This window comes from Rhinoderma darwinii, chromosome 2 (assembly GCF_050947455.1).
Source record: "Rhinoderma darwinii isolate aRhiDar2 chromosome 2, aRhiDar2.hap1, whole genome shotgun sequence".
Classification (NCBI taxonomy): Eukaryota; Metazoa; Chordata; class Amphibia; order Anura; family Rhinodermatidae; genus Rhinoderma; species Rhinoderma darwinii.
Window position 1 is genome coordinate 9,631,854 of NC_134688.1, and position 72,089 is coordinate 9,703,942.

The 72,089-nt window shown below is 45.2% G+C and overlaps 3 protein-coding genes across 3 annotated transcripts; all 3 read left to right on the forward strand.

Annotated features, from left to right (window-relative positions):
- The first annotated feature begins 7,319 nt into the window (after positions 1-7,319).
- Positions 7,320-17,685, forward strand: LOC142741993 (uncharacterized). The gene is made up of 9 exons (XM_075851331.1): positions 7,320-7,451; positions 10,627-10,764; positions 10,872-11,051; positions 11,134-11,257; positions 11,337-11,422; positions 13,804-13,897; positions 14,902-14,999; positions 15,327-15,423; positions 15,736-17,685. Exons 2-9 carry the CDS (start codon positions 10,681-10,683, stop codon positions 16,434-16,436), a joined length of 1,464 nt encoding a protein of 487 aa, XP_075707446.1. The 5' UTR covers positions 7,320-7,451; positions 10,627-10,680; the 3' UTR covers positions 16,437-17,685.
- Positions 16,454-42,058, forward strand: LOC142741694 (uncharacterized). The gene is made up of 13 exons (XM_075851039.1): positions 16,454-16,533; positions 27,788-27,943; positions 28,679-28,754; positions 29,293-29,427; positions 30,234-30,416; positions 32,859-32,982; positions 33,062-33,147; positions 33,432-33,525; positions 34,200-34,321; positions 36,287-36,371; positions 37,052-37,149; positions 38,526-38,616; positions 39,557-42,058. Exons 1-13 carry the CDS (start codon positions 16,454-16,456, stop codon positions 40,255-40,257), a joined length of 2,031 nt encoding a protein of 676 aa, XP_075707154.1. The 3' UTR covers positions 40,258-42,058.
- A 7,351-nt stretch (positions 42,059-49,409) lies between these two features.
- LOC142740383 (kelch-like protein 35) lies at positions 49,410-58,030 on the forward strand. Its single transcript, XM_075849927.1, has 6 exons — positions 49,410-50,278; positions 52,888-53,072; positions 54,673-54,791; positions 55,671-55,859; positions 57,052-57,240; positions 57,739-58,030. Exons 1-6 carry the CDS (start codon positions 49,410-49,412, stop codon positions 57,925-57,927), a joined length of 1,740 nt encoding a protein of 579 aa, XP_075706042.1. The 3' UTR covers positions 57,928-58,030.
- Positions 58,031-72,089: the final 14,059 nt, after the last annotated feature.

Genomic DNA, 72,089 nt, shown 5'->3' on the forward strand with positions numbered 1-72,089 from the left:
ATAGAGAAGCGTCACTCCACAGAACACGTCACTCCACAGAATACGTCACATAGAGAAGCGTCACTCCACAGAACACGCCACATAGAGAAGCGTCACTCCACAGAACACGTCACATAGAGAAGCGTCACTCCACAGAACACGTCATATAGAGAAGCGTCACTCCACAGAACACGTCATAGAGAAGCGTCACTCCACAGAACACGTCACATAGAGAAGCGTCACTCCACGTCATATAGAGAAGGGTCACTCCACAGAACACGTCACATAGAGAAGCGTCACTCCACAGAACACGTCATATAGAGAAGTGTCACTCCACAGAACACGTCACATAGAGAAGCGTCACTCCACAGAACACGTCACACAGAGAAGTGTCACTCCACAGAACACGTCACATAGAGAAGCGTCACTCCACAGAACACGTCACATAGAGAAGCGTCACTCCACAGAACACGTCATATAGAGAAGCGTCACTCCACAGAACACGTCACATAGAGAAGCGTCACTCCACAGAACACGTCACATAGAGAAGAGTCACTCCACAGAACACGTCACATAGAGAAGCGTCACTCCACAGAACGCGTCACATAGAGAAGCGTCACTCCACAGAACACATCATAGAGAAGCGTCACTCCACAGAACACGTCACATAGAGAAGCGTCACTCCACAGAACACGTCACATAGAGAAGCGTCACTCCACAGAACACGTCATATAGAGAAGCGTCACTCCACAGAACACGCCACATAGAGAAGCGTCACTCCACAGAACACATCATAGAGAAGCGTCACTCCACAGAACACGTCACATAGAGAAGCGTCACTCCACAGAACACGTCACATAGAGAAGCGTCACTCCACAGAACACGTCACATAGAGAAGTGTCACTCCACAGAACACGTCTCCTAGAGAAGCGTCACTCCACAGAACACGTCACATAGAGAAGCGTCACTCCACAGAACACGTCACATAGAGAAGCGTCACTCAACAGAACACGTCACATAGAGAAGCGTCACTCCACAGAACACGTCATATAGAGAAGCGTCACTCCACAGAACACGTCACACAGAACACGTCACATAGAGAAGCGTCACTCCACAGAACACGTCACATAGAGAAGCGTCACTCCACAGAACACGTCACATAGAGAAGCGTCACTCCACAGAACACGTCACATAGAGAAGCGTCACTCCACAGAACACGTCACATAGAGAAGCGTCACTCCACAGAACACGTCACATAGAGAAGCGTCACTCCACAGAACACGTCACATAGAGAAGCGTCACTCCACAGAACACGTCACATAGAGAAGCGTCACTCCACAGAACACGCCATATAGAGAAGCGTCACTCCACAGAACACGTCATATAGAGAAGCGTCACTCCACAGAACACGTCACATAGAGAAGCGTCACTCCACAGAACACGCTAGATAGAGAAGCGTCACTCCACAGAACACGTCATATAGAGAAGCGTCACTCCACAGAACACGTCACATAGAGAAGCGTCACTCCACAGAACACGCTAGATAGAGAAGCGTCACTCCACAGAACACGTCATATAGAGAAGTGTCACTCCACAGAACACGTCATATAGAGAAGCGTCACTCCACAGAACACGTCATAGAGAAGCGTCACTCCACAGAACACGTCATAGAGAAGCGTCACTCCGCAGAACACGTCACATAGAGAAGCGTCACTCCACAGAACACGCCATATAGGGAAGTGTCACTCCACAGAACACATCATATAGAGAAGTGTCACTCCACAGAACACGTCACATAGAGAAGCGGCACTCCACAGAACACACCACATAGAGAGAAGCGTCACTCCACAGAACACGTCAGATAGAGAAGCGTCACTCCACAGAACACGTCACATAGAGAAACATCACTCCACAGAACACGTCATATAGAGAAGCGTCACTCCACAGAACACGTCACACAGAACACGTCACATAGAGAAGCGTCACTCCACAGAACACGTCACATAGAGAAGCGTCACTCCACAGAACACGTCACATAGAGAAGCGTCACTCCACAGAACACGTCACATAGAGAAGCGTCACTCCACAGAACACGTCACATAGAGAAGCGTCACTCCACAGAACACGTCATATAGAGAAGCGTCACTCCACAGAACACATCATAGAGAAGCGTCACTCCACAGAACACGTCACATAGAGAAACGTCACTCCACAGAACACGTCACATAGAGAAACGTCACTCCACAGAACACGTCACATAGAGAAACGTCACTCCACAGAACACGCCATATAGAGAAGCGTCACTCCACAGAACACATCATAGAGAAGCGTCACTCCACAGAACACGTCACATAGAGAAACGTCACTCCACAGAACACGTCACAGAGAAACGTCACTCCACAGAACACGTCACATAGAGAAGCGTCACTCCACAGAACACGTCACATAGAGAAGCGTCACTCCACAGAACACGTCATATAGAGAAGCGTCACTCCACAGAACACGCCATATAGAGAAGCGTCACTCCACAGAACACGTCAGATAGAGAAGCGTAACTCCACAGAACACGTCACATAGAGAAGCGTCACTCCACAGAACACGTCACAGAGGAGCGTCACTCCACAGAACACGTCACATAGAGAAGCGTCACTCCACATAACACGTCTCCTAGAGAAGCGTCACTCCACAGACACGTCATATAGAGAAGCGTCACTCCACAGACACGTCATATAGAGAAGCGTCACTCCACAGAACACGTCACATAGAGAAGCGTCACTCCACAGAACACGCCAGATAGAGAAGCGTCACTCCACAGAACACACCAGATAGAGAAGCGTCACTCCACAGAACACGTCATATAGAAAAGCGTCACTCCACAGAACACGTCACATAGAGAAGCGTCACTACACACGAACACGTCACATAGAGAAGCGTCACTCCACAGAACACGTCATATAGAGAAGCGTCACTCCACAGAACACGTCACATAGAGAAGCGTCACTCCACAGAACACGTCATATAGAGAAGCGTCACTCCACAGAACACGCCAGATAGAGAAGCGTCACTCCACAGAACACGTCATATAGAGAAGCGTCACTCCACAGAACACATCATATAGAGAAGCGTCACTCCACAGAACACGTCACATAGAGAAGCGTCACTCCACAGAACACGTCACATAGAGAAGCGTCACTCCACAGAACACGTCATATAGAGAAGCGTCACTCCACAGAACACGTCATAGAGAAGCGTCACTCCACAGAACACGTCACATAGAGAAGCGTCACTCCACGTCATATAGAGAAGGGTCACTCCACAGAACACGTCACATAGAGAAGCGTCACTCCACAGAACACGTCACATAGAGAAGCGTCACTCCACAGAACACGTCACATAGAGAAGCGTCACTCCACAGAACACGTCACATAGAGAAGCGTCACTCCACAGAACACGCCACATAGAGAAGCGTCACTCCACAGAACACGTCATATAGAGAAGCGTCACTCCACAGAACACGTCACTCCACAGAATACGTCACATAGAGAAGCGTCACTCCACAGAACACGCCACATAGAGAAGCGTCACTCCACAGAACACGTCACATAGAGAAGCGTCACTCCACAGAACACGTCACATAGAGAAGCGTCACTCCACAGAACACGTCATATAGAGAAGCGTCACTCCACAGAACACGTCATAGAGAAGCGTCACTCCACAGAACACGTCACATAGAGAAGCGTCACTCCACGTCATATAGAGAAGGGTCACTCCACAGAACACGTCACATAGAGAAGCGTCACTCCACAGAACACGTCATATAGAGAAGTGTCACTCCACAGAACACGTCACATAGAGAAGCGTCACTCCACAGAACACGTCACACAGAGAAGTGTCACTCCACAGAACACGTCACATAGAGAAGCGTCACTCCACAGAACACGTCACATAGAGAAGCGTCACTCCACAGAACACGTCATATAGAGAAGCGTCACTCCACAGAACACGTCACATAGAGAAGCGTCACTCCACAGAACACGTCACATAGAGAAGAGTCACTCCACAGAACACGTCACATAGAGAAGCGTCACTCCACAGAACGCGTCACATAGAGAAGCGTCACTCCACAGAACACATCATAGAGAAGCGTCACTCCACAGAACACGTCACATAGAGAAGCGTCACTCCACAGAACACGTCACATAGAGAAGCGTCACTCCACAGAACACGTCATATAGAGAAGCGTCACTCCACAGAACACGCCACATAGAGAAGCGTCACTCCACAGAACACGTCACATAGAGAAGCGTCACTCCACAGAACACATCATAGAGAAGCGTCACTCCACAGAACACGTCATATAGAGAAGCGTCACTCCACAGAACACGTCATATAGAGAAGCGTCACTCCACAGAACACGCCACATAGAGAAGCGTCACTCCACAGAACACGTCATATAGAGAAGCGTCACTCCACAGAACACGTCACATAGAGAAGCGTCACTCCACAGAACACGTCACATAGAGAAGCGTCACTCCACAGAACACGTCAGATAGAGAAGCGTCACTCCACAGAACGCGTCACATAGAGAAGCGTCACTCCACAGAACACATCATATAGAGAAGCGTCACTCCACAGAACACGTCATATAGAGAAGCGTCACTCCACAGAACACGCCACATAGAGAAGCGTCACTCCACAGAACACGTCATATAGAGAAGCGTCACTCCACAGAACGCGTCTCCTAGAGAAGCGTCACTCCACAGAACACGTCACATAGAGAAGCGTCACTCCACAGAACACGTCACATAGAGAAGCGTCACTCCACAGAACACGTCACATAGAGAAGCGTCACTCCACAGAACACGTCACATAGAGAAGCGTCACTCCACAGAACACGTCACATAGAGAAGCGTCACTCCACAGAACACGTCACATAGAGAAGCGTCACTCCACAGAACACGTCACATAGAGAAGCGTGACTCCACAGAACACGTCACATAGAGAAGCGTCACTCCACAGAACACGTCACATAGAGAAGCGTCACTCCACAGAACACGTCATAGAGAAGCGTCACTCCACAGAACACATCATAGAGAAGCGTCACTCCACAGAACACGTCACATAGAGAAGCGTCACTCCACAGAACACGTCACATAGAGAAGCGTCACTCCACAGAACACGTCACATAGAGAAGCGTCACTCCACAGAACACGTCACATAGAGAAGCGTCACTCCACAGAACACGTCACATAGAGAAGCGTCACTCCACAGAACACGTCATATAGAGAAGCGTCACTCCACAGAACACGTCACATAGAGAAGCGTCACTCCACAGAACACGTCATATAGAGAAGCGTCACTCCACAGAACACGCCATATAGAGAAGCGTCACTCCACAGAACACGCCATATAGAGAAGCGTCACTCCACAGAACACGTCACATAGAGAAGCGTCACTCCACAGAACACGTCACATAGAGAAGCGTCCCTCCACAGAACACGTCATATAGAGAAGCGTCACTCCACAGAACACGTCACATAGAGAAGCGTCACTCCACAGAACACATCATATAGAGAAGCGTCACTCCACAGAACACGTCATAGAGAAGCGTCACTCCACAGAACACGTCATATAGAGAAGCGTCACTCCACAGGACACGTCACATAGAGAAGCGTCACTCCACAGAACACGTCATATAGAGAAGCGTCACTCCACAGAACACGTCATATAGAGAAGCGTCACTCCACAGGACACGTCACATAGAGAAGCGTCACTCCACAGAACACGTCATATAGAGAAGCGTCACTCCACAGAACACGTCACATAGAGAAGCGTCACTCCACAGAACACGTCACATAGAGAAGCGTCACTCCACAGAACACGTCATAGAGAAGCGTCACTCCACAGGACACGTCACATAGAGAAGCGTCACTCCACAGGACACGTCACATAGAGAAGCGTCACTCCACAGAACACGTCCCATAGAGAAGCGTCACTAAACAGAACACGTAGATGCCACATTCGCTATTGACCACGGCATTTAAAAGGTTAATTAAGTGGGATCCTGCTCACTGCAGTGACGTGTCGGCAGTAACGTCAATGGGTTTTCCCCCATTGAATTAATTGGGAGGTATATCTTGCCACGAAAAATGCAACTCAGAAAAAAACTAAATCTTATACTTACCCAGAATTCTGTGTTTCTCCCTCCAGCGCGGCCTTCTGGGATGACGTTTCATACCATGTGACCACCGCAGCCAATCAGGATGCTGCAGTCTCCTGGGATGAAACGTGCTGCAGTTTTCCGCAGTGGACATTCCGGGTGAAAAACTGCCCCACAGTTTGGTGCGCTTTTTCATTCGGAACTCCCTGCGGCGCAGAGCTCGGTTACGCTGCGCATCCGACACTGAAATACAGAAGTATGGCGCAGCGTATTATAAAAGCGATCAAACAAGAAAGTTAAAAGTTAATCAATAAATTCTATGTACCCCAAAACGGTGCTAATAAAAAACATTTCCGCGAAAAACAAGACTTTATATAGCGATATCGGCGCAAAAATAAAAAAGTAATAGCTCTGAGATTATGGAAAAACGTAAAAAATGGCTTGGTCATTAAGGGGTTAACGGGCAATAGTAATGCACAGTATATAATAAACGTTACTGCCGGTATGAAGGATGGAATATTTCCTGCCCATAGGAAACAAGGAGCTCATCTGCAACCATTTTTTTTACCTCACCCACAAGCTGACACTGACAACAAAAAAAAACAAAACACGACAGGCGAGAAGTTTTTTTTTTCTAAATATCTGAAATGCAAATAACCCAATTGTGGACAGGGGCTGTTATTATCAAAATGCTATCAAAATGCATCCCTTCCACCACCCTGCCAGTAACAAAAATGGCTGCCATATAACCTTAGGTTAAATCGGAAGTTGTTTACGTCATTTCCTGTTCGTTACTGACTTTTCTCTAATCAGCCTGTTTGACTAAACCACACTGATTCCGAAATCCCGCCCCTTAGCGTTGATTGGCAAGCACTTTAAAACGCGTCCAATGGGGTTACCAAATAAGGAATTAGCTATGTCATCGGTAGAGGCTGAAAGGCTTATATCATCTAATAGACGATAGTGTCCTCGATGCAGGAGGGAGGCGGCCATGTTGGTGTGGTACCATAAAAGGATCATCACTACTGCTCTGTATCCATTTTACTGGCAAAATAGAACGATGCTCTACTGTACAGTACGATACCTCAAAGTTCTTTCACTGCTCACCCAGATACATACACATTTACTGTATACCAGGATGTATGAAGGGCGCCATTTCTCTGTAGCCTCACAAGCTGTGTGGAGAGTAACGGAGATGACAGAGCGACAATCATGTGATTAAAATTCCCAGAAACCCTTGCGGTGCTTCATGGGTTTCATTGATGTGAGATGCTTATAGGAGCGGCTATTCCCCGGGCGTCTAATGAACGAGGTGACACATTTACTATTTATTATTATCTATTGGATCCAGACAGGAAAATCCGCCTCATGTATGAACATTAGGTGGACTGTAAGTGGTTACCCATAGCAACCAATCAGATCGCAGCTTTCATTTTCTAATCTGCTCGGGAAAAGTGTCAGTTGAGATCTGGTTGCTATGGGCAACACCTCCATTTTATTTTATGTTATATTGTTGCTATTAATAATTTTGGGGTACGTAAATTAACCAACAGTGGCGCGGTAGGAAGTCGGTGGAAAAAAAAACCCTGTTAAAACTGCTACAAATAAAATAATGATTTGCACAAAATTTATTAACCCCTTAAGGTCCAGTCCATTTTTAGTTTTTTCATTTTCGTTTTTTTCCGGTCGCCTTCCATAATGATACGTTTGTTATTTTCCCGTCAACATTGGGGTATCAGGGCTTGTTTTTTGTGTGACGTCCTGTCGTTTTTCATGGCACCGTTTAAGGTACTAAAAAACGTAAAAAAAATATTTTGTGGGGTTGAATGGGCTAAAAACAGCCATTCCTCCATTGTTCTTCGGGTTTTGATTTTACGGCATTCACCGTGGGTTAAAAACAACCTTATTTTGCAGGCAATATGATGACGGCGATACCATAATGATGTTTTACTATGTTTTGTGTCGCCACATTTTGAGAGCCATAACTTGTTTTCCCCGTTGATGAGTGGTGTGAGGGCTAAAGAATCCGGCGTTTTTATTGGAACAATTTCACGGTACACACGACTCTTTGAACAGGGATTCTAGCGGCTTTTATTTTTTTTACGCCATTCACTTTATTGGAGAAATATCATTATATTGTAATAGTTTGGACTTTTATGTTTATTCTTTTATTGTTTACATTATTTTACAGATAAAATGGGATTCTTTGTCTCCTTCCTCCTCTTCATCTTCCTCCTCTTTTTCTTGTTCATTGTCTTCTTCTTCCTCTTCTTCTTGTTCGTTGTCGTCTGTCATTTTTTTCATTGTCTTCTTCCTTCTGTCTTTGTCTTCTTCCTCCTCTTCCTGTTCATTGTCTTCTTCTTCCTGTTCATTGTCTTCTTTCTTCGTTTTGTTCATTGTCTTTATCTTTCTTCTCTTCCTCTTGTTTATTGTCTACTTCTTATTCATTGTCTTCCTTGTCTTCTTCCTCTTCTTGTTCATGGTCTTCTTCCTCTACTTCTTGTTCATTGTCTTAGTCCTCCTCTTCTTCTGTTTGTTCATTGTTTTCTTCTTCCGCCTCTTCTTCTGGTTCATTGTCTTCTTCCTCCTCTTTTTGTTTATTTTCTTCTTCCTCCTCTTCTACTTCTTGTTCGTTGTCTTCTTCTTGTTTGTTGCCTTCTTCTTCCTCCTCTTCTTCTTGTTCATTGTCTTCTTCCTCCTCTTTTTGTTTGTTGTCTTCCTCCTCTTCTTCTTGTTCTTTGTCTTCTTCTTTCTCCTCTTCTTGTTCTTTGTCGTCTTCTTCTTCTTCCTCCTCTTCTTCTTGTTCTTTGTCTTCTTCCCCCTCTTCTTCTTGTTCTTTGTCTTCTTCCCCCTCTTCTTCTTGTTTGTTGTCTTCTTCCCCCTCTTCTTCTTGTTTGTTGTCTTCTTCCTCCTCTTGTTCTTGTTTGTTGTCTTCTTCCTCCTCTTCTTCTTGTTCGTTGTCTTCTTCCCCCTCTTCTTCTTGTTTGTTGTCTTCTTCCTCCTCTTCTTCTTGTTCGTTGTCTTCTTCCCCCTCTTCTTCTTGTTTGTTGTCTTCTTCCTCCTCTTGTTCTTGTTTGTTGTCTTCTTCCCCCTCTTCTTCTTGTTCGTTGTCTTCTTCCCCCTCTTCTTCTTGTTTGTTGTCTTCTTCCTCCTCTTCTTCTTGTTCGTTGTCTTCTTCCTCCTCTTCTTCTTGTTTGTGGTCTTCTTCTTGTTCATTGTCTTCTTCTTCGTCCCTTTCTTCTTCTTCATTGTCTTCTTCCTCCTCTTCTTCTTGTTCGTTGTCTTCTTCCTCCTCTTCTTCTTGTTTGTGGTCTTCTTCTTGTTCATTGTCTTCTTCTTCGTCCCTTTCTTCTTCTTCATTGTCTTCTTCCTCCTCTTCTTCGTGTTCTTTGTCTTCTTCTTCCTCCTCTTCTTCTTGTTTGTTGTCGTCTTCTTCCTCTTCTTCTTCGTCCCTTTCTTCTTCTTCATTGTCTTCTTCCTCCTCTTCTTCGTGTTCTTTGTCTTCTTCTTCCTCCTCTTCTTCTTGTTTGTTGTCGTCTTCTTCCTCTTCTTCTTCGTCCCTTTCTTCTTCTTCATTGTCTTCTTCTTCCTCCTCTTCTTCTTGTTCTTTGTCTTCTTCTTCCTCCTCTTCTTCTTTGTCTTCTTTATTGTCATTTTTTTTCATTGTCTTCTTCTTCCTGTTCATTGTCTTCTTTCTTTGTTTTGTTCATTGTCTTTATCTTTCTTCTCTTCCTCGTGTTTACTGTCTACTTCTTGTTCATTGTCTTCTTCCTCCTCTTTTTGTTTATTTTCTTCTTCCTCCTTGTCTACTTCTTGTTCGTTGTCTTCTTCCTTCTCTTCTTCTTGTTCATTGTCTTCTTCCTCCTGTTCTACTTCTTGATCGTGGTCTTCTTCCTCCTCTTCTACTTCTTGATCGTGGTCTTCTTCCTCCTCTTCTACTTCTTGATCGTGGTCTTCTTCCTTCTCTTCTACTTCTTGTTCGTGGACTTCTTCCTTCTCTTCTACTTCTTGTTCGTGGACTTCTTCCTTCTCTTCTACTTCTTGATCGTGGTCTTCTTCCTTCTCTTCTACTTCTTGATCGTGGTCTTCTTCCTTCTCTTCTACTTCTTGTTCGTGGACTTCTTCCTTCTTCTCTTCTACTTCTTGTTCGTTGTCTTCTTCCTTCTCTTGTTCGTTGTCTTCTTCCTCCTTGTCTACTTCTTGTTCGTTGTCTTCTTCCTCCTCTTCTACTTCTTGATCGTGGTCTTCTTCCTCCTCTTCTACTTCTTGATCGTGGTCTTCTTCCTTCTCTTCTACTTCTTGATCGTGGTCTTCTTCCTTCTCTTTGGAGCAAGGCCCGCAAATGTGATTACGGCACAGTCGTGTGCATGGGGCCTTACTTAACCACACACATTAAATTACACGTAACCGTCTGACAGATAGCAAGTTATTGTTTTTCCTCTATTTATTCCGGCATTTTATCTTTCTTTGCCTTCATTTTATTGCAGTTCTGGGATCGTCGCGGCTGATCGGGGTCCACCACAAGATCCAGAGTCCTCTCCATGAGGATGAAGACAAACAATGAAGAGATGACCAATCGTATATTAAATGTCACCTTGGAGATCATCTACCTGCTGACCGGAGAGGTGAGGGATTCTGGGAGTTAGGTCACATGTCATAAGTCAATGGTATGGCTGGAGAGATGAGGGATTTTGGGAAGTTTGCAGTGCCTTTGTTCCATCTCATTTATTAGGATTATGGACCTATGAAGAAGTCCGTCAAGCAAGTGACATCCAGTGGCACCCAACGTTTGTCAAGAAGAACCCGTAATCCCACATTGGCTCCTCCACCGCACTCGCTGATACAGGAGAGAGACCAAGAGAAGAAGATCCTGGACCTCACTAACAAGATCGTCGAGCTGCTGACCGGCGAGGTGAGAAATGCCGCTACGTTATACGGAGACACCGAGGGACAATGTGTCTGGACAGTGATGACCGTCTCCTTGTATGTGTCAGGTTCCTATCCGGTGTCAGGACGTCGCTGTCTATCTCTCTCTGGAGGAGTGGGAGTATCTAGACGGACACAAGGATCTGTATAAGGACGTCATGACGGAGACTCAGCAGCCCCTCCCATCACCGGGTAAGAGATATAACTAGATACAGACGTCCTCTGATATATCCTATATACACAATGTAGTCAGTCGCTGTATCTCCTACAGATGGATCCAGTATAGGAAACACATCAGAGAGATGTCCCAGTCCAGACTATTCCCCCGAGTCTACAGAGGAAACACAGGATTACCAGGTAGGTGAAGTTGAGGATTATTTCACAAAATCAATCACCTGTAGATAGGGCTGGGCAATTTTTGCCCAAAAATTAAATCTAGATTTTTTTCAACACTTTGGACGATTTTCTCTTTGAATCTCGATATTCTTATTTTTTTCTGTTTATTTAACAGTAATACCGAGTGATCATTTAATACATTTTCTCTATATAAATAACTTTTTAACATGTATTGCTATAATTATTCTACGTGACGTCACAACTTTTAACCTCTGCAAATACTTTTTTTTTTTTTTTCATCATAAATACAATTGGAAAAATGTCTATCTAATTATAACTTCTGTGTTTCCTGGCAGGGAACAGGTTAACAGAATCTATAATCAATGATGCGCTGCGCGCACTAACATCCCCCTCTGCCCGTCACCCCCTCAGCCGGTCTCCGACATTGCAGACGAGAGCAGTGTAAATTGCAGCACGGCCAGGCAGATAGGGCAGAGCGGGCACTCTGGGGGAGATGACATTATAGGGTCTGAGGTCTGAGCAGGACCCGGTCAGTACCGGCCCCACCATGGGGTTTTGAATAAATTACAATGTCCAATTCACACGACCGTGAAAAAAGATCCGTGTGTCCGCCGGGCTTCCCAGCCCAACCACGGTACATGTGACCGGGACTCCGGGCATCATAGACATTTAGGATACAGCCACACGACAGTGAAAAAAGATGGACATTAAAAACTCATCAACTGACGATGGGGTGACAGTGCTTTGGGCATGCAGTTACGCGGGGACACGGTGTCGTTTTTCATGTCCATTTTGCATCAGTGTCTCCAAATTCTCATCCATTTCCAGTCCGTATGGCCATTAAAAAAAAAAATGAATTTAATTTGTCAGGGTTTTTTGTCCTAATCCCCTGAAAACACCACAGTGCCCATGTAGATAGTGTCAGTGCCCATGTAGATAGTGTCAGTGCCTACATGTAATGCCAGTGCCCACATAATGCCACCCCCCAATATAGTGCCACAGTGCCCATGTAGATAGTGCCACACACCCCCTAGTAGATCGCAGCACCCCCTCCCTTGTAGATCGCACCCCCCCCCCCTTCCTTGTTGATCGCTTTGCTGTAGCTGCCACGCTCAGCTGAATCCCCAGCCAGAGATTGCAGACGCTTTGGCCGGGGATTCAGCTCCCAGTGGGAGCTACGACAGCGCGATCAACAAGGAAGGGGGGGGATCTACAAGGGAGGGGGGGCGATCTACAAGGGGGTGCTATCTATAGCGGGGCGGTGTGGCTATATACGTGGAGTCTCTGCTGTTTCGCACTGTATCATTATGTTCAGTACAGAACAGCAGTTTTGTGGGGAGACAGGACGGGACAGACCAGGCAGTGGCGGGGCGGAGGTTCCCCTTGCAGCTCGGCGCGACGACCCCACTACAGAATCGATTGATTGTGAGAGCCCTTGAGGGCGATTTAATTGAATTAATTTGATTAATCGCCCAGCCCTAGCTGTAGAAGAGTTTTCATAATATACGCTCATATTCGTCTGTCATGAATCCCTCTCGTATGCCTTATCAGGGCATCTTGAGATGATAGCGTTTCCCGCAACTAGCACCCCTATTGTCACGTGGGGTTCGTGAACCCACTGGGCCGTACCGCCTTGACGGTATGGCAGCTAGCCAACAGGGCGCAGGACACAGTCTATAGTTCATATAGGGTACCTGTGGCAGCTCGGACAGTAGCAAGACAGGCTCGGTTGGGAATAGGCGGCAGGCAGGCGCCAGGTGTGGTGTAGCAGGACAGGTGTAGATACAGCAGAGCACGACTACAGGGCGGCACTTGACCAGGATAGCACGGGATACAGGAACAGGGAACACTGGAACTGGAAAACACTAGGGGACCATTTGCTTAGACAAACTAGGATATAACAAACAACGCTCAGGCAAGGATCAGAAGGGCAGAGGCCTTCATATAGTCCAGGAAATCATGTGAGTTGATGATGATGATTGTTTTCATGTGCGCGCGCACCCTACGGGACATAGCAGACCTGAGCGGAAGTGAGCGCTGGCGTCTCCTAGGAAGGAGATGGGGACCAGCGCTCACATATCCATGGCTGCGGGCGTCGGAAGGTAAGTAAACCGGACGGCCCGCGGCCATGGACGCTACACCTATTATTAGCGAGAATGAAGAACTTGTGTTGGACTAGTCGTCTATTGATAGCGGGTCAGGCGTACGCATCGTGTTTCCTGCAGCTTCAGTACAGGAGGATAAAGCATTCATCAAGCCGTTCACCTGGGAGTAATGGTGGTCATCGATGGTCCCCGCTGTGAACCCCCCTACTTGTTGCCTACACATTCTCCAGTATTTGATGGCCGGAACTACGGTCTGAATAACTGTTCTCTATTTAGGATGGGAGCTTGAGAGTTATCAAAGTTGAATTTGTAGAGACGGATGTGTCGGGGGATGAGCAGTCTAAGGATCAGACCACAGAAATCAGTCCAGGTAAGCGAGGACCTAAATAGTGTGTCACTGCCGATCTACTTCTTACACAACAGAACACTTTTCTGACCTGTCAATTAAATACAATGTAATCAGTGAGGGTCCGATCGCTTGGCTGATCCAGAGAATGAGGTGGTCCTCATGAGAGTGGGCGGCCGCTCATATATGGTTACAGCTTCCAAACTGGTTGAGCGCACTTTAAAGCGGACCTGTCACTAGGACATATAAGTTGAACTGGTTTACTGACCTGAATAGCGCTGTCTCCCTGATTCCAGCTCCATTTTTCTGAGGACCCCCCCCATTCCAGAGATATGGCCCACTGTTGTGTTGGCTCCCTATAGGCCAATTTGCTTTAGTTAGCCAACAGGGAGTGAACTACCCTCGAGCTACCTTGCACTGATTGGTCAGCATCAGAGGCAGGGAAGCTAGCTCCTCCCCGTTGGCTAACTGCAGAAAATTAGCCTATAGGGAGCCAACACAACAGTGGGCCATATCTCTGGAACCTCCGTCCTCGGAAAAAAGAAAAACAGCGCTATTCAGGTCAGTAAACCAGTTTAACTAATAAGACCTAGTGGCAGGTCCCCTTTAAATGTGTTGAACACCTAAAAAAACAAAAACCGCTGAAGAACCTAAAGCCTATTTTTCCAGAAAGCAAATACCCAAAAGATTGTGACAGAACCATCCGATGCTTTACATCCAATACTTGCAACTTTATTATGCATTTTAGACACTTTTTGCACCTACCTCAAAAGTTTTGACCAATGATCCAGAAAAACAGGCATGGCTAAGGGGAGGCCTTATTTATGAAGGACCTGCACCATTTTTGGCACAATATTCTGGCATATGTGTACAGCAGCCATAGGGTGGCAGAAATAAGAGACGTGCGTCCGACAGGCCTAGTGAGTGGCTCCGTTTATTAAGCCTTTTGCACTTTTTTTGATAAATTTGGCACAATTTGAGGCCTCCCACCACAGTATTGATAAGTTTCCCGTCCGTGTCTCCTACAGGTGTATCTAGTAAGAGAAATAAATCAGAGAGACGTCCCAGACCAGACTATCCACAGGAGTCTACAGAGGAAAGTCGCAGCGTCCCACAGGATCATCTGGTAGAGGATTATTTCACTAAATCAAAATGTTTTTATATATGCGGGATTATAATATTGATGGCCTATCCGTCGGGTCAGACGTCCGGCCCCTCCGCCGATCAGCTGACTGAAGGGGTGGCGGCTACTTCATTGTTTACTAGGCACAGCGCCGTACATTTGGTAGTGGCTGTGCCTGGTATTGCAGCTCCGTACCATTCACATACACTCACTGGACTGCCGCAGCCCCTTCAGTCAGTTGATTGTCGGAGGTGTCGGGAGTTAGACCCCCACCGATCTGACATCCTAAAGATAGGTCTTGATCTTCATAAGAATTTGTGTTCTATTTAGGATGGAAGCTTAAGAGTTATCAAAGTTGAAGTCGTGGACACGGATATGTGGGGGGATGAGCCGTGTAATCAGGAGACTCCTACACAGATCAGCCCAGGTGAGTGGTGACCTCTAAATACGGACAATTCAAGGTTATTCTGTTTGGACCACCCTTTTTCCCCTCCAGTGGCACTGCCATACAGGGCGCCAACTGAAATGATTCGCCATCCATTGGTCATTCTGCAAGAAAACACTGCTCTTCTATCGCTAACGCTTTACAGTATTGTGTTATTCCTTTTATTATCTGTACCTAGCAGTAAAACAATAACTCCAGGGTGGAGGGAAGGGTGCCATTCTTTAGGGTTACCCCCCTTTACCTTCCCCCATTCCCCTACAAAGTGCTAAGCAACTACGTACTTTTCTCTTGCAGGTCCAGCGTCGTCCAATTTGACTAACGTATTTCCATGCGCTGAGTGCGGTAAATCTTTTACCCATAAATCAAAGCTAAGTCGGCACAAAAGAACTCACACGGGTGAAACACCATTTTCATGCACCGACTGCGGAAAGAGCTTCAAACATAAGACGTCGCTCGTTGACCACCAGAGAATCCACACGGGAGAGAAGCCGTTCGCCTGTTCTTATTGCGGACAAAGATTTGCCCATAGGTCCATAGTGATCGACCACGAGAGGACTCACACCGGCTACAAGCCCTTCACGTGTTCCTTTTGTGGCCAGAGCTTTACAATGAGATCCACTTATGTCAACCATTTGAGGATCCACACGGGGGAGAAGCCATTTTCCTGCTCAGATTGCGGTAAATGTTTTACCCAGAAATCTGCACTTGACAAACATCGGTTCCTCCACACCGGCGAGCGGCCATTCTCGTGTACCGAGTGCGGGAAGAGTTTTTCGAGACGATCGCTTCTTGTAGAACACGAGAGGACTCACACCGGGGAGCGGCCGTTTTCATGTTCCGAATGCGGTAAATCCTTTGCCCACAAATCAACCCTTTCTGCGCATAAGATAAGTCACACGGGGCTGAAGATGTTCACGTGTTCTCAATGTAACAAGTCCTTCACAACCAAAAAAGGTCTTGTACGACATCGGCAAATCCACGCGGCAGACAAGTAATTTCTATGTGGCCAACGATGGGCACATTGGAGAGAAGTTCCAGTGACCTGATCTCCAGGTTCTCAACCTGCCGACCACAAATACGTTCAGGCTCCAGGTAGGTCTAAAAAATGGAAGCCGTCCCATCTACGATGGTGCTTGCGCTTGCATCCGGGAAGGTCGTCCACCTTCAGCGAGTCCTTCCTAACACTTCAGAAGCGATCTCATATTCCCTTACACCTTTTAAGTGCGCCATTTTTATTCGAGATATCGGTCCTCGCGGATTTTTCTTCAAATCGCTGGAAAAATACTTCAAGTCAACAATGCTTCATCTAAACAGCAGCTCTTTTTTTTATGTCAACCGAACTCTACTGGACTACTTGGTAACCATTGCGTAAAAACATCTGCAGCCTCTCAGATATCCTCAGCCTTAGTCAGGATCTGGACAATAGATACATATTGTGTAGATAACCCTCATAAATTGGCAGTATCACCCCTTGGAATAGTTTCAGTGAAGGACATTATGACGCAGGCTCGATAGAGGAGCTGAAGGTGCTGACGCTCGCCTATTCGCAGATATTTCCCTACACAACATTATCTTTAATGACTGATCAGCCTCTGGCGATACCGGGCCGGACTCCGTTTCCTATGGACCTCCAGGGACTGATTTCTGGGGCAAAAAAAAACACAACACCATTGCTCCTCCTTGCTCGACAGCCTCCTGGCATTGAGAGCACCTCTCACAGGAAATACTTTGTTTTGTGTTATTTTCATCCCTTATACTCCCGCTTTATGTTGCAAGTGGAATCAATTTCAAGAGTAACCGTTTTTGCTTCATACGTTCTTATATTCGTTACTTGCTGACGCATTTTGCTTTGCCCATATCAGGGCCCCTGTGACTACCTGGTCTAATACATGACCTATTCCTACTGGAAGCTTTTCCTAAAACTTTTGCATCCCTACCCGCACCTTATCACCTCCTGATTTGCCCTCACCCTAGCTTTTTAGTTTCTTGTGGTGCTTGAGGTTGCCATTGCTGATATCCACTATGCAATACGTGATACTCAGGGCTTTGATGGTGTTCTGCTGGTATTCCAATGTCGGTGGTCGGTCTATCTTGGTGATGTCGTCTCGATCTTTTAAGCTTCCTGCAGAATTAAACTTTAAAAAAAAAAAAAAATTATGAGAACGGCGGAGAAGCCATTTTTGCCTTCAGAATGTGAGACTGTATCATGTATTTAATTTTCTTAATTAAATGTAAGAGAAATTATGTGTTTATTCGTTCTTTCAACTTCACTAGGGGCGGCCATATTGGAAGCACACATTTTGTCTGTATAGTAGAGCAGGATGTGTGTGCTTTATGGCGGCTGCAAAGAATGGGCGTCAATGGTCAGAGAAGTGTCCAAAGACGACAGGGGAGCAGCATACAGAGCCTTTTTCTGTGTATAGTGTCAATACCCTGCCTTTTTTAGGCCTCCAGTCGTACAACAGAGCCGTCAGTAAAAGGGTTGTCCAGGATTAGAAAAAAACATGTCTGCTTTCTTCTAAAAACAGCGCCGCGCTTCTCTATGGGTTGTGCCTGGTATTGCAGCTCAGCTAATACCATACACAACCTGTGGACGTGTGGGGTGCTGTATTTGGAAGTAAGCAGCCATGTTTTTCTAATCCTAAATAACCCCTGTATGGAATCACTTTGCTGATTCTGTCCCAGTCTACACAGCAAAGCTGAAAAGTGAGATGCAGAAAGCAGGAAATGTCAGCCTACTGCGCTCCAGTGGACAGTCTGAAAACTGGAATATTTTTTAAAGGCTTTTATTTTTATGTGAAGTCACATAAAAGAAAATGTTTTAATAAAAATCTTATTTAGACTCTTCACGTTTGCGTCGTGGTTTCGGTTATAAACGGAAACCACAGTCGCCCAGCAGACCCCATTGACTTAGTGGGGTTTGTCGGGTTGTCGTTTTGACAAGAAGAATAGCGCCCCATGCAGTGCTATTCTTCCCTTTAAATCTGCCAGGACTCCTGACGGAGGCTTTGACGGCAGTGTGAACAGTTCTAGGTTTTGTTTATTTCTTATATTTTTACGAAAGATTATTCGTACCAAAACAAAAACATAATACGGATAGAACATACAAACTCTATACAGAGGTCCTTGGTCAGTTTCAAATCCAGAATTAAAGGGGTTATTCGGGACTTTTCAAAATTGGCAGCAAAGCAAAGGGGACGAATTGACATAATAGACTAAGGCGGGGTTCACACAGTGCAGATTTTGCCTGCGTTTTGTAAGCCAAAACCAGGAGCGGAATCTAAACAGAAGAAATATATAAAGAAAGTCCTTATAGGTCTGCTCTCCTGGATTTCATTCTGGTTTTGGCTTACAAGTGCAGGCAAAATCTGCAGCAAATCTGCACTGTGGGAACCCAGCCTTACAGATACCCCCTGAACTGCCTGCCCCTCACCCCAGCACTGAGGTCCCGTCCTCTGCCGGTCATAGAAGATTCTGCAGGGCTGGGCGATTATGACCTAAATCACCATTGATTGAACATGCAACCTCGATTACGATTAATGAACAATTATTTAGGCCACACCCCTTTTGCATACCACGCCCCCTATTTGCATTCTATGCCATTGAACTAATATTAATCCTCTACGCCTGCTGTATATAATATACCCCCTGACACTGCCCCCCCACAGTATAATGCCCCCATAGCTGTCCCCCCACAGTATAATGCCCCCATAGCTGCCCCACACAGCCCCAGTAGTGCCTAATAAAAATAATACATATAATAAAAAAACAATATACTCACCTAACCCCATTCCAACAACGAGTGGAGGAGATCCCTCTGCTCCTGCGATCTCTGCGGCTCGGTGCAGACAGGCGTGATGAAGTCACTGCCTCATGCCGGCCTGTGCCGAGCAACGAACATCCGGCAATACATAGTGAAAAAAAATAAATGAATTTTGGTTTCATGAATGAACGCACGCGACCGCTGCAGCCTGTGATTCGCTGCAGCGCCGGTCACATGGGATGAAATGTCATCCCAGGAAGCCGCGCTGGATGGAGGAACACAGAGTTGTGTTTTTTGTAGCGGAATCGCTGCGAACCCGCCGCAAAAAATGCAACAACTGCTATTTGGTGCGGGATTTATCTCCCCATTGAATTCAATAGGGGAAAACCTGCAACAAATAAACAGCGATTACGCAAATACGATAGACATGCGGAATACATTTCTGCCCCGCAGGTCAATTTCTGAGCTTTTTTTTTTTTTTTTTACTTGTCATTTGGGCCGCGCCTGGATGAAATTTGTTTGGTTTGATCTCATCCACTTTGCTGCTACTGTATTTGCCGCAACAAATTCCGTTGCGGAAAAACCACAGCATATACGCAATGTGTAATCTGACCCTTATACGGCCCACATTGTACCTCCTCTAATACTAGGATGGGACACTGTATAGCGGACCTGGAGAAATCAATAGTAATGCAAACGGAAACCTATAGTTTCCCGTTTGTTTCAGTTTTGGGTTCCCCTCACGGAAAGGTCCGACGGAACCCATGAACGGAGCCCCGATGCAGATGTGAACGAAGCCTTAGCTGCAAAAAAAATTCTGAAAAGAACTACAGGGCAGAATGAATAAGTGAATGACACCAAACCCGACACGCATTTCGGCGTTGCCTTCGTCTGGGGTTGGTGTCATCCTAGCGGGGCCCTCATTATATATCAAGTAGTACCAATCATAAGCCACATACCGAAATTCTCAGCCACATATCACCTGTGACGCAGTAGCGTCATGATGGAGCCAAGATGGCGGCGACCACACTTCCGGCAGCCAGCGTCGCGGGTACGGTGGGATGCGATGATGTAATCACGTACCAGGTGCATTGACCAATAGGAGACGCAGGCCGGAGAGTGGAGAAATCTCAGCAAGGTGTAGGAGCCAGCGACGACTGTAGATCTGGCTTGACGTTGCATCCGATGTATAAACCCCCAGAATAGAGCGCTCCCAGGTAATTACAGCACAATCAGCCCCCTCCCCTCTAGTAGTAAAAATTGTGACCCAAGCTCTCCCTTCTACATCCCCAGTTGTCAAACCAGCACCACTCAGTAGTCACAACAGCCGTATTACCCCAGTAGTCACATCAGCCCCACCCCCATTTCCTTATTTATCACGCCCCCACACACACTTCCCTATTGTTCACCAACAATCACCCCCTTCCCCAGTAGTCACATCAGCCCCCCTTCCTCAGTAATCACAACAGCTTCCACCCCAGTAATCACATGAGCCCCCCTTCCCCAGTAGTCACATCAGCTTCCCCCCCAGTAGTCACATCAGCCCCCCTTCCCCAGTAGTCACATCAGCCCCCTTCCCCAGTAATCACATCAGCCACCCTACTTCCCCAGTAGTCACATCAGCCCCTTCGTCCCCAGTAGTCACAACAGCCCCCCACTTTCTCATTAGTCACAGCAGCCTGCCCCTACACTTACTTGTCAGCAACAGTTATCTCCCCAGTAGTCACATCAACCCCCCAGTAGTCACATTACCCCCCCCCCCCACTTATATTAATCACACCAACCTGCCCCCTCACTTCCCTACTTGTCAGCAACAGCCATTTTCCTTCCTCAGTAGTCACAGAAGCACCACCTCCCCTAGTAGTCACGTCACCCCCTACACTACCCACTGCTCAGTAACTGCTCCCTCCCTAGTAGTCACATCAGTCCCGCCGCCTTCTCCAGTAGTGGCAGCAGGCCCACAAGCCTTAGTGATCACAGCATGACCCCCATCCCTAGAAGGCAGTAACACCCCCACGCCTCATACCTCCTGTGATGCCCTCTGTATCAGGGTAGACAACCTTTTCTGTAAGGTGTGCCGATAAAAACAAAAAAAATCAATAATGAAGTACTCCGTGCGCCAGGCAATCGTGAAAGTCAAACTGTTTCCAGTATTTTATATAAACCAATAATTCAGTTGATTAAACTTACATTTCAGTGTGACGCTTGTCCAGAGGCGTAGCTAGGCTCTCCAGCACCCGGGGCAAAGATTTAGATTGGCGCCCCCCCCCCCCCCCAACTTATTTCCCGACATCTCCTTCCCCCTCGCCATGTTTGCTTTCTCTACCAATCAATGAGGTGTAATTGTTTTTCACAATTTTTTTAATGTAACTCGAGTATAAAAGCATTTCTACATTTTACAAGCGATGTAGTTCTATAATGTAATTAACATAAAAATAAGTTAAGAAAATAAATTAAAGAGGCCGCACAGATATATAATGTAGATGTTACCTGCAGTCCTATGTAACACCACAGATAACACAGTGATAACTCCCTGAGTACAGATAATGTAGTTGATGTTACCTGCAGTCCTATGTAACCCCACAGATGACACAGTGATAACTCTCTGATTACAGATAATGTAGTAGTGTTACCTGCAGTCCTATGTAACACCATAGATAACACAGTGATAACTCTCTGAGTACAGATAATCTAGTAGTGTTACCTGCAGTCCTATGTAACACCACGGATAACACAGTGATAACTCCCTGAGTACAGATAATGTAGTAGATGTTACATGCAGTCCTATGTAACACCACAGATAACACAGTGATAACTCTCTGAGTACAGATAATCTAGTAGTGTTACCTGCAGTCCTATGTAACACCACAGATAACACAGTGATAACTCTCTGATTACAGATAATGTAGTAGATGTTACCTGCAGTCCTATGTAACACCACAGATAACTGTGATAACTCTCTGAGTACAGATAATGTAGTTGATGTTACCTGCAGTCCTATGTAACACCACAGATAACACAGTGATAACTCTCTGATTACAGATAATGTAGTAGTGTTACCTGCAGTCCTATGTAACACCACAGATAACACACAGTGATAACTCTCTGAGTACAGATAATGTAGTAGATGTTACCTGCAGTCCTATGTAACACCACAGATAACACAATGATAACTCTCTGATTACAGATAATGTAGCAATGTTACCTGCAGTCCTATGTAACACCACAGATAACACACAGTGATAACTCTCTGAGTACAGATAATGTAGCAATGTTACCTGCAGTCCTATGTAACACCACGGATAACACAGTGATAACTCCCTGAGTACAGATAATGTAGTAGATGTTACCTGCAGTCCTATGTAACACCACAGGTAACACAGTGATAACTCTCTGAGTACAGATAATGTAGTAGATGTTACCTGCAGTCCTATGTAACACCACAGGTAACACAGTGATAACTCTCTGAGTACAGATAATGTAGTAGATGTTACCTGCAGTCCTATGTAACACCACAGATTACACAGTGATAACTCTCTGAGTACAGATAATGTAGTAATGTCACCTGCACTTCTATGTAACACCACAGATAACAGTGATAACTCTCTGAGTACAGATAATGTAGTAGATGTTACCTGCAGTCCTATGTAACACCACAGGTAACACAGTGATAACTCTCTGAGTACAGATAATGTAGTAGATGTTACCTGCAGTCCTATGTAACACCACAGATTACACAGTGATAACTCTCTGAGTACAGATAATGTGTAGATGTTACCTGCAGTCCTATGTAACACCACAGGTAACACAGTGATAACTCTCTGAGTACAGATAATGTAGTAGATGTTACCTGCAGTCCTATGTAACACCACAGGTAACACAGTGATAACTCTCTGAGTACAGATAATGTAGTAGATGTTACCTGCAGTCCTATGTAACACCACAGATTACACAGTGATAACTCTCTGAGTACAGATAATGTAGTAGATGTAAGAGACAAACACATGCAGAGACACAGACACACACACACTGTAACATATACACATACAAACAGAGACACACACTGTATACACAGAGACACACACTGTATACACACTACACACACAAACACACAGACACTCACCATGTCTCCTTGCTGACAGGTCAGGACGGGCTGTGGGCGGAGCTTCCTCTCTGCTTCTCGGTGGTGTGTAACAGCAGAGCACAGAGTAGAGGCAGAGCTGGAAGGCTGCAGTGGACCTGTCCCCTGACCTCAGTCATCTGACCTCATGCCCCCCCCCTTCCCTACCACCTAGTTGCGCCAGGGGCACATGCCCGCCTGCCCCCCCCTAGCTACGCCCCTGCTTGTCCCTGACTTTCTTTGCAAAGGTGATCTATTTGTGGTCCATACATGGCTACTGAACACCAGCTGGGGGGGGCACATAGATGAGACCGCGGCTACTGAACACCAGCTGGGGGGGGAGTGCACATAGATGAGACCATGGCTACTGAACACCAGCTGGGGGGGGTGCACATAGATGAGACCACGGCTACTGAACACCAGCTGGGGGGTGCACATAGATGAGACCATGGCTACTGAACACCAGCTGGGGGGTGCACATAGATGAGACCATGGCTACTGAACACCAGCTGGGGGGGGCACATAGATGAGACCGCGGCTACTGAACACCAGCTGGGGGGGCACATAGATGAGACCACGGCTACTGAACACCAGCTGGGGGGGCACATAGATGAGACCATGGCTACTGAACACCAGCTGGGGGGTGCACATAGATGAGACCATGGCTACTGAACACCAGCTGGGGGGGGCACATAGATGAGACCGCGGCTACTGAACACCAGCTGGGGGGGCACATAGATGAGACCACGGCTACTGAACACCAGCTGGGGGGGTGCACATAGATGAGACCATGGCTACTGAACACCAGCTGGGGGGGGGCACATAGATGAGACCGCGGCTACTGAACACCAGCTGGGGGGGCACATAGATGAGACCACGGCTACTGAACACCAGCTGGGGGGGCACATAGATGAGACCACGGCTACTGAACACCAGCTGGGGGGTGCACATAGATGAGACCATGGCTACTGAACACCAGCTGGGGGGGGGGTGCACATAGATGAGACCACGGCTACTGAACACCAGCTGGGGGGTGCACATAGATGAGACCACGGCTACTGAACACCAGCTTGGGGGGGGGCACATAGATGAGACCACGGCTACTGAACACCAGCTGGGGGGTGCACATAGATGAGATCACGGCTACTGAACACCAGCTTGGGGGGGGGGGGCACATAGATGAGACCATGGCTACTGAACACCAGCTGGGGGGTGCACATAGATGAGACCATGGCTACTGAACACCAGCTGGGGGGGGGGGGGTGCACATAGATGAGACCACGGCTACTGAACACCAGCTGGGGGGTGCACATAGATGAGACCACGGCTACTGAACACCAGCTGGGGGGGGCACATAGATGAGACCACGGCTACTGAACACCAGCTGGGGGGTGCACATAGATGAGACCATGGCTACTGAACACCAGCTGGGGGGGGGGTGCACATAGATGAGACCACGGCTACTGAACACCAGCTGGGGGGTGCACATAGATGAGACCACGGCTACTGAACACCAGCTTGGGGGGGGGCACATAGATGAGACCACGGCTACTGAACACCAGCTGGGGGGTGCACATAGATGAGATCACGGCTACTGAACACCAGCTTGGGGGGGGGGGCACATAGATGAGACCATGGCTACTGAACACCAGCTGGGGGGTGCACATAGATGAGACCATGGCTACTGAACACCAGCTGGGGGGGGGGTGCACATAGATGAGACCACGGCTACTGAACACCAGCTGGGGGGTGCACATAGATGAGACGACGGCTACTGAACACCAGCTTGGGGGGGGGCACATATATGAGACCATGGCTACTGAACACCAGCTGGGGGGGGGGTGCACATAGATGAGACCACGGCTACTGAACACCAGCTGGGGGGGGCACATAGATGAGACCACGGCTACTGAACACCAGGGGGCACATAGGAGGGAGAGCTGCTAACTTTTTCTTTTAAAAAGCAGTTACTGAACTCCTTGCGACGCTGATCACCAGAAGAGAGGGAGACAAACAAAATGAAGCGCCGCTCCCTCCCTCCGTGTGATCAGCGTCGCCAAGCGCACAATGAAGTAGGGTTGCACGATGCATCGAAACTTCCATACTGTTTCGATACCGTAAACCCTCAAATGGTTCAATACCGTTAATTCATGTATTTCGATAGTAAGCTGTGCGGCCGCACGGCTCAGTACTGTAACACGTGAATGTTGTTAGAGCGGGGCTGCGGCCGTGTAATACAGTCATAGCGCCGCTGCGGAGTCCTGACAAGCGTGTGTGTGCGGTCAGCATGATGTGATACCGCCAGCGCTGCACTAATGAGCGGCGGCACTAAAGACAGAACATGGCGGGCGGGCGGGCGACACCCCGACGTTATGTCCTCAGTGCCTGCGCCGCAGATATATGCCAGTACGTTGAAGTTTAAAAATAAAAAAGTAAAAAATAAAAAAAACACGACAATAAACATTAAAATAAAAGTCTCAATACATAAAAAAATACACATATTCGGTATCGTCGCGACCGTAATTACACATTTATAGCGTCATTCAGGTTTACTGTTATAAAATAAAAATCTGCTTTCTTTCACTTAATGTGAGGCGCGAGGTGCGATGAATTATGAACCTCCGTGTGCCTCACATTAATAGTAATTAACCCCATCGTGTTCCTCACACATTAACCCAATGTTGTCCATTATGACTGAGGAGCATGATGGGGTTAATTACTATTAGGCTTTATTCAGACGAACGGGAAAAACGTCCGTGCAACGCGCGTGATTTGCACGCGCGTTGCACGAACCTATATGTGTCTATGGGGCCGTGCAGACATGTCCGTGATTTTTCATCAGCGTGAGGCCCCATGCACACGACCGTGCCCGCAATCGCGGCCCACGATTGCGGGCACGGCCGGCCGCTGACTGACAGCCGCATTTTCGGGCCGTGCTCTCATACAAAGTATGGGAGCACGGCCCGCAAAATGCGAAAGAACGGACATGTTCCATAATTCCCGGAACATTTCCACGGCACTGACACCCTTCCGTAGTGCTACGGAAAGGTGTCCGTGTTCAATGAAAGTGAATGGCTGCGTTTTTGCGGACCGCAAAAACGGAGGTTTTTTGCTGTCGTGTGCATGGGGCCTGAGTCCCCTGAAAAAAAGTCACGACATGTCCGTTCTTTGGGCGTTTTGCACGCATCACGCACCCATTGAAGTCAATGGGTGCGTGAAAACCACGCATGCCGCACGGAAGCACTTCCGTGCGAACTGCGTGATTCGTGCAAGAGCTGTCAAAAGGATGAATGTAAACAGAAAAGCACCACGTGCTTTTCTATTTACAAACATCCAAATGGAGTGTCTTTGAGATGAGTGAACCCGGACAAGCGAACCGAACTTCACCGGGTTCGGCCGAACTCGTTTTGGCCGAACCCGGCAAAAAAATTTCCGGTACGCGACGTCAGGAGATAGTCACTGTCCAGGGTGCTGAAAGAGTTAAACTGTTTCAGCACCCTGGACAGTGACTATCGATCCCAATAAACATGAACCTGTAAAAAAAAAAGAAGTTCTGACTTACCGATAACTCCCGGCTTCTTCCTCCAGTCTGACCTCCCGGGATGACAATTCAGTCCAAGTGACAGCTCCAGCCAATCACAGGCCAATCACAGGCTGCAGCGGTCACTTGGACTGCCGCGTCATCCAGGGAGGTGGGGCCCGATGTCAAGAGAGGCGCGTCACCAAGGACGCGTCACCAAGGAAACGGCCGGGAAGTTCTCGGTAAGTACGAACTTTTTCTTTTTTTTTAACAGGTTTCTCGATATTGTGTTCGGCATTCACTGTCGAGGGTGCTGAAAGATTTACTGCCGATCAGTTAACTCTTTCAGCACCCTGGACAGTGACTGACGTCGACTAGACTCATCTCTATGATGGCGGCTGCGCGAAAATCACGCAGCCGCGCATCATACACGGATGACACACGGAGCTGTCAAGTGGTTTTTGTGCGCGCAAAACGCCACGTTTTTGCGTCCGCAAAAACGCCACGTTCGTGTGAATCCAGCCTCAATGTGAGGCACACGGAGGTTCAAAATTCATCATCGCACCTCGTGCCTCACATCAGAAAATAGAAGATCTTTTTTTTATTATTGTTGGCAAATTATCGTTTTGGTATCAAGAATGGCAATATTACACAAAGTATCGATATCGAAATCCAAATTCTGGTATTGTGACATCCCTATAATGAAGTGGCGCTCTCTCTTTCCCGGTGTTCAGCGCCACCAAGAATACAACCACGCTGGACACCGAGTGACATGTGCCAGCAAACCATGCCCCACATGCCGGCTGTGCCATAGGTGGCTGACCCCTGCTCTGCCTGCAGGAAGCTGCACACATGTAACTATGGCCGGCGGTACGCAGCCTCTCGGAGGATCCCACATTGTCCTATGATATACGGCCCACATACCGCCTCATGCCACCCACAGGGTAACGGAGAAGTTGAGTGTTTTGTGTAAACGGGCACAATCCATGTTTGAACCAGAAGTGAAGAAGGATCCAGAGTGTACGGTGAATCTCCGAGACGTCCCACCGTGCGGAATCAGACGGGAAAAACCTCTGTATGGAAAGGTGGACATCCGGCAGTACGGGAAGGGTCAGACACTTGTAAGAGCGGCGTATTATAGCGCCGCAACACGGCCGTGGACATGAGCCCTTACAAAAACAGCAGAGCACGCTGGGACCCCATTCTCCAAATTCATGGAGGTCCCGGATTTCGCTAATAAAATCTATGCATACGTCTCTGTTACCCCGAGCGCAGTGTGAACAGAGCCTTCTGAATGTGCCGTTACCGTTTATTTGCTGAATACTCCGTCTTTTGGAGCCATTATTATCACTGTAGCTAGAATACCCCTTCGTGACTGTAGATACACAAATATGTGACCTTATAACAGCGTCAGCCAAAGTACCCCCATAACAATGCCCTTATATCAGTGCTAGCCAAAGTGCCCCCATAATAGACAGCCAGAGCTTTCCTAAAGAATAAACTTAATGGCTAGAGCTCCTCCAGAATTGTTAGAGCCAGAGTACTCCCTTAGCCGCGACACTATCAAAAAACATAGCAACAGTGCCTCCATAACTTTAAATGGGTGTCCTTATAACAGTTACAGTGAATGTACACCAATACTCTGCGCTCATATCTAGTCAGAGTGCCACCACATTAGTGACAGTCAGAGTTCCCTCATAATATTGCCCCCATCACCACCTCCACAACGTGTCTAAAGTTTACATTTCTACAACGGAAGCGTTGCTGCCTCTGGATTGGCGGAGAAGAGTCATGTGATTGTCCTACACCACGTGACCTTGGCGTCATCATTTAGCTCGGGAGCGGCTCCTCTTGTGGACACGCCAACGAAGCTGCCGGGTTTCGGCCATGTTGATGTAGCCCGAGAAAATGTGAGTTCTCATCCACGTTTCATCATTTTAACGTGGAGACAAAACACATCGATTCCTCGGCGATATGTCACGTCTCACCGCCGATATAATCACGAACGGTTATAATAAAAAAGCACAGTGTGAGGAGTCAGGCGCCATTTTCTTGTAGCCTGAAATGCTGTTTGTACAGTAATGTAGAGCATAGAGCGATAATCACGTGACTACAACTCCCAGAGATCCTTGCGGTATCAAATGTGTTTCGTTTGATAGGAGCTTGTTTTAGGAGCTGCCCCTGACCTGCTTCCTGTGGTAATGTATCTACTACTACCACCATCATCTGCATTGGACACACCTCCATGTAAATCAATAATTGAATTCATAAGCGCTTCCGTTGCGCAAACGTAGTCACGTTGGGTCGCAGAATCGAGCGTCTTCCTGCGTTCAAATGGACGGTTGTGCCGCACAAGACCGTCAGTGCACCTGTGAGCTGTCAATCTCGCCCTGTTTACGTCTGCGGTTACGTTTTATCCATATTTACGTGACGATTATTTTATTGCAGTTCCGGGATCTCTTCATGGCCGGTGTCCACCCCAAGAACCTCTCCATGACTGATGAGCTGAGGATGGACGGCGATGAGATGGCCCAGAGGATATTAAACGTCACCCTGGAGATCATCTACCTGCTGACCGGAGAGGTGAGATCACATGACCGGGCGGGATTCTGGTAGTTCTGTCACGTGACGTCGCTCGTATCTCTATTAACTCCTTCCCGACCGCGGCGGGCGGTGCAGGTGTCCAGTCTAGAGCGACATCTTTTGGCGTCGCTGTAGAAACAGCTGGGATCAGAAGAACCTCCGATCTCGACTGTTTAACCCTTTGATCGCTGGGATCCATGACACCGGCATGATCAAGGGGGACTCCCCTCTTCACGTCACCACCGGAGACTTGTTGAGTTTCCTATTGATTGCGTCACCGGAAACGCAACCTGATCGGAGACTGGAGGAACCCTCTGCAGGGAGCCCTGGGCTTATCTCTACTGATAGAGCACAATATGTGTTGTCATGGGGACACGGTATAATGTACCGGCATACAGAAGTACGCTAATACGGTATAAGTAAAAAATAAAGTTGTTCGGGTCAGTTCACACAGTTTTTCGGCGCTGATGTGTACACGTAAACTGCGTCGGAATTGGCGCCAAAAAATGGCCCAAATCGCCTCCCTTTAATTTCAATAGAAGGCAGAGGCATTTTTTTCGCGGATGGCCGCGGACAAAAAACAGCGGAAAAAAAGCAACGAATCATGTCTGCCGAAAAGCAGAAACAAAAATAAAAAAAAATGAGCTAGTCGTTAAGGGGTTAATAGGACATGACCGGAGAGGTGAAGGATTCTGGGAATTATGTCACGTGACGTCACTCATGACACTTGTGCCGGGGAGAATCTTTATTTCTATGGTCGGTTTTGGTGTCCCTGCCGCCATCTTGGTTCCTGTCACGTTTATTAGGATTACGGACCGGTGAAGTCCATCCAGCGGGTGACACCCAGCAGCGCTCCCCGGGTGTCAGGAGGGCGGAGCCGGACCCAGAGCCCCACGGCGGAGCCTCCACAGCACTCACTGACTGAGAGGAAACATCAGAAGAAGATCCTCGACCTCACCAACCAGATGATTGAGCTGCTGACCGGAGAGGTGAGGGACGCCGGGACGTTATACGGGGACGCGGGGGAAGATTTATTAATCCTAAATACCCACAGGATAAAACTAGACCAGACACTGCGCCAAATTTATCGCAATGGCGCACGCGGTATAATAAATTTGGCGCATTTTATTAGACGTCTTACACCTTTTCTTGGCTGACATACTTTACATCTATATGTGGCAGCAAAAAAATCAGGCACGTTTTACGCCTCCCTTAAATATACGGGGTGTCCGTGGGCAATAGAAATGAATGGGTCTGTAATTACGGATGATTTCTACGGTCGTGTGCATGGAGTCTAACCGCGTACACAACATTTACTAGTGTTTGTCCCATTCACGACGAGCGCTCTGATCTAAAAATGTATTGAAGTGTTTGTCAGGGGAAAATCTTGATCGGCTTTAAGTGTATATCCTTACTTCAGAGCTCAAATCTCGAGGCATTCCCTGTTTGTTCAGTGTCTGCACTTGGCGTACTCAGGTGATTTGTAGTCTGTTATGTAGGAAAAACTAACTGCCTCTCTGCAATATAAGGTCAGCTAAGCGCTCAACAAGATTTCTGACTGTTTCCAATAATAACCAGCAGAATAGTGAGTGCAGCTCTGGAGTATAATACAGGATGTAACTCAGGATCAGTACAGGATAAGTAATGTATGTACACAGTGACTCCACCAGCAGAATAGTGAGTGCAGCTCTGGAGTATAATACAGGATGTAACTCAGGATCAGTACAGGATAAGTAATGTAATATATGTACACAGTGACTCCACCAGCAGAATAGTGAGTGCAGCTCTGGAGTATAATACAAGATGTAACTCAGAATCAGTACAGGATAAGTAATGTATGTACACAGTGACTCCACCAGCAGAATAGTGAGTGCAGCTCTGGAGTATAATACAAGATGTAACTCAGAATCAGTACAGGATAAGTAATGTATGTACACAGTGACTCCACCAGCAGAATAGTGATTGCAGCTCTGGAGTATAATACAGGATGTAACTCAGGATCAGTACAGGATAAGTAATGTATGTACACAGTGACTCCACCAGCAGAATAGTGAGTGCAGCTCTGGAGTATAATACAGGATGTAACTCAGGATCAGTACAGGATAAGTAATGTAATGTATGTACACAGTGACTCCACCAGCAGAATAGTGAGTGCAGCTCTGGAGTATAAACAGGATGTAGCTCTGGATCAGTACAGGATAAGTAATGTAATGTATGTACACAGTGACTCCACCAGCAGAATAGTGAGTGCAGCTCTGGAGTATAAACAGGATGTAGCTCTGGATCAGTACAGGATAAGTAATGTATGTACACAGTGACTCCACCAGCAGAATAGTGAGTGCAGCTCTGGAGTATAATACAGGATGTAACTCAGGATCAGTACAGGATAAGTAATGTAATGTATGTACACAGTGACTCCACCAGCAGAATAGTGAGTACAGCTCTGGAGTATAATACAGGATGTAACTCAGGATCAGTACAGGATAAGTAATGTAATGTATGTACACAGTGATTCCACCAGCAGAATAGTGAGTGCAGCTCTGGAGTATAATACAGGATGTAACTCAGGATCAGTACAGGATAAGTAATGTAATGTATGTACACAGTGACTCCACCAGCAGAATAGTGAGTGCAGCTCTGGAGTATAAACAGGATGTAGCTCTGGATCAGTACAGGATAAGTAATGTATGTACACAGTGACTCCACCAGCAGAATAGTGAGTGCAGCTCTGGAGTATAATACAGGATGTAACTCAGGATCAGTACAGGATAAGTAATGTATATACACAGTGACTCCATCAGCAGAATAGTGAGTGCAGCTCTGGAGTATAATACAGGATGTAACTCAGGATCAGTACAGGATAAGTAATGTAATGTATGTACACAGTGACTCCACCAGCTGAATAGTGAGTGCAGCTCTGGAGTATAATACAGGATATAACTCAGGATCAGTACAGGATAAGTAATGTAATGTATGTACACAGTGACTTCACTAGCAGAATAGTGAGTGCAGCTCTGGAGTATAATACAGGATGTAACTCAAGATCAGTGCAGGATAAGTAATGTAATGTATGTACACAGTGACTCCACCAGCTGAATAGTGAGTGCAGCTCTGGAGTATAATACAGGATGTAACTCAGGATCAGTACAGGATAAGTAATGTAATGTATGTACACAGGGACTCCACCAGCAGAATAGTGAGTGCAGCTCTGCAGTATAATACAGGATGTAACTCAGGATCAGTACAGGATAAGTAATGTCATGTATGTACAGTGACTCCACCAGCAGAATAGTGAGTACAGCTCTGGAGTATAATACAGGATATAACTCAGGATAAGTAATGTATTGTATGTACACAGTGACTCCACCAGCAGAATAGTGAGTACAGCTCTGGAGTATAATCTCCTTCATTGATCTCATTGTATGTGTCAGGTTCCTATCCGGTGTCAGGACGTCGCTGTCTATCTCTCTCTGGAGGAGTGGGAGTATCTAGACGGACACAAGGATCTGTACAAGGACGTCATGACGGAGACTCAGCAGCCCCTCCCATCACCGGGTAAGAGATATAACTAGATACAGACGTCCTCTGATATATCCTATATACACAATGTAGTCAGTCGCTGTATCTCCTACAGATGGATCCAGTATAGGAAACACATCAGAGAGATGTCCCAGTCCAGACTATTCCCCCGAGTCTACAGAGGAAACACAGGATTACCAGGTAGGTGAAGTTGAGGATTATCCAGTATTGACCTGAGTGATCTAAGACAGGCTGGTTGCTAGGGGGTTTGCCGGTCAATTAAATAAAAGATTGTGGTTGTTAGGCAGTGTATCCCTGGCAACCAGACTGTCAGACATGACTAAGCTGTACAGCTCCACCGTGCTCACAGCAGAGATGGGGGGGCGAGCCGATTGGAAGAAGTGAAGCCACTCCAATTTTTCAAAAAATTACTCTTCAGATGAACATAATCTCTGATCTGGAAAAAAAAAACGTTCTCTATGTAGGATGAAAGCGTAAGAGTGATCAAAGTGGAACCTGAAGAGACGGAAGCGTGGGGGGATGAGCAGTATGAGGAGGAGACCACTTATATTATTCCAGGTGAGTGATGACATCTAAATACACAAACGGCAATAGAGGATGTGATAGTTTAGCCCCTTGACGCACCAGGACGTGCCACTACGTCCGGGGGCAGGGGGGGGGGCGGGTTATGTTTGAAGCTCCATATGTACCGGGTGTCAGCTGTATTTTACAGCTGACACCCAGGACTAACAGCCAGGAACAGCGATCGCGCTGTTCCTGGCTGTTTAACCCCTCAATCAATTGCGACTGCAGCATCTGAGGCGTTGAGGGGGACGGCCCTCTCCGACAGCTCATTGCCGCCCCCCTGCAAAGAGATCGGGTGGTGACGATGGTCGTCATGGCAGCCCAGGGGCCTAATGAAGGGCCCCCAGGCCTGCCTTCACTCTGCCTCTGTTAAGCCCTGTTTGCGGCAGAGCTTAACAGAAGCCTGTAAAAATGACAATACACTGCAATACATTTAGTATTACACTAGTGATCCAACGATCGCTGGTTCAAGTCCCCTAGGGGGACAAATAAAATATGTAAAAAAAAAGAAAGTGAATTTAAGTTTTTTTGTTTTTTTCAGTTCCCCTGTACATTATATGGTACTTTTAGTTTCTATTGATCGCATTTTAACTCTTATGGCTCTTGAAAGGCGGGGAGTGAAAAACGGAAAAATCTAAATATGTCATTTATTTCTTTATATATTCCAGGCAGTCGCTGTGCGTCTCCTACAGATGAATCCAGTATAGAAAAAACATCCGAGAGACGTCCCCGACCGGACTATGCTCAGGAGTCTACAGAGGAAAGTCCCAGCGTCCCCCAGGACTACCAGGTAGGTGCCGTTGAGGATTATTCTCCCAAATTAGTGATCTGTCGAAATGTTCTTATTAAAGGAACACTCCAGACATATAAATGAATTTGTGTGGCAGGGAATGATTCTGTGGTGTTCTTCCCTGGGTCATGTACCGCCCCCTTGTGGCCTGCGCTAGGTATAACACATGCGTATTGTCCGGGTATTTCTTTGCCAGTGTTGAAAATCTTTCCGTTTTGTCCTCATAGCGCATTTTAAGGTAACAAAGGGGGTCTCTTGATTGGGACCACTCTAAGGCTGGGTTCCCATGGGTCAGATACTCTGCGTAAAAGTACGCAGCGTATCCAACCTAGAACACGCAGGGAATTCCGGCAAAAAAAAAACCACACGCTAAGGCCTCATGCACACGAACGTAAAAACTCCCGTAATTACGGGCCCATAGACTTCTATTGGCGACGGGTACCTCCCCGTATGCTTACGGGAAGGTGCCTGTGCCGTTGAAAAATATAGAACAAGTCCTATTTCAGGCCGTAATTACGGCACGGGCAGCCCATAGAAGTCAATGGGGCTCTCGTAATTACGGGTGACTACGTGTGTGCACCCATAATTACGGGAGCGTTGCTAGGCGACGTCAGGAGATAGTCACTGTCCAGGGTGTTGAAAGAGTTAAGCGATCGGCAGTAACTGTTTCTGCCCCCTGGACAGTGACTACCGATCCCAATATACAGCAACCTGTAAAAAAATAGAAGTTCATACTTACCGAGAACTCCCTGCTTCTGTCTCCAGTCCGGCTTCCCAGGATGACGTTTCAGTCCAAGTGATGGCTGCAGCCAATCACAGGCCAATCACAGGCTGCAGCCAATCACAGGCCAATCACAGGCTGCAGCCAATCACAGACCAATCACAGGCTGCAGCCAATCACAGGCCAATCACAGGCTGCAGCCAATCACAGGCCAATCACAGGCTGCAGCCAATCACAGGCCAATCACAGGCTGCAGCCAATCACAGGCCAATCACAGGCTGCAGCCAATCACAGGCCAATCACAGGCTGCAGCGGTCACATGGACTGCCGCGTCATCCAGGGAGGTCGGGCTGGATGCCGAAAGAGGGACGCGTCACCAAGACAACGGCCGGTAAGTATGAATTTCTGTTAATTTTATTACGGAAAGGGCTGTCCGTTCTCTCTATCCTGCACTGATAGAGAGAAGGGGCTGCCGATTAGTGCAGTGCAATTTTGCTGCCAAAAACGTGCCCGTAAATACTGGTGTAATACGGGTCAAATACGTGTGACCAAGAACCCGTATTTTCGCCAGTATTTATGGGGGGACAAAAATACGGTCGTGTGCATGGGGCCTAAAAACAAGAAAGCTGATACTTACCCCCAGGCGTTGTCGTAGCGATCGGCCTCATGGTATAACGCTGCAGACTATTTGACTTCTGCACCCTGTGATTGGCTGCAGCATTCACATAGGATGAAACGTCATCCCAGGAGACAGGGCTGCACGGGGAAAAGAGGAACGCATCGCTACGACAACGCCTGGGGGTAAGTATTGGCTATTTTTATTTAAAAGTTTTTGTTTTTTTCAGATTTCCCATTTTTGCAGATTTCTCTGCCCCATTAAATCCAATGGTGTAAACCCGCCATGTCTTGCAATATTCCTACCACAGTCATTCCTCCTTTCCCGTGCCGCCGGTCGCAGCTGCTCGCAGTTTCCCATCCCGTACAATGACATCTTGTCAATATTCCCGTCACTTGATTGCGGCAGCCACTTGCTGCCTGCCACGATGACATCACCGGGGATGAGTAGTGCCGCGGTAATCTAGAAGTATCGCTAATGTCACTATATTGTAATGGTCTTTTTTAAGTTTTATTATTTTGCGGGTTTAAGCAGCCGGGATTATAGGAGGAGATGACGAGATCGCGGTGTAAGTTACGCTTGTATGTCGCGACATGAACTCTGATCTGAATAACTGGTCTCTATTTAGGATGGAAGCTTAAAAGTTATCAAAGTGGAAGTTTGGGGGGATGAGCAGTATGAGGAGGAGACCACTACTATGTATATCAATCCAGGTAAGTGATGACCTCGTAATACACATAATGGGGGATGCGACCTTGTGGGGGGCGGGGCATATTTCTGGCCCTTTAAGAAGGAGAGAATAATAGGATATTGAAGAATCTTTGCTCAGTCCATATATATGTCTAGTATATAGATAGACTTAAAGGGTAACGAAACGTTCAACAAACTTCTGACATGTCAGAAGTTTGGATTAGTGGGGGTCCGAGCACTGAGACCCCCACCAATTACTAAAACGAAGCGGCAGAAGTGCTCGTGTGAGAAACAGAAACGAAGTGGCTCACACGAGACCTTCTGCCGCTTCGTTTTAGCGATTGGTGGGGGTCTCAGTGCTCGGACCCCCACTAATCCAAACTTCTGACATGTCACTATGGCAGTCGATCCTCCACTAATCCGTAAGTAAAACCCTTATCAACGACAGGCCATCCAGATCAGACGTCATCCCCTTCCCTCAGATCGGCAATGGCGTATAATGTGCCTGGGATGTGGTTTAGGGGGGTGAGCAGTGTCTTTATAAGAGGATAGGGAACAAAGCAGGACCACCCCCCTCTATGCAGGTTATCTGTAGGTCTATTGAATTAGCTGGGTGAAGGGAAGGGGAGACTCCCATGAAATCTATTTTAGGTCTGGCTTCTATATATACAAGTGATGCAGTCGCTGTTTGTGTCGTCTACAGATGGGTCCAGTATAAGAAACACATCAGAAAGACGTCCCGTCCCAGACAGTCCACAGAAGTCTGCGGAGGAAAGTCACAGCGTCCCGCAGGATCACCAGGTAGATGGCGTTGTGGCGATTTCACCAAATTAGTGATCTGTAGAAAAAGCCATACAGGCGTGTTCTGCACATTAACTGGTTGTCAACACGGGTCGAGAATACTCGCCCTGAGCGGCGGGGGCTTGGCGCATTAGGACGAGCATTCTCATCCTATGTGACGGCCAGTGTCCGCGCGCCATCAGGACCGGGGCAACGGCTGTAATAGATATCCGCATCCCCGCTCTAACGGCGGAGAGAAGAGAAAACCGACGTTGACCCCTTGAATGCCGCGATCAAAACTGATCACAACGTTCAAAGTGAATAGGAGAAGGGGGGACTGCCCATTAATCGCGTCACAGGAAATCCCTGTGAAGCAATTAAGGCCCATAATTTGTATGGCCAGACAGCCCAGGGTCCATCGAAGGACCCCAGGGCTGTCTGACCATATTCCCTGTTAGGGCATACTTAGGTATGCCCTAACAACTGCCTGTGCACAATCAGTACACAGGCTAATGTAGTGGCATATAGATCTATGCCAGTACATTACTGTTAAAAATAAAAATGAAAAATCCCTCTATGGGATTAAAAAAAAGTTTCATTAATTTTAAAAAATAAATAAATTCACAGATACACATTTTTTACAATAAATAAACTTTTTAAATATAAGTCCCAGAACATGAAATAATAGACCTATTTGGCATCGCCACGTCCGGAACAGCCTGAACAACAAACGTATAACATTATTTATGATGATCGGTGTTTCGTGTAAAAAAAAATAAAAAGCAGCGGAACTGTTTTTCTCTGCGTTTTTGCCAATATAAAAATTGATATAAGGGAAACGATAATGTAAACGTGGCAAAAACGGTTCCTACATAAAGTATAACTCGTCCCGCAAAAAACAAAGTCTCATACAACTACGTCGTACATAAAATAACAGTGATGAGCAAAGGAAATATAAAAAAAATTGTTCTGTCCTCGAGGCCAAAATTGTCCATGTCCTTAAGGGGTTAAAGGGACACTATGGGCAAAACATAAACACTGTCCAATGCCTAAAGTGGAGGCTGAGGGTGCCGGGCAAGACACGAGGATCATCTCTAAATTCATGTGTCACGCTCCGCACTCTCAAGTCCCTTCTGATTTCCAGAGCAGAAAGTCACTGGAGTACGGGCGGCGTTCCCTCTCTCCCTCTCTCTGTAGGATGACCGTCAGCCATTGAAATCATCTGCTCCCCTCTACAGTGATGTCTCGGTCATCTGGCTTTTGATTTTGTCTGCCCGCCCCAATTCCAAGACCCTCAAGAAGCCCAAATGTTTGTTGTTCTAGCTGAGATCATAGGGAGGCGTTGGCGTTCATTTCTGCTGTATGTCACGATATGTGAATAGTTCTGCTCTATTTAGGATGGAAGCTTAAGAATTATCAAAGTTGAAGCGGCCGAGGTGGATCTGTGGAGGAAGAAGCAGCGGAAGAAGAGATCTGCGAATAAATCAGGTGAGTGATGACCTCGAAATAGTGACGTCATCGGCCGTGCTCGCCCGCTCCAATCACGTAGACCGCGCTGACGTCTGATTACGGTCTGCGGCTACTGCGACCCCCATGTTGCCACTGCGGAGAAGCTACGACTAAAGCTTGGAATTACACCGGGGGCTTCTTATAGTGTCTTCTATGAATGCAACTATTTTATCCAAAAGTGACCGTCTGACCCGATAGTCAGAAATAATCAAAGGCCTAAAGCCTGAGGCTGCGCCGCTGAGAGATTCCGAAGACGTGTCCCCGGTGTCCTCGGTGTTGACTTGGAGATTTTGCGAGGAGTCCAATCACCATCCACATTAATGTTCCCACAAAACTTTCCCTTTTCAATCCAGGTAGGATGTAGATATTGATGCGGATGGTGATTTTGAATCCAAGCAAGATCTTAATGATGATACTGCAACTTAGCGCAGCCGTGTTCAGTCCGTGAGTTACAGACCCTATGTCGGCCGTATTTCCCGGACTGACCCCTATCATTGTAGTCACCCATGTGAGTCGCTGCCTCCCCGCGGAAATAACTGTCCCGGACTGAAAACATGACTCGAATATATAATAATCTTTTTCATTTTCCATTCTGCCCCGTTCAGGAGATATGCGCAGGTCCGCTTCTTTGTTTATTATTGGTTTCCCATGGTTTCGGCCACCGCCGTGGTCCTTCGGTGATGGCCGCGCCTGCACAGATACTCCCGCTTGGTTTCTGATGAATTTGGCGGCTGGGTTCCCTTTAGAGAGCAAGTGCGTTCACTCCCGGCCTGGCCACCTCTCACCTGCCGGTGTCATGGGCAGCCTCCTCCTAAACTGTGTGTGGTGCCTCCTCCTCCATGACAGAGGAGTGTAAGAGGCAAGAAAACGGGAGGTGAGAATAGCCCTTTAAAAATTGACTTTTTTTCCTCTCTTGCAGGTCAACCGCCGACCGTTTATAGTAATATATTTACATGTATTGATTGCGGCAAAGGCTTTCCCTTTAAATCGAAGCTTCTAAGACACCGAGTAACTCACACGGGAGAGGCGCCGTTTTCATGCACCGACTGCGGAAAGAGCTTCAAACACAAGACGTCGCTCGTTGACCACCTGCGAATCCACACGGGAGAGAAGCCGTTCGCCTGTTCTTATTGCGCACAAAGATTTGCCCACAGATCCACCGTGATGGACCACGAGAGGACTCACACGGGCAGCAAACCCTTCTCCTGTTCCGAATGTACCCAGAGCTTCACAATGAGATCCACTTACGTCAACCACATGAGGCTCCACACGGGGGAGAAGCCGTTTTCCTGTTCCGATTGCGGGAAATGCTTCGCACAGAAATCCGCGCACGACAAACATCGGTTCCTCCACACCGGAGCGAAGCCGTTCCCGTGCGCCGAGTGCGGGAAGACTTTTTCAGGGAGATCGCTTCTGGCAGAACACGAGAGGACTCACACCGGGGAGCGGCCGTTTTCATGTTCTGAATGCGGTAAATCCTTTTCCCACCGATCTACCCTCACCACGCATAAGATGACCCACACGGGGCTGAAGATGTTCTCTTGTTCTCAATGTGACAAGTCCTTCACAACCAAAAAAGGTCTTGTAAGACATTTGCCAACCCACGCGGCAGAAAAGTAATTGCCGGATACGGTAAACACTGGAATCGGGGGTTGGGGCAGCGGAATTTTAACTTAGGTCGACCCATTGACGATGAGAAAGAAGCAAGTTCTACGGAGAACCTCGTTGGGTGAGAACCTGCAGGAGACCTCTGCCCCCCTCCAACTCCTATCCAAAAGTATTTCCAGGTCCCAGCTCCAAGATGGTGCCCACATCTCTTCTCCAGCTTAGTATTTGGCAAGAGTTGTAGGAAGCCCATGTAAGTTCAAAGTCAATGGAAAGCTTGGTAGACCGTCACCGCCTTCAACAGACCTGGGGGAAGGGACTATGAAAAACTGGACCTGGTCCCAAGCCCAGCCCTATCAATGCAGACTAGGGCATAACAGAGACAAGATGGTAGCATTTCAGAAGTGAAGACCACAGTCACTTCATTGGCCGTCCCCCACTGGCCCTCTAGGAACATAGATGCAAATATTTTAACACCCTAGGACAATAAATATCAGCAAATACTAGACACCTGTTTGCGGTACCTAGGTGCGGTTTCTTCTCTAAACTCAGCAATGTGTCCCTTCTACTTATGCCCCCAGTTTCTACCACAGTTAGCAGCCATATTGGTTCTCATGGGGCTGCATTTTCTGTCACCCGGACACTGAAAAAGCCTGCTCCAATCCCTTAGCTCTTCCTGGGAATGAATCTCACTTAGACATGCTCTGGTGATCGTGACCTATTATCAGGGATGAACCAGACAGACCAGAACCGACACATATATATATATCCTATAAGGTTACCAGTGCTCCTTGAACTTTATTATTGATGTCCAGGAAGAGAGGAGTAGCTGGCATTGGCCTTGCAGCCTAGGACACAAGAAAAACAAGGCAAAACATGAGGTTTTTAATAAAGTATCTTTATTATTCTATACCCTGATGGATTATCTTTTAAGTTGCGCGAAATGTTTTAAGGGTGTGTACACTTTTGCAACCATAGTATCACTATCATCATCATCATTATTATTGGTATTATTGCTCCAATGCATCTATAAGAAATAAAAAATGAAGCAGCTACAAATTTTCAAAATGAACAATCTCCTACCGTCTTATGTATACAGCTCCTATGCAGACCTATATGTGTCCATAGTTACAGACTACAAACCAACCCTGTGTAGTCTGATACTGCAGTCATGTGTTATAATCTTCCATTACCCCCCCCCCCCCTTCCTCTGTCTGTAGGTTATAAAGAAGAGGGGGAGAAGTAACTCATGACTGTAGGGTTAGACTACACAGGGGGAGGGTCGCCATGGAGACATACAGGTCTGCAGAGGAGCTGTAAACGAAACGGTAGAAGATTTTTAATTAGGACTATTCGCAAAGTTGATTAATTTTCTTTGATTTAAAGGGAACTTGTCGTGTCAACATCAGTCCTATCTGCAGGTGGCATGTCAAACAGGAAAGGCTGTCAATCAATGGTTGAGACCGCCCACTGGACTCTTTAGCCCGCAGTGAGCAGGAACTTGAATAAAAATACAAGTTATCCTGAATCTTTTAGCGCCAAACGATAAACGAATTGACTCTGCTCCAACTGTTCCGTAACATGCGGCCCACAAATAGGACACCATGTTCTACATAGAGAAATAAAGACCAATCGTTGCAAAAGTATACATACCCTTTACATTCTAGGGGGGGTGGGGGTCTTTGCCTTAATAACAGTACAATTCCTGCCAGACTATTTGGAAACCTGTAGCCTCTGAATATTTGGTCTGCCAGAGATGATCCTCACTGTACCCCGAATCCAGGGATTAATTTTAAATTAGTACAGTTACTCCAAAAAATAAAACGACGGGCAATAAAAGCAAAATTATGGCAAATCTTGTTATTCTTCTTCGTTATAAGCAGAAATAGTGTTAGTGTGTAATATATAACTCCACAATTATAATGAAATGACTCTGCACCAGTCTGCACAGCAAAGCCGTAAAGTGAGAGTTGAACGCCAGAAGTGTCAGCCTAGTAGTGTATGGGCTCTAGAGACCAGTGTGAGAGCTGATATATGTATATGATGGGCAGTCAATGTGTGATCAGCGAGTACTACAGACCCTTCGCAGCTGTGCCTGGTACTACAGCTCAGCCCCATTCACTTGAATGATCGTACCAAGGGTCAGACCCCAAGCAATCCTGCATTAATTGATCAATAGAAAACCCCTTTAAGACCAAAGTTGCACCTTAGTAGGGAATTATTTGTCTCTCTGAACCTATCTAGATTGTCCTGCACCCCGTGTCCTCCCTGCACCCCGTGTCCTCCCTGCACCCCGTGTCCTCCCTGCACCCCGTGTCCTCCCTGCACCCTGTGTCCGCCCTGCACCCCGTGTCCGCCCTGCACCCCGTGTCCACCCCGTGTCCTCCCTGCACCCCGTGTCCTCCCTGCACCCCGTGTCCTCCCTGCACCCCGTGTCCTCCCTGCACCCCGTGTCCTCCCTGCACCCCGTGTCCTCCCTGCACCCCGTGTCCTCCCTGCACCCCGTGTCCTCCCTGCACCTTGTGTCCTCCCTGCACATGTACCTACTCTTTCTTTTGCAGTCAGTACAGAGACTATGGTGAATTAGAATAGATATAAAGAAGACCCCCTCTTCCTCTTGTAGTTATATGAGGAGTTACCTGGTTTTGAGAAAGTTTTCACCCCCTTTATAGGTAGCACTGACTCGTTCTTCATCGGTCATCCTCTTGTAATAAGTATTTAGAGCAGTCTTACATGGGGCTACATTTTCTGTGATCCAGGTACTCCAGGAGCCGGCAACAGTCCCTCTCTTAGCTCCTCCTGTCAATGGCGTTCCGTTCTCATGAGGCATTTTTTACGCGCCGTTTCTGAAAACGGCGCGTATAAAACGCCCTGTAAAACAGAAGCGCATGTCACTTCTTTAGCCGTTTTTGTAGCCGTTTTTCATTGACCCAATAGAAAAACCGCTCCAAAAACGGCCGCAAAAAATGCAAGTTGCTTAAAAAAATGGCTGAAAATCGGGCTGTTTTCGCATGAAAAGCGCTCCGTATTTTATGGCCGTTTTTGCTTTGCTGTGTGAACATAACCTCATTTCTACCCTCTAAGGTTACCCGTGTTTATTCAGTTTGTTTGTGATGTCGGTGAAGCCTTATGGCCGAGGGCGTGAAAAGAAAGGTAAGACAGGACGTTTTCATGAAGAAATGCAGCAGATTTATTATTCTATTCCTTTAAAGGGGAACTTGGTGGATAGGATAAAGGGTGTGTAGACTTTTGCAAACATTCAAGTGAATGGGGCATTTCCCTGTACAGTCATAGAAGAGATTTACAACTAAGATACTGGAAGCTTCCGGTGTGCTGTAAGGACAAGGCTGAAGTTACCAGCGGACGCCTCGTTGTCTGAAACCGAACAAACCAGAAATGCAATTAACAGAGAATTTCCTTGGAATCATCGGACGGGAAACATTATTATAATTTACAAGAGTCAAGATGAGAAGCCGGGAAAAGCAGAAGAAATGTAAAGCAGATGTACAGAATCATGGGTGCTGCGTACCTGCTGTTTATTGTGATCACGCTATAGGGAAAAAGGGAACAAAGCGCACATAGTGCATGAGCCTGTAAAATATGAGAACAATAGGATAAAGGTGGTCAATTATGCTGACCTGATGTTGTTATGCTCGGAGCGTAACATCCCATGATGCGTGTCCAAGTTATACTTAGGTTGAGACAGTTGCAGCCCAAATTCCGGTTCGAAGATTGATAAAAATCCACTATGTAGATCCAGGAGATAGGGAGATAAAAAATGGAATATCCGAGGGCGCAGCTGTACTGGAAATTGCTTTTATTTGTACAACAACAACAACAACGTGTTTCAAGGCCGTACCGGCCTCTTCGTCAGGTTAGGTACACTTACCTAACCTGACGAAGAAGCCGGTACGGCCTTGAAACACGTTGTTGTTGTTGTTGTTGTACAAATAAAAGCAATTTCCAGTACAGCTGCGCCCTCGGATATTCCATTTTTTATCCCCCTATCTCCTGGATGCTGTTTATTGTGGGGTTATATGGAGGTGTATACTGGTTATACGGAGGTGTATACTGGTTATATGGAGGTATACTGGTTATATGGTGGTATACTGGTTATATGGTGGTATACTGGTTATACGGAGGTGTATACTGGTTATACGGAGGTGTATACTGGTTATACGGAGGTGTATACTGGTTATATGGTGGTATACTGGTTATACGGAGGTGTATACTGGTTATATGGAGGTGTATACTGGTTATATGGTGGTATACTGGTTATATGGTGGTATACTAGTTATATGGAGGTATACTGGTTATATGGAGGTATACTGGTTATATGGTGGTATACTGGTTATATGGTGGTATACTAGTTATATGGAGGTATACTGGTTATATGGAGGTATACTGGTTATATGGTGGTATACTGGTTATATGGTGGTATACTGGTTATACGGAGGTGTATACTGGTTATATGGAGGTGTATACTGGTTATACGGAGGTGTATACTGGTTATACGGAGGTGTATACTGGTTATATGGAGGTATACTGGTTATATGGTGGTATACTGGTTATACGGAGGTGTATACTGGTTATATGGAGGTGTATACTGGTTATATGGAGGTGTATACTGGTTATACGGAGGTGTATACTGGTTATATGGAGGTGTATACTGGTTATATGGTGGTATACTGGTTATACGGAGGTGTATACTGGTTATATGGAGGTGTATACTGGTTATATGGTGGTATACTGGTTATATGGTGGTATACTGGTTATATGGTGGTATACTAGTTATATGGAGGTATACTGGTTATATGGAGGTATACTGGTTATATGGTGGTATACTAGTTATATGGAGGTATACTGGTTATATGGTGGTATACTGGTTATATGGTGGTATACTGGTTATACGGAGGTGTATACTGGTTATACGGAGGTGTATACTGGTTATATGGAGGTGTATACTGGTTATATGGTGGTATACTAGTTATATGGAGGTATACTGGTTATATGGAGGTATACTGGTTATATGGTGGTATACTAGTTATATGGAGGTATACTGGTTATATGGTGGTATACTGGTTATATGGTGGTATACTGCTTATACGGAGGTGTATACTGGTTATACGGAGGTGTATACTGGTTATACGGAGGTGTATACTGGTTATACGGAGGTGTATACTGGTTATATGGAGGTATACTGGTTATATGGTGGTATACTGGTTATATGGTGGTATACTGGTTATACGGAGGTGTATACTGGTTATATGGAGGTGTATACTGGTTATACGGAGGTGTATACTGGTTATATGGAGGTGTATACTGGTTATATGGTGGTATACTGGTTATACGGAGGTGTATACTGGTTATATGGAGGTGTATACTGGTTATATGGTGGTATACTGGTTATATGGTGGTATACTAGTTATATGGAGGTATACTGGTTATATGGAGGTATACTGGTTATATGGTGGTATACTGGTTATATGGTGGTATACTGGTTATACGGAGGTGTATACTGGTTATATGGAGGTGTATACTGGTTATACGGAGGTGTATACTGGTTATATGGAGGTATACTGGTTATATGGTGGTATACTGGTTATACGGAGGTGTATACTGGTTATATGGAGGTGTATACTGGTTATATGGAGGTGTATACTGGTTATACGGAGGTGTATACTGGTTATATGGAGGTGTATACTGGTTATATGGTGGTATACTGGTTATACGGAGGTGTATACTGGTTATATGGAGGTGTATACTGGTTATATGGTGGTATACTGGTTATATGGTGGTATACTAGTTATATGGAGGTATACTGGTTATATGGAGGTATACTGGTTATATGGTGGTATACTAGTTATATGGAGGTATACTGGTTATATGCTGGTATACTGGTTATATGGTGGTATACTGCTTATACGGAGGTGTATACTGGTTATATGGAGGTGTATACTGGTTATATGGAGGTATATACTGGTTATATGGAGGTATATACTGGTTATATGGAGGTATATACTGGTTATATGGTGGTATACTAGTTACATGGAGGTATACTGGTTATATGGAGGTATACTGGTTATATGGAGGTATACTAGTTGTTATATGGAGGTATACTGGTTATATGGTGGTATACTGGTTATATGGTGGTATACTAGTTATATGGTGGTATACTGGTTATATAGTGGTATACTGGTTATAAGGAGGTATACTGGTTATATGGAGGTATACTGGTTATATGGAGGTATACTAGTTATATGGTGGTATACTGGTTATATGGAGGTGTATACTGGTTATATGATGGTATAGTGGTTATATGGTGGTATACTGGTTATATGGAGGTGTATACTGGTTATATGGAGGTGTATACTGGTTATATGGTGGTATACTGGTTATATGGTGGTATACTAGTTATATGGAGGTATACTGGTTATATGGTGGTATACTGGTTATATGGAGGTGTATACTAGTTATATGGTGGTATACTGGTTATATGGAGGTATATACTGGTTATATGGAGGTATATACTGGTTATATGGAGGTATACTGGTTATATGGTGGTATACTGGTTATATGGAGGTATACTGGTTATATGGAGGTATACTGGTTATATGGAGGTATATACTGGTTATATGGAGGTATATACTGGTTATATGGAGGTATATACTGGTTATATGGAGGTATATACTGGTTATATGGTGGTATACTGGTTATATGGAGGTATACTGGTTATATGGAGGTATATTTTGGTTATGTGGTGGTATACTGGTTATATGGAGGTATATACTGGTTATGTGGAGGTATATACTGGTTATATGGAAGTGTATACTGGTTATGTGGTGGTATATACTGATTATATGGTGGTATACTGGTTATGTGGAGATGTGTGCGGTTATATGGAAGTATACTGCTTATATGGAGGTTTACTGGTTATATAGTGTGAGGTTATATGGAGGTATACTGGTTATATGGAGGTTTACTGCTTATATGGAGGTTTACTGGTTATATTGGGATGTGTGGGCTACAGATTTTACCTTGTAGCCTATGTAATCCTGCCTGGCAGATGTGAATAGCGGTTGGCTAGAATGGTAAAGGGTTAAACCAGGAGAAGCAGTGACTGATCTATATGAGGCTCACGTACTATGATGACCCCTCAGCCCTGTATAGAGACATATGTGGCTCTTCTCATGTACACAGCACTCCAGATGGTGAGTGTCACTGGAGACCTCCAGCCGGGGGCAAATTCATCTCCTGGATGGCAAATGATCAAAAACAGAATCTGTCTTGGGAGTGGGGGGAGTTGCCAGTCCTGAGAGATGTGAGGGCAGAAATTTTGAGAAATACTCCCTGAGTTCTATCCACTCGTTTTTTTTCGGCAGCCTAAGGGTATGTTCACACGCCCTATTTTCGGCAAAAAAAAAATCGGAAGCAGAACACCTCCAAATTGATTTCAATGGGAAAAACGGCGTTCTGTTCCGACGGGCCGTTTTTTTACGCGGCCGTTTTAAAAACGGGAGCGTGAAAAAGAAGTGCAGGTCACTTCTTGGGACGGTTTTGTAGCCGTTTTTCATTGACTATAGAAAACCGCTCCAAAAACGGCCATAAAAAACGCCGCGAAAATCGCGAGTGGCTCAAAAAACGTCTGAAAATCAGGAGCGGTTTTCCATTGTAAACCGCTCCGTATTTTCAGACGTTTTTGAGTTTGTGTGTGAACATACCCTAAGGGCTCGTCCACACGCTGCGGAATTGCGGATGGAAAATACGCTGCAGAATACGGTAGCAGCAAAGTGGATGAGATGTAACAAATCTCTTCACGCTGCGTAAATATTCCGAGCAGAAATTGACCTGCGCTGCGTATTTTTCGTACATGTCGATTCCTGCTGCGGACAGTGGACCGAATTGCTTCGTTTTTCAGAGGAGATGTCACCGTCCCCCAACATTGTGGAAAACGCAGGAAAATACGCACCGTTTTCTGCAGTCAAAAAAGCTGGAAATGGTGCGTTTTTGCCGCTGCGCAATATCTGCTGCTTTCAACGGAATTGCTGCTGAAATTTGGGCTCGGTCATAGGGTCACGTTTCACCAAAGATGAATGATTTTCTTTATGTATCTTTTTGTTGCATTTGATATTTACAAACATTGTATCAGAGTAATAATATGTAGACATAATGGAATTAAAGGGGCTTTACAGAATTTCGCACAAGGTGTGATCAATGGGGGGGGGGGGGGTCCATCAGTGAGCCCCATTTACCTTGTTTTGCTGATCACCCCGGGACCCCCAACAGTTTTATATACGAGTTGCTTAAATAACAATTCCCACTTGTTCCTGCTTTTTGTCGATGCTGCAATACATCCCGTTTTGCTTTTTCTAGTAGTGATTTTATGGGGACTGGTTTCTTTTATAGGGAGTCCCTGGGGGGGGGGGGGGTAGTCCCTTGTCTTCACTTTGCGCACAGCTGGGATGAGATTCACATGAGGAAGCAAAAAAGATGTATTTCTAAGCAATGAAAATATTCCTGACCCCTTCCCCCACCCCTTAAACACGACGTACATATAAAAGAAGCGCAGGGGCATCATCATTGATTGGAGAATGGAGCAGCCGCCCGGCAGGTAATGTACACAGGGCTATGTAAAGACTGATGTAGCAGAGCTGAATTTACTCATTGTTTACATTTTGTGATAAATTTGCATATCGCTCTGCTGCATCTCACTCAGCTCTGCTGCATCTCACTCAGCTCTGCTATCTCTGCATGGTTTTAAAGGTGCATATACTTTTTAGCGTGATTGTAGCTTGTCCATACAGGGTCACATATATATGTACATCTCTGTATAAAACAGAGCCAATCCCCACCCCCACCCATAGCCTGTGACATGGGGCAATTTTTAATGCACTGTTCCACCTATATCCTATTCATGGGGACAACTCAATCTGTCTGGATGGGGGAAACCGAGATCAAACAGGTGGGATTTTTACCCTTCAAATCAGGTTTGTTTTTTTTCACCCGGATAAGCGGCGCCATATGCATCTGGCAGCCACTGCTCTCCCCTCCATAGGAAAAACAGGAATATTCAACTAAACTAAACAAATGGTGAAGACCGATTCGTTATAGGATGTTGAAATTACTGGGTGATGGGCGATTCTTACTGTATGTCCTTATCTTATAGAATGTATACAGAACTGGGTTATGGATCTGAATCCCTTCAGATCCCTGTAGATGAAAATCGGGAGCAAGAGATACAAAGAGGACCATGTGGTGGGACCTGTTATGCAAATGAAATCCTACAGAGCTTGAATACGGACAGACAGAGCGGGTTATTCACGGACGTCCTCCTACGAGTGGATGGACAGACGTTCTGCTGCCACAAAGTCATTCTGTCTTCCAGAAGTTCCTATTTTAGGGCCATGTTCACCAACGGCTTTAAGGAGAGGGATGACCATGTTGTGGACCTTCATGAGATCTCTGCTCCAGTTATGGGTCTCGTGTTGGACTTCATGTATGAAGGCAGGATCTCCATACAAGAAGACAATGTAGAGGACATCTTGCAAGCTTCGGACAAGCTCCACCTCTACAGTCTACGAGACGATTGTGTGACGTTTCTTGACGGCCAACTTGACCCGTCCAACTGCGTAGGCATCATGAAGTTTGCAGATATGTTGTCCATCACTTCATTGTCTGAGAAAAGTAAGAAGCTGATGTTGGAAGGTTTTGAGGAGGTCTCCTGCCATGAGGAGTTCCTAAAGTTGAGTAAGGAGGATCTGGTTGAGTATTTGTCGAATGATGACCTAGCGGTGGGCAAGGAAGAAGTGGTCTTTGAAGCCGTCATGAGGTGGGTGAAGGACAATGGAAGAGAAGCTCTGAAGGATCTTCTAGAACAAGTCAGATTACCCTTAATGGATCCGGCTTATTTCCTGGAGAAGGTGGAAATGGACAAGACCATCCGAGAAAGTCCTGAATGTTTCTTTCTCCTGCATGAAGCTCGGATTTATCACGTTCTTGGAGACCCGATGAATTCTCGTAGGGTGAGACCCAGAAGGTAATGATAGAATATCTACATGTTTATGGGTAGACTTGACCTTTCCCGCTTCATAGCCATGTTGATGTTTCTTACGAAGGCCCCAAAGATTGTCTCCAGAGCAGAGAGCGGCTACAAAGAAGGTCTCTCCGTCTGGAGGACCCGGCATGTCTATGCATTACATGGACATCCCTTTGATTTGAATGAGAACTGTGTAGTGCTTCATTTCTCCTGTGGGGGCGCTGCAGGGATATTGAACAGGACATGTGATCTGCTTATTGTCTGGGAACCTTTATAACTAACAGGGACTGTCCAAAGAGGATACCCTTTAAATTGACTGTTTCTTTGTATCCTTCCATGAATTCATAGGCTGTCCTATATTAAATGTCGTTTTTACTGATATGGGGGCACTGACTCATGTGGCCATTGTGGGGGCACTGCGTCTGGTACTGTTATGAGGGACGCTTTCTAGGAATTAAGGTAGAGTCGTCAGTAGATGGGGCTATATGAAAAAAATGCTCACCAAGAGATTTCTTATAAATAGGCAAATACGTATTATTGCTGACTCCTATAAAAAAAATCAGCACGTAGTGTTTTGGCCTCTGAAATTTTCCAGCACTCCCTTCTTGCTCTGATAATTTGCATTATGGAAACAGTAATCTTTCCTAGGAAAAACTAACCGCCCCCATTATTTATGGAGCTCAGCTAAGCTGTGAGTGGGGCTGTCTGTTTCCAATAACAACTAACAGGATAACGAGTGCAGCTCTGGATTATAATACAGGATGTAACTCAGGATTAGTACAGGATAAGTAATGTAATGTATGTACACAGTGACTCCACCAGCAGAATAGTGAGTACAGCTCTGGAGTATAATACAGGATGTAACTCAGGATCAGTACAGGATAAGTAATGTAATGTATGTACACAGTGACTCCACCAGCAGAATAGTGAGTACAGCTCTGGAGTATAATACAGGATGTAACTCAGGATCAGTACAGGATAAGTAATGTAATGTATGTACACAGTGACTCCACCAGCAGAATAGTGAGTACAGCTCTGGAGTATAATACAGGATGTAACTCAGGATCAGTACAGGATAAGTAATGTAATGTATGTACACAGTGACTCCACCAGCAGAATAGTGAGTACAGCTCTGGAGTATAATACAGGATGTAACTCAGGATCAGTACAGGATAAGTAATGTAATGTATGTACACAGTGACTCCACCAGCAGAATAGTGAGTACAGCTCTGGAGTATAATAGAGGATATAACTCAGGATCAGTAATGTAATGTATGTACACAGTGACTCCACCAGCAGAATAGTGAGTGCAGCTCTGGAGTATAATACAGGATGTAACTCAGGATTAGTACAGGATAAGTAATGTAATGTATGTACACAGTGACTCCACCAGCAGAATAGTGAGTGCAGCTCTGGAGTATAATACAGGATGTAACTCAGGATCAGTACAGGATAAGTAATGTAATGTATGTACACAGTGACTTCACCAGCAGAATAGTGAGTGCAGCTCTGGAGTATAATACAGGATGTAACTCAGGATTAGTACAGGATAAGTAATGTAATGTATGTACACAGTGACTTCACCAGCAGAATAGGGAGTGCAGCTCTGGAGTATAATACAGGATGTAACAGGATCAGTACAGGATAAGTAATGTAATGTATGTACACACTGACTCCACCAGCAGAATAGTGAGCGCAGCTCTGGAGTATAATACAGGATGTAACTCAGGATCAGTACAGGATAAATAATGTATGTACACAGTGACTCCACCAGCAGAATAGTGAGTGCAGCTCTGGAGTATAATACAGGATGTAACTCAGGATCAGTACAGGATAAGTAATGTAATGTATGTACACAGTGACTCCACCAGCAGAATAGTGAGTACAGCTCTGGAGTATAATACAGGATGTAACTCAGGATCAGTACAGGATATGTAATGTATGTACACAGTGACTCCACCAGCAGAATAGTGAGTGCAGCTCTGGAGTATAATACAGGATGTAACTCAGGATCAGTACAGGATAAGTAATGTAATGTATGTACACAGTGACTCCACCAGCAGAATAGTGAGTGCAGCTCTGGAGTATAATACAGGATGTAACTCAGGATCAGTACAGGATAAGTAATGTAATGTATGTACACAGTGACCCCACCAGCAGAATAGTGAGCGCAGCTCTGGAGTATAATACAGGATATAACTCAGGATCAGTACAGGATATGTAATGTATGTACACAGTGACTCCACCAGCAGAATAGTGAGTGCAGCTCTGGAGTATCTACAAAGTGACTCCACTTAACTAGGCCCGAGGAGGCATAAAGGGGTACAGGGGTACGAATAGTGGCTAGTGTAGAAAATGGCGCTGGCCGCATGGTTGGCGGCACCAGTGAGTCTGCAGGGGATGAAGGTGCGCCTTTGTCCACCTGGGACAGATGTTAGAAGAGGGAGTAACGGCGGAAATGAAGAGGGGAGGTGTTAGGGAACTAACAATAGCCGGAGGGGAGGGGCAGACAACATAGGGAATTCCATATTTTTTCGTTTTAGCGATGTTAACACTTTATATGTGGATTGTTCTAGACGTGCCCCTCATGTTCTGTATTGTCCTGCCAGTTTGATGGACGTGTCGGAGCTCATTGTTGTTATTGGGGGCTGTGACCAGAAAGGAATCCTGAAGTTACCGTACATTGACAGCTACGAGCCCCGGACGGGGCGGTGGACGGCGCTCTCCGTGTTTCCTGGGTACACTAAGTCTGAGACGGCCGTGTGTACATTAAAGAACAATATATACGTGTCTGGTAAGAAGTTGGATTTGGAGATTTCACAGACGTTTCACTAAATGCAGCGGTGTCAGCAGGAAACGTCACCTCTGCGGTCCTGGTCTCATATTCCGTAGATGGGGGGGGCTTTATTTTCTTTATCTACTGAATCTCTCTTGCACATGTTGCATCTTTACCTAATGATTTTTCCATTTTCAGTTGCTTCCTGAAAACTGTCAGTAAGCAGGCTGCCTTCTGTTGACTGATCTGACGCAATGGGCATCACATAAAGGGTAGGGGGGTTGCACCAGCAGTACAGGGGCTGAAAACCCTCCATAAAACCCTTAAATTCTTATACTTACCCAGAATTCTCTGCTCCTGCGTCCAGCCCGACCTCCAATCACAGGCTGCAGTGGTCACATGGGATGAAACGTCATCCCAGGAGGCCCGGCTGCAGGACCTCAGAGGGATGCATCGCCATCGCTACCAGTAAGTATAGAATTATTATTTTTTCCGTGTGGTTTTCCGCAGTGGACATTCTGGCCGAAGAACTGCACCACAATTTGGTGCGTTTTTTCGGAAGGAATTCCCTGCGGCGTCCAGGGCGGCTACGCTGTATGCTTTTACGCAGCATATCCTGTGTGAACATACCCTTAGACCAGGTTCCCACAGGTCGGATTCGCTGCGTAAAACCCTCAGGGCATCCGACCTAGAACCCGCAGCACGTTCCGTCCAACAAGCCTGTGCAGTTTTTCAGGCGGAATTTCCACTGCAGAACGTCCATACTTACCCTGTCGTAGTCATGGCGATGCGTCCATCCGTTATCGTGCAGTCCGGCCTCCAGGGGTGGAGCTGCATCCCGTGATTTCTGCGATTACGCCGCAAAAGTCGCAACACTTGACTATTTGTTGCAGGATTTGCATCCTCATTGAATTCAATGGGGAAAACCCGCAACAGAAAAGCATCGAAAACGCAACGTGAATTGACATGTAGAGGATTTAAATTCCGCACCGCAGGTCAATTTATGAACGTTTGCGCTGTGGTATTTCTCCGCAGCGTGGGCGTGACATTTTCTGAATCTCATCCACTTTGCTGTTACTGTAAATGCTGCAGAATTTCCACACGGAATTCCGATGCGGAAATTCCGCTGCGTTTACGCTACATGGGAACCTTAGCCTTCTCACGGCTGTGGATTTGTTACATTTGTATCCGGTCTAGATATCCACAGCAGCAGCAAAAATCTCTGTCCTGTCCTGATAGTTTGCTACAATGTGTCAGTGCAGGTAAAATGTATCTGATTAGAATCTAGCCTGCTAATATCACAGACGATTGTCTAGACTGGATACGATTGTAACAAACGTAAATATTAGGTCTGTACAGGTGTTCAGCGCTGGATGTAAACCTGAATGTTCTCCTTCACTGAAAGCAAGCCGAGGTCTTGAAAATTGTAACATAAAGCATATTAGAAAGTTGCAGAACTTTCCATTATATAACGATTACACTTTATTTACATAAGACTGGACGACCCCCTTCAACTAAGAGAAGAATTGGGGGGTAAGGACACGTATCCGATTGGTTGGTGATTGCAGATCTATTACGTATAAGGTGGAGTCTTATTATTTGTCCTCCTCTCGTCTAGGGGGTCATATAAACAGCCGCCATGTCTGGATGCTCAACAGTCAGATAAACAGCTGGGTAAAGATGGCATCATTGACCACAAACCGGTGGAGGCACGGCATGGTCACCTTAAAGGGACAGGTACAAGTATTGAAAATAGTTATTGGGGAACTTATGAAAGGCGTTACGCCAGTTTTCTAGCGTTAAAAAGTCACAAATTATGGCGCACGCCATAATTTTGCACCTATTTGCGACAATTTGCTGATTTCCGCCACTAATGGCACTTTTAGAAAAGTGGGTGGGACTTAGTGGAAGGGGCGGGATCACCATTGACAGGTGTAAATTATAGCGAAAATTGATGTAATTTTGTAGCTGGCGAGGATTTCTCTTTGTGACCCATGGACGCACTTATTAGAAGTGCGCACATTTCAATAAATTTGTTGCATCTTCTGCGCTCTTCAGACGTATGAAACGCCAGTCTTGATAAATCATTGTCTTTTGTAGGGGTGCATTTATATTTTCAGTCAACAAGTAACTTTTTTTTCTACTGATTTTTTTTTATTTTTACCACTGTATTATTTATTATACTCCAGTCACATCCGTAGCTGCACTTAAAATTCTACTGGTTTCCTGATCGCTGCAGGACTTCAGGTTCACATTTTTTAAGGCACTTGCCCTTTTGTGGTGCATCATTGGACCTGACATTATCCCTTCTGGTTCACGTACTGTATGATACCTGCCCTGCTGTGCTGCATTATTGGAGATGTAGTCTTTACACCAAGAACTGTATAGTAGTCCAATCCAGAGAAAAAAACACATCTCCCACAATGCAATATGCCAGGATCTGGAGGAAGCTCAATTTAGATGGTTGTGTCTGTCGGCAATGTGCTAATGGTTTCCAAATGGTAGTTTTTTTTAAATGCAGCTTTGGATGTAACTGGAGTAGAAGACATGATTTAACCCAATGTACAGCATTTTCCACTTCCAATGAAAGGAAATAAATTAAAAAAATGTCCACAGATTTACGCTGTCGGTGGATTTGACGGTCTGAAGAGTTTGTCTTTGGTGGAACGGTACAACATATTCACAAACTCCTGGTCCCCTGTGACCCCCATGCTGGAAGCAGTGAGTTCGGCAGCAGTGGTCTCCTGCATGAACAAGCTGTATGTCATTGGCGGAGCTGCGGAGGATTATGGGAACACGGATAAGGTATAGTGGCACATATAGTTCTAGTATTATGTACAGATGAAGCAGAGCTGAGCTTGTTGGTCATTGTTTACTATGTAGTTTCACATTTTTCTGCATTGTTAATGATATCCAAACATATCTGTGGTTTTACATAGGACTGCAGATGAAGTGTACCTCCGATTTATAACCCCTGCTGCATGTAGTGTGATGTTCCAGTTTGTCACAGTCAAAAAATGACCCCCTTCTTGCTGTGTTTGAGCAGGACAGATCTTTGTCCTGCAACTTTCTGTAAAACTCCAGCATGTGAACGAGCCACGCGTTTCGTTCTGCGGTTTCCAGCGAGACAGAACTTGCAGTGCGCTCCCCGGCTGCAGCTTTGCAGACAGTTGCAGGATGGCGCCGCACAGAGGAAAGAAGGGGTCATTGTCTAATACATCTAATTGCAAACTGTAACATAACACTAGATGCAGCAGAGCTCTTTCAGGTTACAATTGGAGGTACACTTTAACCCAGAAGGTTTTGGTACACAAGCCTTGTGGGCATTAGAATGAGAAATTCAGCTCTGCTACATCTACGAGGTTGAGAACACTCACTGGAAGTTGCTGTCATCAACCTGTAGCTCCCCAGCTGTTGTAAAACTACATCTCCCAGCATGCATACAAAAATCGTGTTCTGTGTTACTTATTGATGGGGAAGGTGCAGGAGAGACATCACCATTGTCTCTCCTGCCTTTCTATAGAACATTGTTAATAGTTATTAATATTACCATTTGCAAAGTTTCACGCCTATATTCAGAAGGTAACATTTTTGGGGAAGAATTAGGTAACAGGCCAAGTTCAATAGAAAAATTATTCGGCCTTAGGCTGTCAGGGCATGCTGGGAGTTGTAGTTTTACAACCGCTATAAAGCCCCAGATTGGAGACCACTACCTTAGAGGGTAAATTCTATGCACTGCTCACAGTAATGTAATGCCAGCTTGCCTTTACTGTAAACTATCATTTATACAAATAGAAAGGCAGGAGAGACACTAATATTGTCTCTCCTGCATCTTCCCCTTCAGCCAGCTCTTTTGCCAGCACCTGGAACCAGAAATTTTCAATTCTTCAGTTTATTGAGTTTCCATGCTGAGCATCCAAACACTTCAGTGGAGTTTGACTAGAACCACCAGGTTGGATCCCGACCAATTTCGCATGATGTTTCCCCTCTGCTCCAGGTCCAGTTTTATAATCCTGAGGAAGATATATGGGCGTATGCGTCTCCAGCACCTTTCTCTAAGGCCGGCATCAGTGGAGTTGAAATTGACGGGAAGATTTATGTTGTCGGAGGACTAATGAGCGCGGTCTTCAGCTACCGACCAAGCACGGACACGTGGACTGAGGAGGCTTCATTACCGGGACCACTGGTGAGAATGTCCGTCTGCTTCTCCGATTAGGTCATATTATAACCTGGCAGTGCTGGATTAGTGGGTGCTGATTCGGATGGATAAAAATCTCTGACCGTTTTGTGTATACAGTTCCCATGCAGACTAATGTGTCTCCGTGGTTACAGACTACAAACTCAGTGTAGTCTGATCCTGCTGTCATGCGTTACTTAAATCCCTCTACACCCTCTTCATTAGCAACCTACAGAGAGTAGAAGAACAGTAACACAGGACTGCAAGATCTGACTACACAGGGGTTGTTTGTAGTCTGTTACCATGGAAACTATGCATAGTAGCTGTATACACAAAACAATAGATATTTTTAATCGAGACTTTTTGCAAAGTGACTTTATTATTGTATTTTAGATGCATTGGAGCAATAACAAAATTGGTTGCAAAAGTCTACACCCCTTTTATTTCTTTTTAGGATCTGGCAATCATTCTTAATTTCTGATATCGATGTTTTGTGTTTTCCTCCAGGAAAGCTGTGGTGTGACGGTCTGCAGAGGAAAGGTCTATATAATGGGAGGCAGAGGTGAAAATGGCGAAGCCACGGATAAATGCTTCGTGTTTGATCCCGAAACCAAGACCGTTTCTGAAGAGCGTCCGTTACGTCGATCCACCAGTCATCACGGCTGCGTCACCATCCTGCAGTATGGGAGGATATGATTGGACGTAGGACCTGAGTATCAGCAACCAAAGGCAGAGAACATATAAAAGATGAAATCCTTCACCGATATGAGACCGCTCCGCCAGCCACGTGCATATTGGTGTATGGATATTGGGAGGGTGGACTGCCGTGGGGGAGGGGATGATAGAGGGCTCGTCCAATTAAAGCAACCAACATGGGCAATTCAACTTCCAGCCGGGACCGGCTACCCCGGCAATTTGTTTGGAATGTCTTGTTTTTCCTTTCTATATATTTTGTCACCGTGTTGGTTTTAAGTCCAACATTAAGTGCTGATTAATTTCATAATTTGTTGTCAAAATATCAATTTATTCTGACACAGAGCTCCAAATCCCCTGCATAGATACAGACATTAATTATAAAATTCTGTCTGCCTGCAGGCACCACTAGGGGGAGCTTACTGCATACTGTTCAAGTTGCAGGCACTGGGTTACTGCAGCTAGCCAGAATTGTATCATTTATCTCTATGTCTATGCAGGGGATTTGGAGCTTTGTGTCAGGAAATAATAGCGCTCTGTCGCCTAAAAAGATATATTGTGAAATTAGGCAGGACCAAATTTTGGACCTTTTTAGAAAAAACAAGTCCCCCCCCCAATGCTCACATGCAGGTATTTAACTCTTTGTAGTATTGCGCAGGGCCACCATCAGGGCAGTACACGTGGTACTGAAGTCAAAGGCTGAGGAAAAGGGCCCATGCCCTGAATGGGACTCAAGCAGCTCCACCGGCCCCATTTTATAGGCAATAACAAGCAAACATGGGGTCCATCAACTTCATAGGCCATATAGGCGCCCAATGAACTCACAAAATGTAAGTGATGGGTTGAAAAAAAATTCTTAAAGATAATTTTTTTTCCTTTTCTTCTACGGGGGCCTCCGTAAAGTCATGTGACCCCCTGCACAGATTGCATATCACATGTACATAATAGGGTCTCCAGGTAAAGAACGGGAGATGGCCCAGATATTACAAATAGCGGCCCTGGTACTGCTGTCCTTATATGTGGCCCCCCAGGAACCTTACATTTACAGTAATGCTACTAGTGGACTATAAATTGTACAGTTTGGGGGCTGTTTGATGCCCACGGTCTTTTTGGCTCCTTATTTATAAGACAAAAGAAAAAGTTCTACGTGAAATGTTCTTCTTTAAATAAATGTTTCTATGTATAAAAATAGTAGAGCACGATAAAAATGTGAAAACCGGATTCTAATATCTTACGCCGAAGCTGAGATATAATTGCTTGAATTCACAGGCCCAAAGCCTGAGGCTGCACTACTGAGGACTCCTAGGGATTTATGATGCTGTCAGTTTGGGCCTTGCATCCGTAATACAGACGCTAAAACGCATCCATCTTGTATGTTACACACCCCTATTCGGTTTTAATATTGGGACAACCCTTATGCCGCCCGGACGCTACTCCCTGATCTTAGATCGATGGTCAATACTATGGAAGCACAATTTAACTGAAAAATTAAAGGACGTCTATCATAGTATATGGCTGTCCCCCCCCAGGTTCAGGCCTTTTGGAATCCCCACCCAGATAATATTCTGCAGGGGGAAGCTTTTCACTTTCTACACAGTTTATTTTCATACTTCGGGCCCAAATGGACGCAACCCCTTTAATTCCGTCACAGCTGCAGAAAATTTCTGCGCAGAATTGTTTAATGCGCGGCATGTCAACTTGCGGAGTGGTTGCACATTTGATGCAGATTTTCCCCATTGAGTTCAATGGCAAAGTAAAATTCTGCAACAAATGTTGCAATTTTTTGCTACGGAAAAGCAAAAAAACACACGTTTTCTCCCTTTTCTCAGACCACGTCTTGACATTTTTACCTTGTTATTTCCGTAATCGCATCCTACATGTTTTTTCCATGTCCGTGGTGACTCAGGGAATAAGTAAGATAATAAATATGGCGCGTCTTACACGTCTGCGGGATATTCAGCCGCCACCAGTAACTTACGGCTCACACAGCGGATTCATTCTTGATGCGTTTCCTTCACGGATATCGAAGGTCTTATCATTTTCCGTATGTCAATGAGACTTGTTTGCTCTTTATTCTAAATCTTCCGAAGACTAAAATAGAAATTGACCGCGAATACGCAGCTAGTTGTCTGCCGGGATCCGTGTCCGGGGACCCTCGTTCTCAGACTAAGTGGGGCTCCTCTAGTTTTACCCCTACCAATCTGACCCTCTGCCTATCCAGTGGATTTACGTCATAAAAGACAATTCTTAGAAAACCTTTTGTGCGCTAAACATATCATAAACAGAAATATCTCTCCTGTTTGTTACATTGTATCAGTGCAGGTAAATGTATCAGTCCGGAGTCCAGACTGTTTAAGTTCACAGAATGTTGTCTAGACGGGATACATTGTAACAAATGATGTTTGGATGCTGCCTCTGAATGTTAACAAGAAGGTTCCCTTTCACTGACAGCAAGCAAGAATGGTGAGAAATTTAAACACAAAATGGGGGAGTGGCTTAAAATTTGGCAAAGATCTAGCACAAAATTCTGTCGCAAAATAAGCCAAACCATAGGTGGTATAAGAAGCAGAAAAGTGTCTAGCGAGATGCGCCAAATGTATCATACAATGTGCACCACTGTGAAAAATTTGGCGCATTTTCTGGTGTACATCCTGTGCGCTACATTTACTAACTGTTTTAGACACTTTGTGGCTCATGGAGGTCTGTACTCTTCCGTGCGGCTCATGGAGGTCTGTACTCTTCAGAGCTGCTCATGGAGGTCTGTACTCTTCAGAGCTGCTCATGGAGGTCTGTACTGTTCAGAGCTGCTCATGGAGGTCTGTACTCTTCAGAGCTGCTCATGGAGGTTTGTACTCTTCCGTGCGGCTCATGAAGTCTGTACTCTTCCGGGCGGCTCATGGAGGTCTGTACTCTTTCGTGCGGCTCATGGAGGTCTGTACTCTTCCGGGCGGCTCATGGAGGTCTGTACTCTTCCGGGCGGCTCATGGAGGTCTGTACTCTTCCGGGCGGCTCATGGAGGTCTGTACTCTTCCGTGCGGCTCATGGAAGTCTGCACTCTTCCGGGCGGCTCATGGAGGTCTGCACTCTTCTGGGCGGCTCATGGAGGTCTGTACTCTTCCTTGCGGCTCATGGAAGTCTGCACTCTTCCGGGCTGCTCATGGAAGTCTGTGCTCTTCCGGGCGGCTCATGGAGGTCTGTACTCTTCCGGGCGGCTCATGGAGGTCTGTACTCTTCCGGGCGGCTCATGGAGGTCTGTACTCTTCCGGGCGGCTCATGGAGGTCTGTACTCTTCCGGGCGGCTCATGGAGGTCTGTACTCTTCCGGGCGGCTCATGGAGGTCTGCACTCTTCCGGGCGGCTCATGGAGGTCTGCACTCTTCCGGGCGGCTCAAGGAGGTCTACACTCTTCCGGGCGGCTCATGGAGGTCTGCACTCTTCCGGGCGGCTCATGGAGATCTGCACTCTTCCGTGCGGCTCATGGAGGTCTGCACTCTTCCGTGCGGCTCATGGAGGTCTGTACTCTTCCGGGCGGCTCATGGAAGTCTGTACTCTTCCGGGCGGCTCATGGAGGTCTGTACTCTTCCGGGCGGCTCATGGAGGTCTGTACTCTTCCGGGCGGCTCATGGAGGTCTGTACTCTTCCGGGCGGCTCATGGAGGTCTGCACTCTTCCGGGCGGCTCATGGAGGTCTGCACTCTTCCGGGCGGCTCATGGAGGTCTACACTCTTCCGGGCGCCTCATGGAGGTCTGCACTCTTCCGTGCGGCTCATGGAGGTCTGCACTCTTCCGGGCTGCTCATGGAAGTTTGTACTCTTCCGTGCGGCTCATGGAGGTCTGTACCCTTCCGTGCGGCTCATGGAGGTCTGTACTCTTCTGTGCGGCTCATGGAGGTCTGTACTCTTCAGAGCTGCTCATGGAGGTTTGTACTCTTCCGTGCGGCTCATGAAGGTCTGTACTCTTCCTGGCGGCTCATGGAGGTCTGTACTCTTCCGGGCGGCTCATGGAGGTCTGTACTCTTTCGTGCGGCTCATGGAGGTCTGTACTCTTCCGGGCGGCTCATGGAGGTCTGTACTCTTCCGTGCGGCTCATGGAGGTCTGTACTCTTCCGTGCGGCTCATGGAGGTCTGTACTCTTCCGTGCGGCTCATGGAAGCCTGCACTCTTCCGGGCGGCTCATGGAGGTCTGCACTCTTCCGGGCGGCTCATGGAGGTCTGCACTCTTCCGGGCTGCTCATGGAGGTCTGTACTCTTCCGGGCTGCTCATGGAAGTCTGTACTCTTCCGGGCGGCTCATGGAGGTCTGTACTCTTCCGGGCGGCTCATGGAGGTCTGTACTCTTCCGTGCGGCTCATGGAGGTCTGTACTCTTCCGTGCGGCTCATGGAAGCCTGCACTCTTCCGGGCGGCTCATGGAGGTCTGCACTCTTCCGGGCGGCTCATGGAGGTCTGCACTCTTCCGGGCTGCTCATGGAGGTCTGTACTCTTCCGGGCTGCTCATGGAAGTCTGTACTCTTCCGGGCGGCTCATGGAGGTCTGTACTCTTCCGGGCGGCTCATGGAGGTCTGTACTTTTCTGTCCGGCTCATGGTCGGCCCCTTTATTTTAGTGGCTACAGTATGGTGTTTTATTCTATTTAACCCCTTAATAACCACCAATATGCCTTTTCACGGCGGCCCAGTCTAAGTCCTGCACGGGTGTCCCGTGCTGGCTGTAGCCGGGGCTCGGCTGTCTAATGACAGCTGGGCTCCTGCTCCAACGGTAGCGATCGAAGTTTAGTTTGATTGCGGCCGTTTAAGCCGTTAAATGCCACGGTCAATAGTGACCGTGGCATTTAACTTGTTTACAGAGGGAGGGAGCTCCCTCTATCACCCATTGGCGGCCCGCAAATGCAATTGCGGGCCTCCGATGGGTTGTGATGGCACCTGGGGGCCTGAAAAAAGCCCCCAGGTCTGCCCTGAGCATATGCCCGGAACGTCCTAATAGATTGCCTGTCAGATTTACACTGACAGGCAATAATGCTCTCGTATACTAAGCATACCAAAGCGTTATAGCAGCGATCTGAAGATCGCACAGTAAAGTCCCTTAGTGGGACTAATAAAAGAAATAATAAATGTGAAATAAAGATTATTAATAAAAATGACAGTAAAAAAAATTAATAAAACCCTTTTTTTCCATAAAAAGTGGTTTTATTTAGTAAAAATGTATAAAATAAATAAAAACACACATATATGGTATCGCCGGGGCCCCTTAATGACCCAAACAATAAATGTAATATGTTATTTAAACCGCAAGGTGAACACCGTAAAACAAAAACGCAAAAAAAACAATTTTTTCAATTGCCAACCAAATAAGTCATAATAAAAGTTATTCAATAAGTCCCATGTACCCCAAAACAGTACCAATCAAAACTACATCTTGTCCTGCAAAAATCCAACCCAAAAAATAATTACATTGAAGGAAAAATAAAAAAATTACGGCTCTTGGAAAGCGACGATGCAAAAACAAATTATTTTAGTTCAAGTGTTTTTATTGTGCAAAAATTGTGAAACATAATAAACCTCCACATATGTGGTATCGCCGTAATCGTACCGACCCATAGAATAAAGGTAACATGTTATTTACGCCGCACAGTGAACGGCGTCAATTTAAAACGCATACAACTATGGCGGAATTTCAGGGTTTTTTTCTATTCCCCCCCCAAAAAAAAGTTCATAAAAGTTAATAAAAAAATTATATGTACCCCAAAATGGTGGCATTAAAAAGTACAACTAATCCCGCAAAAAACAAGTCCTCATACAGCTATGTAGACGGAAAAATAAAAAAGTTCTAGCTTTTTGAATGCGACTATAGAAAAACAAAAAAAAATAGCTTTGTCATTAGGGCCTAAAATAGGCCGGTCACTAAGGGGTTAATGGCGTGTTCAGACTTTTCAGGTTTTGGTTCCATCGAATTTGATTCTATTACATGATAATGACTTCTCTGGTATCTATAAAACACGAAATAACTGCGATACAGGACAAAGCTGAAACAGTATATAATAGCCAGACGATGACATCATCAACCGGAGTCATTTTTCTGATTTCCGAAATTAAGGGGATTTTCCATCTCTGACATTTATGTCCTATCCAAAGGATGGATGGATGGACAGATGGATAACTCAATAGATTTCATAGAAATAAGGTGGATGGATGGAAAAAAAGATAGAATGTTTAAAGGGGGGTTTTCAAGTGTGTAGGCGCCCACGACAGAGACCCCTCACCCACGATTATATTGACTAACTTTGTCAACTTTCTACATCTACTACATCATACAATTTTGTATTGAGGGGTTTAGGGGTTAGTGATGTATTTCTGTAATGTCCCTGGGGGTCTAGAGTGACCTAGTTATTCCGTCACTGTGTGGTTATGGTGTTGTGGGATAGATAGATAGATAGATAGATAGATAGATATGAGATAGATAGATAGATATGAGATAGATAGATAGATAGATAGATAGTCTCTCTATCTATTTATCTATCTATGTGGTTATGGTGTGGCGGTATTATTCAGTAACAGTATGAGGGTATTATTCAGTCACTATGTGGTTATGGTGTGGGGGTATTATTCAGTAACAGTATGGGGGTATTATTCAGTCACTATGTGGTTATGGTGTGGGGGTATTATTCAGTAACAGTATGGGGGTATTATTCAGTCACTATGTGGTTATGGTGTGGGGGTATTATTCAGTAACAGTATGGGGGTATTATTCAGTCACTATGTGGTTATGGTGTGGAGGTATTATTCAGTAACAGTATGGGGGTATTATTCAGTCACTATGTGGTTATGGTGTGGGGGTATTATTCAGTAACAGTATGGGGGTATTATTCAGTCACTATGTGGTTATGGTGTGGTGGTATTATTCAGTAACAGTATGGAGGTATTATTCAGTCACTATGTGGTTATGATGTGGCGGTATTATTTATTAACTGTATGGGGGTATTATTCAGTCACTATGTAGTTATGGTGTGGTGGTATTATTCAGTAACAGTATGGGGGTATTATTCAGTCACTATGTGGTTATGGTGTGGCGGTATTATTCAGTAACAGTATGGGGGTATTATTCAGTCACTATGTGGTTATGGTGTGGTGGTATTATTCAGTAACAGTATGGGGGTATTATTCAGTCACTATGTGGTTATGGTGTGGTGGTATTATTCAGTAACAGTATGGGGGTATTATTTAGTCACTATGTGGTTATGATGTGGCAGTATTATTCAGTAACAGTATGGGGGTATTATTTAGTCACTATGTGGTTATGATGTGGCAGTATTATTCAGTAACAGTATGGGGGTATTATTCAGTCACTATGTGGTTATGGTGTGGTGGTATTATTCAGTAACAGTATGGGGGTATTATTTAGTCACTATGTGGTTATGATGTGGCAGTATTATTCAGTAACAGTATGGGGGTATTATTCAGTCACTATGTGGTTATGGTGTGGCGGTATTATTCAGTAACAGTATGGGGGTATTATTCAGTCACTATGTGGTTATGGTGTGGGGGTATTATTCAGTAACAGTATGGGGGTATTATTCAGTCACTATGTGGTTATGGTGTGGGGGTATTATTCAGTAACAGTATGGGGGTATTATTCAGTCACTATGTGGTTATGGTGTGGAGGTATTATTCAGTAACAGTATGGGGGTATTATTCAGTCACTATGTGGTTATGGTGTGGGGGTATTATTCAGTAACAGTATGGGGGTATTATTCAGTCACTATGTGGTTATGGTGTGGGGGTATTATTCAGTAACATTATGGGGGTATTATTCAGTCACTATGTGGTTATGGTGTGGTGGTATTATTCAGTAACAGTATGGAGGTATTATTCAGTCACTATGTGGTTATGATGTGGCGGTATTATTTATTAACTGTATGGGGGTATTATTCAGTCACTATGTAGTTATGGTGTGGTGGTATTATTCAGTAACAGTATGGGGGTATTATTCAGTCACTATGTGGTTATGGTGTGGCGGTATTATTCAGTAACAGTATGGGGGTATTATTCAGTCACTATGTGGTTATGGTGTGGTGGTATTATTCAGTAACAGTATGGGGGTATTATTCAGTCACTATGTGGTTATGGTGTGGTGGTATTATTCAGTAACAGTATGGGGGTATTATTTAGTCACTATGTGGTTATGATGTGGCAGTATTATTCAGTAACAGTATGGGGGTATTATTTAGTCACTATGTGGTTATGATGTGGCAGTATTATTCAGTAACAGTATGGGGGTATTATTCAGTCACTATGTGGTTATGGTGTGGTGGTATTATTCAGTAACAGTATGGGGGTATTATTTAGTCACTATGTGGTTATGATGTGGCAGTATTATTCAGTAACAGTATGGGGGTATTATTCAGTCACTATGTGGTTATGGTGTGGCGGTATTATTCAGTAACAGTATGGCGGTATTATTTAGTCACTATGTGGTTATGGTGTGGCGGTATTATTCAGTAACAGTATGGGGATATTATTCAGTCACTATGTGGCTATGGTGTGGAGGTATTATTCAGTAACAGTATGGGGGTATTATTCAGTCACTATGTGGTTATGGTGTGGCAGTATTATTCAGTAACAGTATGGGGTATTATTCAGTCTATGTGGTTATGGTGTGGTGGTATTATTCAGTAACAGTATGGAGGTATTATTCAGTCACTATGTGGTTATGGTGTGGCAGTATTATTCAGTAACAGTATGGGGGTATTATTCAGTCACTATGTGGTTATGGTGTGGAGGTATTATTCAGTAACAGTATGAGGGTATTATTCAGTCACTATGTGGTTATGGTGTGGTGGTATTATTCAGTATCAGTATAGTAATATTATTCAGTCACTATGTGGTTATGGTGTGGCGGTATTATTCAGTAACAGTATGGGGGTATTATTCAGTCACTATGTGGTTATGGTGTGGTGGTATTATTCAGTAACAGTATGGAGGTATTATTCAGTCACTATGTGGTTATGGTGTGGGGGTATTATTCAGTAACAGTATGGGGTATTATTCAGTCACTATGTGGTTATGGTGTGGTGGTATTATTCAGTAACAGTATGGGGATATTATTCAGTCACTATGTGGTTATGGTGTGGGGGTATTATTCAGTAACAGTATGGGGGTATTATGCAGTCACTATGTGGTCATGGTGTGGAGGTATTATTCAGTAACATTATGGGGGTATTATTCAGTCACTATGTGGTTATGGTGTGGCAGTATTATTTATTAACAGTATGGGGGTATTATTCAGTCACTATGTGGTTATAGTGTGGTGGTATTATTCAGTAACAGTATGGGGTATTATTCTGTCACTATGTGGTTATGGTGTAGAGGTATTATTCAGTAACAGTATAGTAATATTATTCAGTCACTACGTGGTTATGGTGTGGCGGTATTATTCAGTAACAGTATGGGGGTATTATTCAGTCACTATGTGGTTATGGTGTGGAGGTATTATTCAGTAACAGTATGGGGTATTATTCAGTCACTATGTGGTTATGGTGTGGAGGTATTATTCAGTAACAGTATGGGGGTATTATTTAGTCACTATGTGGTTATGATGTGGCAGTATTATTCAGTAACAGTATGCTGGTATTATTCAGTCACTATGTGGTTATGGTGTGGTGGTATTATTCAGTAACAGTATGGGGGTATTATTCAGTCACTATGTGGTTATGGTGTGGTGGTATTATTCAGTAACCGTATGGAGGTATTATTCAGTCACTATGTGGTTATGATGTGGCAGTATTATTCAGTAACAGTATGGGGGTATTATTCAGTCACTGTGTGGTTATGGTGTGGTGGTGTTATTCAGTAACAGTATGGGGGTATTATTCAGTCACTATGTGGTTATGGTGTGGCGGTATTATTCAGTAACAGTATGGGGGTATTATTCAGTCACTATGTGGTTATGGTGTGGTGGTATTATTCAGTAACAGTATGGGGGTATTATTCAGTCACTATGTGGTTATGGTGTGGGGGTATTATTCAGTAACAGTATGGGGGTATTATTCAGTCACTATGTGGTTATGATGTGGCAGTATTATTCAGTAACAGTATGGGGGTATTATTCAGTCACTGTGTGGTTATGGTGTGGTGGTGTTATTCAGTAACAGTATGGGGGTATTATTCAGTCACTATATGGTTATGGTGTGGAGGTATTATTCAGTAACAGTATGGGGGTATTATTCAGTCACTGTGTGGTTATGATGTGGCGGTATTATTCAGTAACAGTATGGGGGTATTATTCAGTCACTATGTGGTTATGGTGTGGCGGTATTATTCAGTAACAGTATGGGGGTATTATTCAGTCACTATGTGGTTATGGTGTGGTGGTATTATTCAGTAACAGTATGGGGGTATTATGCAGTCACTATGTGGTCATGGTGTGGAGGTATTATTCAGTAACATTATGGGGGTATTATTCAGTCACTATGTGGTTATGGTGTGGCAGTATTATTTATTAACAGTATGGGGGTATTATTCAGTCACTATGTGGTTATAGTGTGGTGGTATTATTCAGTAACAGTATGGGGGTATTATTCAGTCACTATGTGGTTATGGTGTGGTGGTATTATTCAGTAACAGTATGGGGGTATTATTCAGTCACTATGTAGTTATGGTATGTAGGTATTATTCAGTAACAGTATAGTAATATTATTCAGTCACTACGTGGTTATGGTGTGGCGGTATTATTCAGTAACAGTATGGGGGTATTATTCAGTCACTATGTGGTTATGGTGTGGAGGTATTATTCAGTCACTATGTGGTTATGGTGTGGAGGTATTATTCAGTAACAGTATGGGGGTATTATTCAGTCACTATGTGGTTATGGTGTGGGGGTATTATTCAGTAACAGTATGGGGGTATTATTCAGTCACTATGTGGTTATGGTGTGGAGGTATTATTCAGTAACAGTATGGGGGTATTATTCAGTCACTATGTGGTTATGGTGTGGGGGTATTATTCAGTAACAGTATGGGGGTATTATTCAGTCACTATGTGGTTATGGTGTGGAGGTATTATTCAGTAACAGTATGGGGGTATTATTCAGTCACTATGTGGTTATGGTGTGGCAGTATTATTCAGTAACAGTATGGTGGTATTATTCAGTCACTATGTGGTTATGGTGTGGCGGTATTATTCAGTAACAGTATGGGGGTATTATTCAGTCACTATGTGGTTATGGTGTGGTGGTATTATTCAGTAACAGTATGGGGGTATTATTCAGTAACTATGTGGTTATGGTGTGGAGGTATTATTCAGTAACAGTATGGGGGTATTATTCAGTCACTATGTGGTTATGGTGTGGTGGTATTATTCAGTAACAGTATGGGGGTATTATTCAGTCAGTATGTGGTTATGATGTGGAGGTATTATTCAGTAACAATATGGGGGTATTATTCAGTCACTATGTGGTTATGGTGTGGTGGTATTATTCAGTAACAGTATGGGTGTATTATTCAGTCACTATGTGGTTATTGTGTAATGGTATTATTCAGTAACAGTATGGGGGTATTATTCAGTCACTATGTGGTTATGGTGTGGCGGTATTATTCAGTAACAGTATGGGGGTATTATTCAGTCACTATGTGGTTATGGTGTGGCGGTATTATTCAGTAACAATATGGGGGTATTATTCAGTCACTATGTGGTTATGGAGTGGCGGTATTATTCAGTAACAGTATGGGGGTATTATGCAGTCACTATGTGGTCATGGTGTGGAGGTATTATTCAGTAACAGTATGTAGGTATTATTCAGTCACTATGTGGTTATGGTGTGGTGGTATTATTCAGTAACAGTATGGGGGTATTATTCAGTCACTATGTGGTTATGGTGTGGCGGTATTATTCAGTAACAATATGGGGTATTATTCAGTCACTATGTGGTTATGGTGTGGAGGTATTATTCAGTAACAGTATATGGGTATTATTCAGTCACTATGTGGTTATGGTGTGGTGGTATTATACAGTAACAGTATGGGGGTATTATTCCGTCACTATGTGGTTATGGTGTGGCGGTATTCAGTAACAGTTAGGGGTATTATTCAGTCCCTAAGTGGTTATGGTGTGGTGGTATTAGTCAGTAACAGTATGGGGGTATTATTCAGTCACTATGTGTTTATGGTGTGGCGGTATTATTCAGTAACAGTGTGGGATATTATTCAGTCACTATGTGGTTATTGTGTGGAGGTATTATTCAGTAACAGTATGGGGGTATTATTCAGTCACTATGTGGTTATGGTGTGGAGGTATTATTCAGTAACAGTATGGGGGTATTATTCAGTCACTATGTGGTTATGGTGTGGTGGTATTATTCAGTATCAGTATGGGGGTATTATTCAGTCACTATGTGGTTATGGTGTGGCAGTATTATTCAGTATCAGTATGGGGCATTATTCAGTCACTATGTGGTTACGGTGTGGTGGTATTATTCAGTAACAGTATGGGGGTATTATTCAGTCACTATGTGTTTATGGTGTGGTGGTATTATTCATTAACAGTATGGGGGTATTATTCAGTCACTATGTGGTTATGCTGTGGGGGTATTATTCAGTCACTATGTGGTTATGGTGTGGCGGTATTATTCAGTAACAGTATGGGGGTATTATTCAGTCACTATGTGGTTATGCTGTGGGGGTATTATTCAGTCACTATGTGGTTATGGTGTGGTGGTACTATGGGGGTATTATTCAGTCACTATGTGGTTATGGTGTGGGGGTATTATTCAGTAACAGTATGGGGGTATTATTCAGTCACTATGTGGTTATGGTGTGGCAGTATTATTCAGTAACTGTATGGGGTATTATTCAGTCACTATGTGGTTATGGTGTGGCAGTATTATTCAGTAACAGTATGGGGGTATTATTCAGTCACTATGTGGTTATGGTGTGGTGGTATTATTCAGTAACAGTATGGGGGTATTATTCAGTCACTATGTGGTTATGGTGACGTGGTATTATTCAGTAACAGTATGGGGGTATTATTCAGTCACTATGTGGTTATGGTGACGTGGTATTATTCAGTAACAGTATGGGGGTATTATTCAGTCACTATGTGGTTATGGTGTGATGGTATTATTCAGTAACAGTATGGGTGTATTATTCAGTCACTATGTGGTTATGGTGTGGAGGTATTATTCAGTAACAGTATGGGGGTATTATTCAGTCACTATGTGGTTATGGTGTGGTGGTATTATTCAGTAACAGTATGGGGGTATTATTCAGTCACTATGTGGTTATGGTGTGGTGGTATTATTCAGTATAAGTATGGAGGTATTATTCAGTCACTATGTGGTTATGGTGTGGAGGTATTATTCAGTAACAGTATTGGGATATTATTCAGTCACTACGTGTTTATGATGTGGTGGTATTATTCATTAACAGTATGGGGATATTATTCAGTCACTATGTGTTTATGGTGTGGCGGTATTATTCAGTAACAGTATGGGGATATTATTCAGTCACTACGTGTTTATGATGTGGTGGTATTATTCATTAACAGTATGGGGGTATTATTCAGTCACTATGTAGTTATGGTGTGGCGGTATTATTCAGTAACACTATGGTAATATTATTCAGTAACAGTATGGGGGTATTATTCAGTCACTATGTGGTTATGGTGTGGAGGTATTATTCAGTAACAGTACGGGGGTATTATTCAGTCACTATGTGGTTATGATGTGGTGGTATTATTCAGTAACAGTATGGGGGTATTATTCAGTCACTATGTAGTTATTGTGTGGTGGTATTATTATTCAGTAACAGTATGGGGGTATTATTCAGTCACTATGTGGTTATGGTGTGGCGGTATTATTCAGTAACAGTATGGGGGTATTATTCAGTCACTATGTGGTCATGGTGTGGCGGTATTATTCAGTAACAGTATGGAGGTATTATTCAGTCACTATGTGGTTATGGTGTGGGGGTATTATTCAGTAACAGTATGGTGGTATTATTCAGTCACTATGTGGTTATGGTGTGGTGGTATTATTCAGTAACAGTATGGGGGTATTATTCAGTCACTATGTGGTTATGGTGTGGTGGTATTATTCAGTAACAGTATGGAGGTATTATTCAGTAACAGTATGGTGGTATTATTCAGTCACTATGTGGTTATGGTGTGGTGGTATTATTCAGT

What these genes read in the sequence shown, in the direction of transcription:
- LOC142741993 (XM_075851331.1), top strand. Translation starts at nt 10,681, where the DNA reads ATGAGGATGAAGACAAACAATGAAGAGATGACCAATCGTATATTAAAT. An exon ending in TCGAGCTGCTGACCGGCGAG is followed by an intron (nt 11,052 to 11,133) that starts GTGAGAAATGCC and finishes TGTATGTGTCAG; the next exon opens with GTTCCTATCCGGTGTCAGGA. An exon ending in GCGTCCCACAGGATCATCTG is followed by an intron (nt 15,000 to 15,326) that starts GTAGAGGATTAT and finishes TGTTCTATTTAG; the next exon opens with GATGGAAGCTTAAGAGTTAT.
- LOC142741694 (XM_075851039.1), top strand. Translation starts at nt 16,454, where the DNA reads ATGGGCACATTGGAGAGAAGTTCCAGTGACCTGATCTCCAGGTTCTCA. An exon ending in GGAAAGGTGGACATCCGGCA is followed by an intron (nt 27,944 to 28,678) that starts GTACGGGAAGGG and finishes GTCATCATTTAG; the next exon opens with CTCGGGAGCGGCTCCTCTTG. An exon ending in GCAGCCCCTCCCATCACCGG is followed by an intron (nt 32,983 to 33,061) that starts GTAAGAGATATA and finishes TATCTCCTACAG; the next exon opens with ATGGATCCAGTATAGGAAAC.
- LOC142740383 (XM_075849927.1), top strand. Translation starts at nt 49,410, where the DNA reads ATGTATACAGAACTGGGTTATGGATCTGAATCCCTTCAGATCCCTGTA. An exon ending in CGTAGGGTGAGACCCAGAAG is followed by an intron (nt 50,279 to 52,887) that starts GTAATGATAGAA and finishes TTGTCCTGCCAG; the next exon opens with TTTGATGGACGTGTCGGAGC. An exon ending in CTTCATTACCGGGACCACTG is followed by an intron (nt 57,241 to 57,738) that starts GTGAGAATGTCC and finishes GTTTTCCTCCAG; the next exon opens with GAAAGCTGTGGTGTGACGGT.